The 72089-nt window shown below is 40.2% G+C and overlaps 3 protein-coding genes across 4 annotated transcripts; 2 read left to right on the top strand and 1 right to left on the bottom strand.

Annotated features, from left to right (window-relative positions):
- Nucleotides 1–32781: 32781 nt before the first annotated feature.
- On the top strand, nt 32782–50552 carry LOC127639943 (repulsive guidance molecule B-like). The gene is made up of 3 exons (XM_052122295.1): nt 32782–33258; nt 38077–38606; nt 47819–50552. Exons 1-3 carry the CDS (start codon nt 33153–33155, stop codon nt 48491–48493), a joined length of 1311 nt encoding a protein of 436 aa, XP_051978255.1. The 5' UTR covers nt 32782–33152; the 3' UTR covers nt 48494–50552.
- Nucleotides 50553–50631: 79 nt separating this feature from the next.
- Nucleotides 50632–52262, bottom strand: LOC127643203 (uncharacterized). 2 transcript variants are annotated; one of them, XM_052125835.1, is made up of 5 exons: nt 52220–52262; nt 51650–51970; nt 51477–51554; nt 51293–51398; nt 50632–51152 (listed from the first exon to the last, which is right to left on the bottom strand). In XM_052125835.1, coding segments are annotated over exons 1-5 (543 nt in total). In that variant the 5' UTR covers nt 52257–52262; the 3' UTR covers nt 50632–51151. The 2 variants fall into 2 exon arrangements, with proteins under 2 accessions (XP_051981795.1, XP_051981794.1); XM_052125834.1 differs by having other exon boundaries at nt 51293–51554.
- Nucleotides 52263–56656: 4394 nt separating this feature from the next.
- LOC127640363 (endoplasmic reticulum aminopeptidase 2-like) lies at nt 56657–64231 on the top strand. The gene is made up of 19 exons (XM_052122878.1): nt 56657–56764; nt 57288–57881; nt 58216–58354; nt 58467–58601; nt 58753–58873; nt 58978–59132; nt 59563–59676; nt 60079–60210; nt 60324–60455; nt 60545–60613; nt 60794–60969; nt 61108–61187; nt 61272–61455; nt 61653–61809; nt 62321–62505; nt 62781–62942; nt 63067–63207; nt 63372–63453; nt 63546–64231. The coding sequence occupies exons 2-19, from the start codon at nt 57388–57390 to the stop codon at nt 63690–63692; spliced, it is 2805 nt and encodes a 934-aa protein (XP_051978838.1). The 5' UTR covers nt 56657–56764; nt 57288–57387; the 3' UTR covers nt 63693–64231.
- The last annotated feature ends 7858 nt before the right edge of the window (nt 64232–72089 follow it).

Raw genomic sequence — 72089 nt, 5'->3', positions numbered from 1 at the left:
ATAAAAGTGAACAAAAACACACAAACACATGACAATGAATTATTTTACATTTTTCTAAGGGTAAGAGGTACAAAACAATTACAAGTCTTAAGGATTTGTATTAATGAATCAATTATATTCAATCATTTGACATAAACATATGAGACAGTTTATGTTTTAAATAGTTAGAAATAAAAAAGCTCTCATAAAGGCAAAAACACCCCTGAAAATCGAATTCCTTAAAACCTCTTGACATTCGGCCTCTTTTTGTGCATGAGCTTGAAAACGATATACCCAAAGATAAACTCTTCCAGTTCTTGAACCCTTTGGTCTACAAACACAAACTTGGGCTTATTTGAAAGTAGACACTTAGACATTTGTAAATTAAAATTAAAATGTATCATTGCATTAGAATTATTCAAATATTTTGAATAGTGACAGGAAATTTATTTCTAAAATATATACAGTATATATATATTTTAAATATGCAAGTTTTTGCACAGTGCCCCAAAAACACATCTGATAAAAACAACATTTCTGATGAAGGTCTGACACAATTTTGATGTCAATATGACCAAAACTAGTTGTTCCATAATGATTTATGTAAGTGTATTTCCAAAAAAAGGCCAATTGGAGGCATCAATAGACCACTTCTAGTAACTCCATAAACCAATGCTCAAAGTGGTTAAAAAAATTTGTTTATTTTTCAATGAAAAAATACCACACAAATCAAAATATACACAAAGATATAGTTTTTTTTTATTAGTTGTGAATATATTATAATGCATTCCATATATATTTATGCATTTTATAAACAATGTGAAAAGAACATTACAATTTGAAATGTTACAATGGAAATAAAGTTTTACTTTCAATAAAGATGCTTCTGTAAAATCTTTCCCCATACAAATGTAAATTGAGTTATTCAGAGCTTTTGATCTGCTGTTCAATCATGGTCTTTAGCCACTGCCTCAAGCCTAGCTTCCCCGGCTTCGATCACTTTCAGTGAAGCCTGGAGCACACCTGTTCCCAGTGCAAACTGAACGAAAAGCAGTGGAAATAAATTACTAAGTCAATGCATTGGGTCTAACTCACGGTGAGCAAAGCCAGGCAGGCTGGCTCATCTCTGAGTAGCGGTTCCTTCAGGCCCTCCTTCAGTGATGGTGAATGAAGCCGAGGAGGGTGCCTCATCTCGGCTTGAATGACATGTCCGAGCCCCCTGGATGTGCAGTTGAACAGGGGGTTTGATGAAAAATGCAGTCAGGAGGAGCCGCTCCTCCAGGCCCTCTGTGATGGTGACTGAAGCCGAGGAGGGTGGTGCCTCTCGGCAAAGAAAAATCTGCGAAAAAATGACTAAGTCAATGCATTGGGAGAGCGTGTGCTCTAGGGTATAACTCACGGTGAGTGAAGCTGAGTCCGAGCCCCCTCAATGTGCAGTCGGAAGTGTGTGTTTTCCATACCCCTAAAACCAAGGATGCTGGATCAGATCGCAGGTCCAAAAGCAGAGTTCTTTGTCGACAGTACGGCAGTAACACACAATAAATGCACACCATGCATAAAAGCGCAAACACAAATAAAAATAGTCTACTGTATTCCACTCTGAACCTTTGCAAATCGGCATTAGGGATATATAAAACCCCCATATAATTGTTTTCATCTATTCATTAGCTACATGACCCATCAGTCAAAAATTATCTAGCTTTTCATTGGCCGGCATTATCCAGAGACAAACATAGATGACGCAAATCACTTGTCGACTGTCTTGTTTGGCTATTTTGAGTGACTTCCCGATCACAGCTGCACAGAAAATTTTGAGGTAGGGGTCATTTTTTTCGTAAGACCCTCCCAAATATCATGTTTGGGTGTTTTGCTACTGAAACACTACACAGAGTGCAAGATTTTGGAGTGAATAGACATGAATGATAATGTGTTGAATATAAAAAACCTGAACAAAGGCAGATTGATCAATATTTCTTCATATTTGTACATTTTTGGACTAAAATCTCTATAAATCTCTATTTCACACAATAAAAGTCAGAACTTCTGGTTTCATTTTCCATGTTTTGATTTTCACTCTTGACACGTTAATAAAATCTTACCCTTGTAACTTTGCGATCGTTAAAATTTCTTTCAAATATCAAATCTTGAGACCCAGATCTTTCAAATGATATATTGGATGTGTAACAAACTCTAATTCCCAAGTTCACTCCGCCCCCTCTAGCTCTCACACTCGTTCCCAATCACCAGAATATTAGGTTCACCTGCACTGTTCATTTCCTCTATTTATACCTTGCCCTTTCCCCCCACGGTTGTTGGTTATTGTTTTGTCTACCACTTCGCTTTGCCAACTCTAGTGTTTCGCTAGCTTTCCCCAGTTTACCCACTCTCGTGTCCTGTCTTTGTTTATTCTGATCTCCCGGCTCCGACCCTACACTTTCCCTTTAACTACGCTTCTCTGGATTTGCCCCTTTATACATCTGCCTGTCTGTGAATAAAGCCGTTTTCCCACATTGGGACTATCTCGTCTTGAATACGTGATAGAATAACCAACCCCCCCCCCAAAAAAGGGAATTTATTCACAATGGATTCCGCGGAGAACCTTCAAGGCTCACTAGAACGGATTTGTGCGGCGATTTCTGCCCAAGGATCCACTGTTGGGAGACACGATCAAGCACTTACAACCCAGGGGCAGCAGATCCAAGAGATACTTCAAATGGTACGTGCTCTTTCAGATCAATTGAATCCTGTCCCACCTGTACCCGTCCCTGAACTCGCAGATGCTCCCAACGTGTTAACGAGCGCCGCAGGTTTTCAACCTCCCGAGAGGTTTGATGGGTCTTCTGACTCTTGCCAGGGCTTTTTGATGCAGTGCAGTGTCTACATGAAATATCACCCCCTGTTACGCTCCGACAGTGAGAGAATTCCTTTTTTGATTTCGCTCCTCACTGGCAGAGCGCGGCAATGGGCCACCGCGTTGTGGACAGCTGATAGCCCCCTTCTGGCTTCCTATGATCAATTCTGTCACCAGATTGCATAGTATTTGATCATCCTGCAGCTGGTAGAGATGTGGGCAGCCGTCTCGTGTTTTTGAAACAGTCGTCACGCACTGCAGCCGATTATGCCCTTGATTTCCGCACCCTTGCCGCGGGTAGCGGGTGGAGCGACCCCGCTCTTCTGACTGTCTACCGCCTGGGCTTGAGTAGTCAACTGCAAATGGAGCTAGCCTGTCGGGGAGAATCATTGTCTTTGGAGAATTATATTCAACTCTCCATTACAGTTGATAATCTCCTACGTGATCACGCTTTTAGAAGTTCCTCGGTCATCCAAGAACGTACTGTGGGTTCCAACCCATCTCAACCCCCACCTCTCGAAAGCTCTTCCAGTCCTGAACCTATGCAGCTAGGTCGTGCTCCATTAACCCCTGCAGAGCATACTAGACGTTTGACACAGCGCCTCTGTTTGTACTGTGGCAAGCCGGGTCATCGTATTGCCTTGTGCCCGGTCTGTCCTCAGCCTTCTCTCTCCAGAAGCCAGGTTAGAACGTCAGTCATTCTCAGCATTACCCGGAAACAAGTCTGCCTCCCTGTGGTTTTGACCCTTAACGATGTCTCCTTTTCTGCCCCAGCCCTAGTTGATTCCGGGGCGGTGGGGAATTTTTTGGACGATGGCTTGGCCTAAAGACTTGGTATCCCACTTAGTCCGCTTGAACCACTCTCAAAGTCAATTCGTTGGATGGAGCACCTCTCGGATCGGGATTTATTTCCTACAGAACTATGCCATTGTCCCTTCAAGTTGGCTTGTTCCACAAGGAAATCATTCAGTTTTTTATTGTTCGATCACCTAGAGACCCAGTAGTTTTGGGTCACCCCTGGCTATCTCTTCATGACCCCCACATTTCCTGGCACACGGGGGAGCTGTTGAGCTGGAGTAACCATTGTCTGTCTCACTGTATTCACCTACCGGTTTGCTCAACCTCTGTAGAGAGCCCCGAAGTGAGATCTCCTGTCTCCATTCCCTCCGAGTATTCTTCTTATGCTGATGTGTTTGAAAGGACCCAGGTTAATCTCCCTCCACATCGTAGTGTGGATTGTGCCATCGATCTTCTTCCGGGATCCCTGCTCCCTAAGAGCAGAGTATACCCCTTAACGCTGCCTGAAACCAAGGCTATGGAGGACTATATCGACGAGGCGCTCAGTCTCGGCATAATTCGACCGTCCACCTCCCCGGTAGCATCGGGTTTTTTCTTCGTAGACAAGAATGATGGCGGGCTTCGTCCCTGCATCGATTACCGTGCCTTAAATAAGGTAACGGTAAAGTTCGCCTATCCCTTGCCTCTTATCCAGCCAGCCCTTGAGCAAGTCAGCAAAGCCAAGTTTTTTTTACTAAGCTTGACCTCAGGAGCGCGTACAACCTTGTGCGCATTCGTAAGGGGGACGAGTGGAAAACTGCGTTCATCACCACCAGGGGGCACTACGAATACTTAGTTATGCCGTACGGCCTCGCTAACTCTCCTTCGGTGTTTCAGTCCTTTATGAACGAGATCTTCCGTGACATGTTGGACCAATTCCTCGACATCTACATCGATGATTTGTTGATTCACTCCTCTACACTGTCGGAACACACTAACCACGTCTCGAGGGTGCTGCAGAGACTTCGAGAACACGATTTATTTGTTAAGGCAGAGAAGTGTGCCTTTCATCGTCCCTCCGTCTCCTTTCTGGGTGTTGTCTTGTCCACAGGAACGATGAGGATGGAAACTAACAAGGTAGCTGCAGTCCTTTCCTGGCCGGAACCTAGGACACTGAAGGAGCTCCAACGGTTTCTGGGTTTCGCCAACTACTACAGACGCTTTATCCGAAACTTCGGGAGGATTGCCACACCTCTCACTGCGCTGACACGAGGCAACCCGAGGTCCCTCACATGGAGCACTCCTGCTCAACAAGCCTTCCAAGCGCTCAAGGATGCCTTTACTAGTTCCCCTGTTCTCCAACAGCCCGATCCCACTCTCCCTTTCGTGGTGGAGGTGGACACCTCTGAGGTGGGGGTGGGAGCGATACTCTCGCAGCGACATGGGACTCCCACTAAACTGTACCCTTGTGCCTTCTACTCCCATAAACTGACATCCCCTGAGCAGAACTATGACGTCGGGAATAGAGAGTTGCTAGCCATTAAACTAGCCTTAGAGGAATGGCGTCATTGGTTGGAGGGTTCTAAGTTCCCTTTCGTGGTCTTCACCGACCACAAGAACCTGGAGTACATTCGTTCAGCCAAGAGGTTGAACCCCAGACAGGCCAGGTGGGCCATGTTCTTCACTCGTTTTAACTTTTCGGTAACCTTTCGCCCAGGCTCCAATAACACCAAGGCTGACGCTCTCTCCAGACTTTTCAGCAATGGCTCTAAACCTTCGGAGCCAGAGACTATTCTCCCCACGTTGTGTATTGTAGCCCCCGTTAGGTGGGAATTGACGGATGCCATCCTACAGGCTCAAGGTAACGAACCCGCGCCTCCTCAAACCCCCCCAACAAGATGTATGTACCTACCGTTATTCGCCCTCAGCTCATGCAGTGGGTCCATACTTCCCTTTGTTCCGGCCATCCGGGTATCACCCGTTCTACTGAGCTGCTCACAAAGAAATTTTGGTGGTCCTCGCTTAAGGACGACATCCATGTCCTTTCCTGTCCAGTCTGTGCCCAGTCCAAAACTCCTCGTCACCTTCCCGCTGGACTCCTCCAACCGTTGCCCATACCCGATCGGCCGTGGTCCCATATTGCCATGGACTTCATCACCGACTTACCTCCTTCAGACGGTCAGACGGAGATCCTAGTGGTGATTGACAGGTTTTCAAGATGTGCCGCTTGATTTCCCTACCTGGACTACCCAATGCAACCCAGCTGGCCGACCTCATGATCAGTCACGTCTTCCGTAACTTTGGCATCCCCGAGGAGATTACTTCAGATAGAGGGACCCAATTCACGTCTCGATTCTGGCAAGTCTTCAGTGACAGACTAAGCATCCAGCTAAACTTCTCCTCGGGATACCACCCCCAAACAAATGGTCAGACTGAGCGCCTCAACCAAGAGATTGGTAAATATCTGAGAGCCTACTGTGCTCAGAACCAGGGTAACTGGCACACCTACCTTCCTTGGGCCGAATATGCCCAAAATAGCATGGTCAGCTCTTCGACCCGCCTCACCCCATTCCAATGCGTCCTGGGGTATCAGCCTCCCCTTTTCCCTTGGGAGGCAAATCCAAGTGATGTTCCTGCGGTGGATACCTGGGCCCAGAAGTGCACCCAGGTCTGGAGGGCCACCCATGACCGTCTACAACACTCTAGCCAAACCCAGAAATCCAAGGCTGACCGCCGACGCAGACCCACGCCTATATTCCATCCAGGCCAGCGAGTGTGGTTATCAACCCGAGACATCCGTCTTCGTCTCCCGTCGAAAAAGCTGAGCCCCAAGTACGTTGGTCCCTTTAAGATTTTAAAGAGAATTAACCCTGTAACGTACAAATTACTACTGCCACCCCGCTACAAAATCTGCCCTGTTTTTCATGTCTCCCTACTTAAGCCAGTATTTTACAGCCCTATGTTCCCACCCACTGCATCCCAGACACCCCCTCCACCACTCGATGTTGGAGGTCAGCCCGCATATGCGGTCCGGGCTTTGTTGGACTCCAGACGTCGTGGTGGTCTGTTGCAGTACCTGGTAGACTGGGAGGGCTACGGACCTGAGGAGCAGTCGTGGGTACCTTCGAAGGATGTCTTGGACCAAGCACTAAAGCTTGATTACCATCGCCAACATCCCGATCGTCCCGCACCACTTCCCAGAGGTCGCGCTCCTCGTAACCGAGCGCGGCCGTCCGGAGCCGTCCGCAGTAGAGGGGGAAGTACTGTAACGAACTCTAATTCCCAAGTTCACTCCGCCCCCTCTAGCTCTCACACTCGTTCCCAATCACCAGAATATTAGGTTCACCTGCACTGTTCATTTCCTCTATTTATACCTTGCCCTTTCCCCCCACGGTTGTTGGTTATTGTTTTGTCTACCACTTCGCTTTGCCAACTCTAGTGTTTCGCTAGCTTTCCCCAGTTTACCCACTCTCGTGTTCTGTCTTTGTTTATTCTGATCTCCCGGCTTCGACACTACGCTTTCCCTTTAATTACGCTTCTCTGGATTTGCCCCTTTGTACTTCTGCCTGTCTGTGAATAAAGCCGTTTTCCCACATTGGGACTATCTCATCTTGAATATGTGATAGGATGTCAATATTAGTTTACAATTTCACAGTTTAAACATGCATTAAACACAAATTAAATGTAAATAAATATGCAAGTGGGTCATTATTGACACACCGTCATTAATTTTTAGAGTTCACCTAAAAATTAATATGATCTTATAATTTACTCTCCCTCATGCCATCCCAGATGTGTATAAAAAAATATTCTTCTGCAGAGCACAAATTAAGATTTTTAAGAATATCTCAGATCTGTTGGTCCTCACAATGTAAGTGAATGGTGGCCAGACCTCTGAAGGTCCAAATATTACATGATACAGGCATCTATAAAAGTAATCCATATGACACCAGTGGTGAAGCAATCCATTTGGATTTGGTCAGAATAAAACATAAGAACTCCTTTTTCACTGTACATCTTGCCATCGTCTCATGGCACTATCATGATTTCAAGCTCGATTACACGTCCTAGGGCTTGACGCATGCGTAGAGTGCTAGATGGTGCTCTAGGACATGTAATCAAGCTTGAAATCATGAACATTAAGGAGACTGCTATCAATATTTATAGTGAAAGATAATTACATTTTGGTCTGTTCTCACCCAAAACCGATTGGATCACTTCAGAAAACATTGATTAAACCACTAGAGTCGTATGGATTACTTGAATTATGCCTTTATGTGATATTTGGACCTTCAGAGTTCTGGCCCCCATTCACTTGCATTGTATATAATGTAATTTTCATTTTGGGTGAACTATCCCTTTAAAGAAAAAGTTCATTTCTGACACTGATTGGCATACTCTAGTTATCAGTCAACCATTAATAATAAAACAATCTGATCAAATTAAAGGTCACACAAACACATGGGACACAAATGAAGAGGCACCACTGGTTTCATTGCATTTGTCAGAACGATTAATTTGTCAACAATATTTGAATCGTTGTTTGTCCCCACATAACCCCCAACACCCCACCATAAAGAATCGACAACAGACTCTAAATACTGTCCACGACTCCTTACAAATAAACCTGAAAACTATGCATAATAATGGGAACATTGCTCACAGCAGGCAATTTAAAGTCTGATAATGACTCAAATTTCCATTTATTGTTGAACACGATGAATTTGTACAAAAGCAATGCTTTAATAACAAGGACAAAGATGCAACTTTTCAAAGTTTACTCGCTGATAGTAACTACACGCAAATGCACCACATGCTGTCAGCATGCTTAAACATTACAAAAAGTGGTATCTTTAATTCATCACTTTAAAATCAACACAGCTAAAAATTAACTTACTAGTGTGTTGTTGGACGACTAGTGCAGCATCCTGATGCGTTTGTAGAATTTGATCTTTCTATGACTTTCTGTCTGCTTGTTTTGCATATGTGGTCTTCAGTCAGTCATTTAAATGCTCCCAGACAGCCGATTTAAGTAGCTTTTTGATAGATATGAATCTGGTAGATCGAATTCCTCTGTTATATTTTGGCCATTAAAGTACCACATGGCCACCATCCGTTACCATAGCAACAGCTCCAGTACCCACACAGAAAAACTCTTTTATATTATATATGTATACATTATTATTTGTATAATAATAATAATAATAATGTATTAATAATATTTGTGCCACATGGAAATAAAGCATTTCATTGTTTTTAACGATTGGATACTAAATTCTAATGTTTAAATTAACCGTGATATTTGTAATCGTGGTTAATAGTAACATTCTATAATCCTGTCATCACTAATTCAATGCATACTCTTAAATATGTATACACTGTAGCATATCAAACATTCAGAAAAAGCATTAGGGTTAATGTTTCAGAAAAAAATTTACCCTTTCAGAAAATTACAATTCTTACCTGCTCATCTGACAAGCTTGTCTGCTTTCCTCAACATGCAATCAACTGATCATTTCTATGGACACCTTTAACATCTTCACTGACGCCACATTTGACTCATGTGATGTATTTCATGTTTTCTAATTTCATACAAATGTTTTGTGAGGGTAACAGACCAACAGACCGAAATTGCACATTGTCAGTCACTGTCTGGCGAGTTTTGTACCTGCAGGGGTGTTTGACCTTTCAAAACCGAACCTCCAATCAACCGCATTTAAATCTAAGATCCCTTTATATCCATTTGGAGACATTTTACACTAGACAGTTATTTTGAATAAAAACTGATAACTGCTAGGATTCATACTTGTGAATGAAAATCCACCTCAGCATTATCTATAAAAGTATTTAAAATAAATCCTCATCCAGTGATAATAAACGACTGTGAGTTTATGCATCCTGGCCAGAGCTGAGAGCATGTACCAAGTGACACCTCTGTATAGTTGGGTGATACCAACTCGTACAACAGAGGGGGGACTTCAGTTTTTTGTCTCAATATGACAGACTCACAGCTATGCAATTGCAAGGTATCGCATACAAAGTTATTTTCAGCATTGATAAAAAAGATGGGATCAATGCCAGTGGAATCAAGGATAAAAAAAAAACATAAGCAATTAAATGTTATTTGTGCAATAGTTGTCTAATAATGCCAGCCTATTAAATTGTGTTAACACTAAATCCTGAGATTCTCCTCTGGTAGGAAGTCAGCTGAAATCCACTGAAGAGTGTGAATAATGGATGTGATGAAAATGTTTCATGACTACTCCGGCAGTCTGCCAGATACTGATGAGAGTATATGAGGCATTATTGCCAGGAGCCCCTAGGGTGGGTTGATCTTCTAATGGTAGTGTATCACAAACTGGAATTCATTGTCACCATCAAGAGGGTTGTGGTTGCAGTCAAACAGTGGATTATACATAACTCTGTTCCAAAACATACAGCTGCCTTGCTGTCTACTCTCTACATACACTAAACATCTTTCTTCTAAGCCAGAATACTTTCAGTCATGGAACCTCATAAGTGACAGATTTGGAAAGCTTGTACAATTAATTTTCAATAGAGTTTAAAATTAGCATGTTGCTATGCTAATGGTGCAATTCATAGAGCATAAAAATGCATATAGTACACACAAAAATTGTGTAAACAGTGTTAGAAAATATAAATAATTCATTTGTTTAAGAACCTTGGCCGTGTTTGACCACCATGATATGTAAGATAAAAACAATGAATAATTGGTTTTATTAATCTACCAGCATTCAATCCATTAAATTTAGCAACTTCCTGAATGTAATTAGTTTTGGAATTGTGTTCCTCCACCAATTATATGTAGGGAATATGCATAATGGTTAATTTATTTAAGCTTATGCCTGAGTAATTTTCCAACCAAGGAAATTAGCTCAATAAAAAATTTGCGATTGATTTGGGGAATATTAAAATAATCATTATTTACATCCGGTCAGTAATGTGCTGGTAGGAACGTAATATTAATTCATACAGTAATACTACTTTCATAGCCATTGAAAATAATATTGCAAATAGATTGAAATAATGTTTATGAGCATGCAGATTTTAGGATCAACAGATTTCAAGATATGATTGAATCAAATACACAGTCAACTTCTCTTTGAATACAAACAAGACTTTATAAACTAATAAACTACACATTCAACTAAACTAACACATAGACATAAACATGGGTTGGTAAGGGAGCTTTGACAGAAGAAACTTATCTGTATCAGAAAAATGAACTATATGGAGTCTATAAACCTTGCCTTAAAACCATCAATACTTCATTTAGTACGCTGTGATTTGAGATCAGGCAATAACTATAACTGCAAATAACAGACACAATCATTCTGTAATATAAGAGACAATAAATTACACACCAAACACTTGTACTTTCTTATTAAATTACAGTTAGAATTCCGTTATGATACATGACAAACTTCCTAACATTTAGTTTGTTAGTTTTAAACATGGATAAACATTACAGTAATGATGTTTATCTCGCGTTCTGTGCTTTATATGTGCTAAATATGCTTCTCATCTGAAACCGGTGTGCGATTAAAGCCTGGTTTGTTTAATGCCAATGATCTGCTCTGCTCTAATCTACTCTAGAGTGTGCATGGGCCAACTGGCTTCCTTCGACATCACAGTGCAGACCAGAACACTGATGTGACAACACTTTAGTTTAAAGTGCTATGGAGGAAATCAAACCACAAACTGGTAGACAGCCCTGACATTATAAACAGCACTGACAAGAAAAAGAGCCAACGCGGTCAGAAAAACTAAAAGTTTTAAAATGACACATCATCATCCTTACTAAAATTAATCATGATGTTACAATAGTAACAGTAACTGTAGTATTTTGTCAAAAATTGTATAGTTAATAACAGAGCTGGAAAATGTAATATGATAACTTCGGCTATTAATCATTTTAAGTATTATAAAATATTAATATTTCTTTTTCACTTCCTGAAATTTCACAAGATAGGAGAAAGGTGTCCCGAGTTGTTCCTAGGAGGCTAATCAGACTTAAAGGCTGCGATTAGGGTGGGGCAGCTTTAGGGCATCTTCTGCCTACCAGGGACAAACCCAGGCACATTTATACAATTGGAGAAACTTCACTAATGTTTTCCCTACTTTCTGTGACTAACACTGGCATATACACATTTTCAGAAGGTACATTCTCAATTTAACTGCACATCCTAACACAGATACTGACTGTGCAAAGCAGAGCACGTTATTCATTAGAGACTGGCCAGAATTGCCTGGTGACATTTTCGGTGAGTGAAAAGCTGGAAGCAGTATGGCAGACGCAGCTGACAAGATGACAGCGGCCTCTTCAAAATATAAAGCCTATGTGTGGGTACACTTTGGTTTTAAAACAAACCTGGGAGCATGGACTTGGATAAAACCAATGCAATATGCAAGCTTTGTCATGCTGCTGTAAAATATTCAGGTAACACAACCAATTTGTGAGCGCACCTTGTCAGACGCCATGCAGATATAACGTTACAGCAGCCTGGATAACACCACAAACAAACTTCCATCTACCTCAGCTCGAGCTCTAAAAATAACGTCGTTGGTGCATTTAATTTGTCATGATTTGCTCCCCTATATTGTCGTTGAAATCACCGGCTTCAGGTATATGTTAACATCATGGAGCCGCGCTATGTTATCCCGACTTGCAAACACATTACTGAGTTAGCTGTGACCAGTATGTATGAAGAGGTGAAGCAAGTAGTAAAAACATCTCTTGGCTCAGCAGAAAGAGTGGCCCTTACGTGCGATGGCTGGACATCGAGAGCCACTGAATCTTATGTTACGATCTCGGCGCACCTAATCAATGAGGACTGGGAACTGATTCTCATGTTTTGCAGACGAGGGCAATGCATGAGCCATACTGGCAGTAACATCGCCGAGCTGTTGAAAGGAGCATTAGAGGAATGGGACATAAAAAGCAAGGACTTCGCTATAGTTACAGACAATGTATCAAACATGACCAGCGCAGCTAGTTGGTTTGCTACATTTTAAATGTTTCGCGCATACATTGAATGTGGCTTCACAGCGTGCACTGCAGCTAAAACCAGTCGCCCGATTGCTGGGAAGTATGAGAAGAATAACCAGATGTGTACTGCGTGAAAAACAAAAGCTGCTAAATCTGCCTCAACAAAAATTGCTCATTGACATCGTTACCAGATGGAATAGTTCTCATGACATGCTGCACCGCTTCTTAGAACAGCAGCCAGCCATCCATGCTGCCCTCCTCTCAGCTGAGGTGAGGAAGACAGAGAAGGAGATTTGCACCCTCAGTGAGTCAGACATAACAGCTGCTGAAGAAGTGGTCACTGCTATGAAGCCCATGAAGGTAGCTATACTTGTTATGTCAGAGGAAACCACTCCAACACTATCAGTTGTATTTAATTTATCATTGTGATATATTAAGACTACCCAGATCATACACAGTAACTTGTATTTCAGCTCTGTTTTTAAATTTTCAGTAAACTGTGCAATATCGCAATATGTATCGTATCGTGATCCATGTATCGTGATGTGTATCGTATCGTGAATTCCTTGCCAATACACACCACTAGTATGTATACATATACTTGTATCACGGATTAATACGTGTAAAATGTTGCTTATTAACTCTCTCCAAAAAATAATAATAAAAAACATCATGGTTACTATTGTAACCTCCGTTCCCCGATGGAAGGAACGAGACGTTGTGTTGAATGAATGACACATGGGGTCTTCCTGGGACACCAAACACACCTCTGAACCTGAGAAAAGACCAATGTCAAGTTGGCAGACAGAATTTGCATGCCCCGCCACAGACATACGGGTATAAAGGGAAGCGGGGCAGCGAGTGCCAGTCAGGATTTTGCACTGAGGAGACGAAAATAAGGTACGGCCGTTTACAGTGCTAGGTCTAGTGCTGTGGCAGGAGGGACACAACGTATCGTTCCTTCCCTTGTGGAACGGAGGTTACAACGGTAACCATGACGTTCCCCTTCTGTCACTCACTCGACGTTGTGTCGAACGAAGTGACACAAGGGGTCCCATCGAAAAACGCCACGGACTGACCATGTTACGTGAACTGGTGAGACAGGTGCAAACAGGCTACTGCGTCGGCTGCATGTAGCCCTCCCCAATGCCCCCAAAGAGATATCACATTCAGACCTTAGGTTCCCCACACCCCTGAGGTGCTACCCGGCAGCTGCGCCTTTTCTCTCACTATGTCTCTGACATAGGACGTGAAGCGGCTATCTTAACACTATGAAATGTGTCTGGGAAGGTGGTCTTTACCGGTCCTATTCTTTCAGGGGGAAAAGACCCTGTGGAGGCCACATCCTGCCCAGTCTAGGGGGAGGTAACATGTGGAAAATACACCACGAGGTTTGCGAAGCCGTATGTGGGAAATGGCGTGGTGGTAGGTCCAGCCTAATGAGAGGAAACTCTACGGCGAGGCTGCCAAAGCGAACCACGGGAAATACATCACAGGGAGTTTGCCTGAGAAGGGAACTAATTCCGTGGAACCCAACCCCAGTACAGAGCACCTGTGACTCGTAGTGTGTCTGAACACGAATTGCTCCGCTGAATTCGCAGACCAGAAGGCTACGGAGGAGAACATCGCAGGAGCGATGCTTAGTGGCTAACCTGGGATAGAAGGCACACTGGATCAACTTGGTTAAGGGCGCTGTGTGCAAGCTGAACACCTGGTTGGTTGTGCCATGTTACCGAGTTCTACCGGCTCTGACCCCGACTCAACCCTAAGATTGTAAAATCTGGCAAAGGTATTGGGTGTTTCCCAGCCTGCTGCTCTACAGATGTCTGCTAAGGAGGTGCCATGGGCCAGTGCCCACGAGGATGCAACACTCCTCGTAGACTGTAAGGGGGAACACGCAAGGGGGCGGGCATGGCCTGGGTGTGATAAGCTAATGAAATAGCATCAATGACCCAGTGAGCTAACCTCTGTTTGGAGACGGCGTTCCCTTTCCGCCGTCCGCCAAAGCAGACAAAGAGCTGCTCAGAACATCTAAAGCTCTGCGTGCGGTCCAAATAGATACGCAAAGCAAGTAATGGACACAGCAACGAAAGGGCTGGGTCTGCCTCCTCCCAGGGCAGTGCTTGCAGGTTCACATCCTGGTCCCTGAAGGGGGTCGTAGGAACCTTGGGCACGTAGCCCGATCACGGCCTCAGGATAACATGAGAATGTGCCGAACCGAACTCCAGGCACGTGTTGCTGACAGTGAATGCTTGCAGGTCCCCAACCTTCTTGATGGAGGCTAACGCGATCAGGAGGGCTGTCTTCAAGGAGAGGGCCATGAGCTCAACTGAATCAAGTGGCTCGAAGGGGGGTCTCTGAAGGCCAGAGAGGACCACTGAAAGAAGGTCCTTCCACAGGGGAATTTTCCAGGGAAGTGCTGTCACGAGGAGCGTAAGATCTGAGAACCAGGTCCGGGTGGGCCAGTAAGGAGCCACCAAGGTGACTTGTTCCTCGTCCTTCTTGATCTTGCACAGCACCAGTGCAAGGAGGCTCACTGGGGGAAATGCGTACTTGCGCAGCCCCAGGGGCCAGCTGTGTGCCAGCACATCTGTCCTGAGAGGAGCTCCTGTCAGGGAGTACCAGAGTGGGCAGTGGGAGTTTTCTTTGGAGGCAAAGAGATCTATATGTGCTGTGCCGAATCGGTCTCAAATCATCTGAACTGCCTGGGGGTGGCGCCTCCACTCTCCGCTGGGCGAAACCTGTCATGACAGCGCGTTCGCGTCATGTTGCGGTTGCCAGTGATGTGAGTGACTCGCAGCGACCTGAGTCCTGAGTAGATGGCGGGTGAGTTGTGACATATGACGAGAGCGCATGCCGTCTTGGCAATTTATGTACGCTTCCGTCGCAGTGCTGTCTGAATGGATCAAGGCGTGCTTGCCCCGGATTAGTGGGAGAAACCTCCGTAGGGCAAGAGATACAGCCAACAACTCTAGGCAGTTGATGTGCCAACACTGCCGGGGTCCAGTCCAGAGGCCAGCGGCAGCATGCCCATTACACATGGCTCCCCAACCCTGTCGACAGGCATCTGTGGTCACCACGACACGTCTGGCATCTGCTGCAAGGGGACTCCGGTCCGCAGAAAGCAGATGTCTGTCCAAGGGTTGAAAGTCTGATGAAGGGTGATTGTCAAATGGTATGTTCCGTGGCGCCATGCCCAAGTGACATTCACCTTGAGGAAGGAGAGCCGCGACCGCAACGCTGCCATGGTCATATTCTTGCAATGAGTACATGAGCCATCCACGAACACTGCCTCAGAGTGATCGCTGCCCAGGCACACGAGGCAGCGTCTGTGGCCGCCGGTCTTGGAGAGAAATCAACCGCATCCAGGAACAAGTCATGAAAAGGACGTTCAACACCGCTGTGTATTGCTCTTTTGTGAGTGGAAAACTCAAACTCTTTTAGAGAAATTAAACTCTTTTGGGAGGGAAAATCGCTGTCGAAGCGCCCAGGGGAGTAGACTGCAGAGTGTGCAGAGAGAGAAAATTATTTTGCCCAAATTGTAATTACTACATGTCCACTGTTTTAATGTAACCTCCATTCCCCGAGGGAAAGAACGAGACGTTGTGTCGAATGAAGTGACACAAGGGATCTTCCTGGGACGCCAAACACACCTCTGAGCCTGAGAAAAGGCCAATGTCATGTTGGCAGACAGAATTTGCATGCCCCGCCCCGGACGTACGGGTATATAGAGTCTTTTGTGAGTGGAAAACCCTTGGTGTCGCTTCAATTGACACAATGTCGCTCACTCGACAGACGGGGAATGTCTAGGTTAAGATTAAGATTTAACTTTATTGTCATTGGGCAGAGCCAATGAAATGCAGTTGTTTTTGCATATCCCAATTAAGCTGGGGTCAGAGCACAGGTTCAGCCATGAAACAGATTAGGTCAAGGGCCTTGCTCAAGGGCCCATCAGTGGTATCTTGGCGGTGCTTGGGCTTGAATCCCTGACCTTTCGGACAGTATCCCAGGGCCTTAACCGCTGAGCCACCCCTCTCAGAAGGACAGAGGAATGTTTGAAGAATGTAGTTGTTAGGTTCGAGGGGGAAGGAGGAATTAAGAGGTTTTATCCGATCAAACTAACAAAATCATTAAAAGGACAGGTCGGGGAAGTAAAATATGCAAGAATGTTAGGAGATGGAAACTTATTATTAGGATGCAAGACTGAAGTGGTAGTAAGGGAGTGATCTATGGGGTTCCTCTCAGTGTTAATATAAGAGATCTAGTAGAGAACCTGAAGGTAGAGAATAATAATTTGGTAAAGAATGTTAAAAGAATGACTAGGGGAGTAGAGAAAAAACCTATCAGAGTCCTGACAGAGCTTGAGGAAAAACTACTTCCAAAGGTGGTGTATTTTGGTTTCTTAAGGTACAGTGTAAAAAAACACTTTCTAAAACCCATTAGATGTTTTAATTGCCAGGAATTTGTTCATGTAGCTAAGGGATGTAAAGGGAAAAGTAGATGTGCTAGGTGTGGAGGGGAACATGATTATGGGAAGTGTGGAGAGGGAGTGAAACCAAAATGCTGTAATTGTGGACGAAACCACCGTGTTGCATATTGGGGATGTGCAGTGTATAAAAAGGAGGTGTAGGTACAACAAATAAGATTATAGGAAATAAACTGTATGCTGAGGCATTTAAAATGGTAGGACAGGGTAAGCAATATAAGGAGGAAGGAGTTACTAAAGAACAAATGGTGACGAAAGAGCTGCAAGATAAAAAGAAAGCATGGATGGAAAAGAAGAAGTTGATGACATTTATAGTAGGTGTGATAAATGCAACATATGAGATCAAGTCAAAAACAGAAAGGATTCAGATTACTGCGAAAGCAGCAGAACATAATTTGAATATGGTAGGGCTAAAATGGGAAGAGATAAATGATGAGCTAAGAATGCAGTCAAGCCAAGAGTCAGCATGTGTAGACTGTTAATATTAATAGTGTTAATATCACAATGGAATGCGAGAAGCCTGATTGCAAATGGACCGGATTTTAAACAATTTATAGTTAGTAGAAAAGATAAACCAGATGTGGTGTGTATTCAAGAGACCAGGCTAAAGCCAAACTTAGATTATGTGTTATATGGTTATGTGGCAGTAAGATGAGATTTATGGGGAAGTGAAAGAACAGATAATAATGGTCAGGTAATAGAAGAAATATTAGATGAGATGAACTTAGTATGTTTAAATGATGGAAGTAGTACTAGAGTGACATTTGTATCAAACAGCATGGCAGCAATTTACAATTGGTCAAAATATCAAGAAGGAACTGTAGGATGTGATCATTATCCTATATGGTGTAAGATAAATATTGAAATTCCCCTGACCATAGAAAGCTTGGGTGGGAATACGAAATATGAAAAGGCTAATTAGGAGAAATTTCAGGAAATAAGTAATAGTTACTTAAACCAGATTAAAAATGAAATTAATATAGAAACATTAGATAACAAAATTAAGCAGGGAATAAGGTTGGCTGCAATAGAAACTATCCCTAAGAGTAAAGGAAATATAAGGAAAAAAATAATGCCTTGGTGGGATGATAAGTGCAAGGAAGCTGTGAGAAATAGAAACAGAACACATAATTTCCAAGATTTTATCCAATATAAACATGCACAGGCATTAGTAAGGTGAACAATAAGACATGCAAAAAGGTCATGCTGGGAAGAGCACTGTGATACAATTGGAAATGAAACTCCAGTAGGAGAGGTGTGGAAAATTATAAAAAGGATGGGAGGAGATAGAAAGGATTGGAATTATCCAGTGCTGGGTGTGGGAAGTGAAATGGTAGTAACTAATAAGGAAAAGGCAGAGATGATGGCAAATACTTTTGCTAAGGTAAATAACTCTAATAATTTATCTGAAGAAGGAAGAAGAGGCAGAGAGAGAACAAAATCTGAGTACAGGGATATATTGTGTAGGAAAGATAATAGTGATGGTGAGCTTGATGTTCCATTTAACATGGGAGATATAAATAGAGCATTGGGAAAAACTAGAAAAACAGCTCCTGGTAAAGATGAGATATGCTACACTATGATTAAACACCTAAGTGTAGAAAGTCTTGAGAAATTACTATTGCTATATAACAAAGTATTGGAAGAAGGTAGAATACCAGGAAGCTGGAAAGAGGCAATAATAATACCAATAAGGAAGCGTGGAAAGGATGACAGCAAATCAGAAAATTACAGACCTATTGCCCTGATTTCACACATTTGTAAATTAATGGAATGTATGATAAATGAGAGATTAATGTATCTCTTGGAGAGTAGACATTTGATAACAACTTATCAAAGTGGATTCAGGAAAGGAAGAGGTACGGTGGATCCAATAATATGTTTAGAGGATGAAATATAAAGGCGCAAGTAAATAAAGAATCAGTAGTGGTTTCAATGCTTGAAATTGTCAAAAAACTGAAGATTTCATTAGAGTGTGCACTACAGTCTTCAAAGACAAAGGACAACTGGCTCTAACAAGGATAGAAAGAGATGTGGAAGGCCAGATGTACAACTAAACAAGAGGATAAGTACATCAGATTCTCTAGTTTGATAAATAGATGCTTCACATGTCCTCAGCTGACTGCTTCAATGAATTATACCTGCTCTAACACCAGATTCATGTCCAACAGTAAAGAGAAGACTCAGGGGTGCAGGCCTTATGGGAAGAATTGCCAAGAAAAAGCCACTTTTATAACAGAAAAACAAAAATAATAGTTTAGAGTGGGCAAAGAAACACAAATGTTTGACAACAGATAATTGGAAAAGAGAGTTATGGATCTTATCCCCATTGAGTTTTTGTGGGATCAGCTAGACTGTAAGGTGCGTGAGAAGTGCCTAACAAGACAGCCACATCTATGGCAAGTGCTACAGGAAGTGTGGGGTGAAATGTCACTTGAGTATCTGGACAAACTGACAGCTAGAATGCCAAGGATCTGCAAAGCAGTCATTGTTGCAAGTGGAGGATTTTTTTGTGAGAACTTTTTGAAGTAGTTTAAGAAGTTCTGAAATTATTTTCAAATTGTAATAGTACTTTTTCCACTTTATTAATGTCCTGACTATACATTGTCATCAGTTGATTGCAACTTTGGTGAATAAAATTACCAAATTTATTTCCATAAGAGCAAAATCTGTACATTATTCTAAACTTTTGGCCTCCCATGTATTGAACCAACATCTCAAGACATCAGCCAGGAAGTTAAAGCTCAGTCTTTATATGGGTTGTCCAAATGGACAATGACCCAAAGCGTACCTCCAAAGTTGTGTCAAAATGATTTAGGGACAACAAAGTCAAGGTATTGGAGTGGCCATCACAAAGCCCTGACCTCAATCTGATAGAAAATATGTGGGCAGAACTGAAAAAGTGTTTTTGAGCAAGTAGGCCTACAATCCTGACTCAGTTGCACCAGTTCTGTCTGGAGGAATGGGTCAAAATCCCAGCAACTAATTGTGAGAAGCTTGTAGAATCCTACCCAAATGTTTGATCCAAGTTAAAAAATTTAAAGGAAATGCTACCAAATACTAAACTTCTGACCCACTGGGAATGTGATGAAAGGAATAAAAGCTAAAATATATAATTCTCTCTACAATTATTCTGACATTTCACATTCTAAAATTGTTTTCTACAATTAAATGTCAGGAATTGGGTTTAGTTGAGTTTAAATGTATTTGACTAAGGTGTATGTAAACTTCTTACTTCAGCTGTGCCAGGCTTAGCCCATTTAGACACCATTTGAAGCATCAGATCCATAATTGAAAACCTGCCTTACAGCTTACAACAAACATTTATTTCTCAAGGCTCAAAGTACAAAGAATAATTTGGTGTCTCTTTCCTTCTTTAGCCAGTTCAGTTGCCATCATGCAAAAGCACGAAATGACCCCCAGCTTTGCTTTTTCCAGCAGTGGCTGTCCACATTATTATGGATTCCCTCCAAAACACACTAACTTCAGAACACCAGTGTCAGTCCACAAAACTGAAATCTCTCACGACACATCTAAAAACAAAGCACTCTCCAAAGACGATCCAGCTAAGCACTGTCCCATTCACAATAATCGAGGAGTGTAAAGCTTACCTGAAAGAGCAAGGGATCTGCTTCAAGTTCTGCTCATCAATTACCCCATCACAGCATGGCAGGGAGGATGCAGGATAAATTCCAATAACACAAAATGTGAGCTCTCTGTGCACCAAAGTTTGTGGAAGTGGTCTTTTGATGAAATCTTGCTCAAAGATCAAACACTCAGGAAGTGTTTCCTGAGGGGCATCCTGAGAAAGGAATAAGGATGTATGCCATGCTCAATGTTCAGCGCAACAGATCTCTAACCATGTCAGAGTTCTTTGACTCATTTGACATCAACAGCAAAGCATTCCCTTATAGCTTAAAGACATGAAGTGGAGTGATTGAGTGTTTGGGGAGAAGATCAAATGGCAAATCAAATCAGATTGAAGCAGCAAATGGTGTAATTAGCCTCATGCTCCCAATGTTAATTGAATGTAATGCTAAGCAGGCTAGCAAGCTACAAACACAGACTTGTTGCCGCAGCAACTGGAACAGGAAATATATTAACAACTGAAACAGGAAGTATATCTCTCATCAAGAGAAGTTTTCCAGGATAATGCCAACAGCTGGGTGGCACCTTTTCCCTCCAGGTCTCAATGGCCAGTTGTTCCAAATAACAGAGAACAAGCTTTAAACCATCTCTCGTCCCAGCGATGTATCTTAGAGCGGAAGCCAGATATGAAAGAACAGATCATGCCTAACCTGTAGCTCCACTGCCCAAAGGAAAGGAGACTACTATTTGGAGTCTACCATCCCTAAAAGCCTCAGCAGGAGAGAGTTGTATTTTACTCCAGCACACAATACAAAGGTATCTCTCTGAATAATGTAATCTTCACAGGGTCAGACCTGAATAGCAATCTCCTGGGTGTCCTGTTCCACTTGTGTGTTGCAGTTATGGCAGACATATACAAATTGTTTCACTGTTTTGTTGTAAGGGAAGATCATCGAGATTACTAACGCTTTCTCTGGTGCCATGGCAATGACCTTAGCAAAGAAATGGTCAAATACTGGATGAATGTCCACGTGTTTGGCAACATACCTTTCCCAGCAGAAGCAATCTAAGGCCTGAGACAAGCAGCAGAGCAGAGACCACAGCAACATGGTTCAGACACCAAATGCTTTGTGGAACACAAGTTCTATGTGTATGATGGACTGAAGAGGACGCAATCAACCTGTTAAAGAGGACACAGGCATCCCTCTCTGAACCAAACCTAAGGCTGCACAATATTGCATCAAACAGTGTAAAATTACTCCAAGCATTCCCACCTGAAGATCACGCAAGAGACTTTAAAGACCTAGGCTTTGGTCAGATGTGGGAAATTGCAAATTACACATTTACTTTCCAAGTAACAATTGATGAAAAGCCATTCACACGCTGTGGCATCCTTTCCATAATCAATAGTCTCTTCGATCCTATTGGTCTTGTGGCTCCTGCCACAATACAGGGAAGGTTTCTACTCTGAGAGCTGTCCATTGAAGGAGGAGACTGGGACACACCACTTCCACAAGAGAAATGTAATGAGAGGGAATCATGTAGAGACTCAAGTAGAGACTAAAGGACCTGCAATACCTTCACATGCCTCAAACTTACACAGCCAAATCTCTTTCAAAAGCTAAACACATAGAAATCTGTGTTTTCTCAGATGCTTCATCTAAAGCCATAAATTCTGTAGCATGCCTCAAGACAATAGTTGGAGATGGTCAAAACAGCATCGCCTTCATCTTAAGAAAAGCTAAACTGACTCCAAGTAATGAGCCTAACCTACCCAGGCTAGAGCTTTGTGCTGCAGTCTTAGCAGTAGAGATCTCAGAGCTCATTGTTCAAGAGACTGACTTCAAGCCAGATGTTATTACTTTCTACTGTAATAGCAAGGTTGTACTTGGCTACATCTACAATGAAACTAAATGTTCTTAGTCTATGTCCACAACAGGGTTCAGAGAGTCAGACAATTTTCAGAACCAAAGCAGTGGCGATACGTACCCACAGAGCACAATCCTGCCGACATAGCTTCCAGGTCCATTCAAGCATCTCAGCTTATGAAGTTCAACTGGCTCACAGGTACAGCATTCCTACTCAAGCCAAATGGAAGTGAATTCATTATGACAGGCAGTTTTGCATTTGTATACTCAGACTCAGATGCAGAAATCAGGCCTCAAGTGATAACCTGGACAAACAAAGCACAAACAACATATCTCCAACAGATTTCAGAGATTCTCGTTTTAGAAATCCCTTCAAAAAGCATCATTCATCCATTTAGCTCACCCTTTCAGTCCACCAGTGAATCTGACACGTGCAGCAGTTGGCATCTGTGTTTAGAACTCTGCACAGCAAGCGAGCTATTAAAGGCAAAGAATGTGATAATCAGTTCAGTACAGAGAGAAACATTTTACAAGGAGATTAAAACAGACTCTAAGTGGGAAACTAAAGTTCCACTCTCAAAGCTATCTATTCTTTGATGAGGATGGCCTACTAAAAGTTGGAGGCTGATTGAAAATGGCAAATTTGAGCTGTCCAGAAAATAATCCAATCATCTTACCTGGCAAGCATCACATGTCTACATTACTCATACGCTAATATCATGAGTGCGTGGAGCACCAAGACTGCACATTCACAGAGGGAGCTGCTTGATTATGGCTCATTAGAGGCAAAGACACATTAGCAGCATTCTTCATACCTATTTAATATGGTTTCAAAGAGCTTTGCATGCAGTCTTTAAAGTTTTCATTTGTCGCACTGTGTTTACCATGCGACTGCGCGGTGCCAGCACAGAGCAGGTTTGTCAGCGCTGCATAAGAAGGCCGGTCCTGCTCGACTCTTGCTCTGTGGTCAGTGGATGTGTTGCATGGGAAGGCCGTTCCCACTCGGCTCTCGCACGGCAGCCATAAATAGCTGAAAAGCTGAAAAAACCTCTGGATTGCATCAGAATTATGTTGGTGTTTATTTTGTGAAAATTACTGACTGACCATTATTCAGCCTATTATAAGACTACTTGCAAAATAAACAAATACTTGGACATGAAACATTGATTTGAGTTTAAATTATTGTATTAGCTTACTGTAGAGATAGTTGCCATAGGTTTGCTACATGTTCATCACTACTGGTGAAGAGCTACAAACGTCTGGCAAATTTTTATGGTGAATCACAAGCTCATTTGCATGTAAAAATAGCAAGTGGCACATTTGTGGCATATGTGTGGTAAGTTTGCTGTTAGTTTGCCAGAACTCTACATTTTTGTAAGGGATTGCACTGTAAATATAAGGGCAAGTACATGAAGTCTGGATATGGATGACTTATGGACAAATTATGCTGTGTAATGAACTCAGTAAAAAGAAACGTCCCTTTTTCAGGGCACTGTATATTAGAGATAATTTTGTAAAAATCCAAATAACTTTACAGATCTTTATTATGAAGGGTTTAAACAATGTTTTCCATGCACAATTAATGAACACCTGTGGAACAGCCGTTAAGACACTAGCGCAATTAAGATCACAGTTATGAAAACTTAGGACACTAAAGTGACCTTTTTTACTGACTCTGAAAAACAAAAAAAGATCGATGCCCAGGGTCCCTGCTCATCTGACTGCAGATGTGGCCAGGGCAATAAATTGCAATGTCCGTACTGTGAGACGCCTAAGACAGCACTACAGGGAGACAGTGAGGACAGTTGATCGTCCTTGCAGTGGCAGACCATGTGTAACAACACCTGCTCAGGATGGGCACATCCGAGTATCACACCTGCGGGACAGGTAAAGGATGGCAACAACAACTGCCCGAGTTACACCAGGAAAACACAATCCCTCCATCAGTGCTCAGACTGTCCGCAATAGGCAGATAGAGGCTTGGCTGAGGGCTTGTAGGCCTGTTGAAAGGCAGCTCCTTACCAGACATCACCGGTAACAACGTCACCTATGGGCACAAACCCACCTTTGCTGGAACAGACAGGACTGGCAAAAAGTGCTCTTCATTGAAGAGTCGCTGTTTTGTGTCACCAGGGGTGTTGGTCGGACTCGTGTTTATCATCGAAGGAATGAGCATTACACCGAGGCCTGTACTCTGGAGCGGGATCGATTTGGAGGTGGAGAGTCTGTCATGGTCTGGGGCGGTGTGTCACAGCATCATCGGAGTGCGCTTGTTGTCATTGCAGGCAATCTCAATGCTGTGCGTTACAGTGAAGACATCCTCCTCCCTCATGTGGTACCCTTCCTTCAGGCTCATCCTGACATGACCCTCCAGCATGACAATGCCACCAGCCATACTGCTTGTTCTGTGCATGATTTCCTGCAAGACAGGAAGGTCAATGTTCTGCCATGGCCAGCGAAGAGCCTGGATCTCAATCCCATTGAGCATATCTGGGACCTGTTGGATCAGAGGGTGAGGGCTAGGGCCATTCCCCCAGAAATTTCCGGGAACTTGCAAGTGCCTTGGTGGAAGAGTGGGGTAACATCTCACAGCAAGAACTGGCGAATCTGGTGCAGTCCATGAGGAGGAGATGCACTGAAGTAGCCCCCCCCCCCGTTCAGGAACACATTATTCCAGTTCTGTTAGTCAAATGTCTGTGAAACGTTTTCAGTTTATGTCTTAGTTGTTGAATCTTTATATGTTCATACAAATATTTACACATATTAAGTTTTCTTAAAATAAAAGCATTTGAAAGTGAGAGGACATTTATTTTTTTCTGAGTTTATATGTTCAGTTTTCCACTACTGGAAAACAGAGCTTATTTGCACATGAAAATAACTGGTGGCAAATTTACTACAGGGGTTTGCCAGAACTCTGGATTTTTGTAAGAGTCACATTTTAAAAGGGGAGGTAGAAAACTTACTGTATCTTTTGTTGTCTACATCAAGAACAAAAATAATGTCTGGGCTACATTAATTCCAGTTTACGTTTTTTACTGTGTTGGGTTGCCACTTGATGTCCAATGTAAAATGTGGGTCTTGTTGCAAAACCAGTTGAGAATCACTGTTTTACAATATACTGTCTAAACAATCAACATTTAACTTTAACATTTATCATTGATTGATTTTTTAAGCTCTTTGCAATCCATTCTGTGGTTGCATTCTTTGTGATGGATACATGTGATACAGCCTTAACATTTGGCTAAAATAAGGAGTCTTTGATGTTAGCAGCACATTTACTTTACCTACATTTTTGAACAGCTAGCCCTTACGATATGTACGTATGTTGCCTTACAATTCTCTCTTAGTAGGCATCTCACCAGGTTTTGGATCAAAGCACATATCGGAAATATAATCTACACATTTTGCATGCAACATATATTGTATAATCAAGTTGTATAGTTTTTTTTATTGAGGAACGACATTTTATTTTATTAAGCTATTTATACAGCCTAAGCAGGATTTCTTTTTCCACAGGCTACAGAGAATGAAGTGTTTGCTCCATTAATGGAATAACAGTCCTGTCTCTGTCCGGACTGACAGCTGTCTTCACAACCACTGTCATTACCCAGCCAATGAACTGGTATAATGCCCACACATTTGGTGTCTGCACTTCAAATGAAAGCAATCTAATGTTGCCTCTAAAAGAGGCCTTTAATATTATAATTACTACAGAGACTTGTCTTTAGAGCCCAAACTGCCATGCATTGTTTAAGAATAAATGCTTGGCTCGCAGTACTGATCTTATGCATTAAACATGAAACCCATATGTTGGGTTGTAGAGACTGCTCTCCCAGGAGGCAGCGGTGGATGATGCGCTGAGGAGGGAGGTGCATGAGGGGGTGCAAGGGTTTCTATTGATGCAATAGAAAAAAACGGAGATTAAAGTTGTCACTTGTTGTAAATTTGCATATCTACAGAGTCAGGAGTTTGTTTTGTATTCAGACTGTGATTTTGTCCAACTGAGCTCTGACACAAACAAATACAGGTGTATTTATACTCTGGGCTATTGCATGAAATCACTGGCAAATACTAATGGTTGTGGCACATTGGTTTATGGGTTATACATGAGTATTTGAGGTTTGTATAGTGTCAGTATAGCATATAGTTAAAAAAGAACAGCTTTGCTGGAAAAAAAAAACCCAGCTTAAACCAGCTGTAAAACGGTTAAAGGATGGGCAAGGAGGAGGCGAGAACCAGCTTGTCAATATAAATGATATTTAATGAGAACTTAAACCAAAAGCATACACAAACACACACGACGGACATGCCCGTAATTCTCTCTCTCTTGAACCATCGTCACCGTCCGCCTTTATTCCTCGCGCGCCTCATCAGGCCGATTGGAGACCGGGCGCACGATATTCCGACCGGCCCCGCCCCCCTCCACTCCACACCAGCCAAAGGTGGCTAGCTGGTCTACTTCTCTGGCGATGCTGGTTAGGCTTTTCTGTTTTGCTGGTTTTAGAGGGGTTTGGGGCTGGGAGACAAGCCGAACATCCAGACAATTGAGCTAAACACCAGCTCAGCTAGGCTGGGAGACCAGCTGAAGACTAGCTAGACCAGACTTGGAAACCAGCTAAACCAGCTTAAAACAAATAAGAACAGCAAACCACCTAAGGCTGGTTCAAGTTTGTTTTAATAGGAAGATGCTGTGATGCAATTTATTTGGCCAACATGTAATCCCTAACCATATGATCAGTATTCAATCCTACTATTGTCAGTGTCGCTCTCAACATTGACATTGAAGTAAGTTAAAGATAAGGGGACACAAATTTGTTCCACTCCATTTTTATATGCATACAATGGACTATTTGTGAAGTTGCCAAAGAACATTCAATCTCGTTTGGAAAATTACATATTCATGATGAAAATAACAGCACTGGATGCATTGCGTATTTTCTGTAATTGCTTCCCTTTGCTAGTGTGGGCCTCATTGAAAGGCACTGTCCACTGTTTACAAGCTTCAGAATATTCCATTTTTGCCAGGTGCTCTTGCTAAGCCAACACCTGTGAAGGGAATATTGTGTGACTGTCGTAAATGCAGTTACTGCCAAACACTGAACAGGACTGCATGAGATGTGCTTCATTAGCTTTTCCTTTCAGCTATTTTTTTTTTCTGGTTTTCCCTGTGCGCTTAAGGGAGAAAAATAGCACTTGTATATTTGGCGAACCCCTCCAGGAGGAGGAGTATGTGCAATCCAAGAACACGGGTGTGAACTCCTTTTTTTTGTCTTAGTGAGTGTGTGCATGCCATGTGCCTGCCTGTGTTTGACTGTGACTAGTCCTACTGTACCTTCTAGAGAGACACTGCAGTTGCACAAAGAGACCCTTGTCGTGAGGTGTCACAGAGCAGAATGCATCAGACACCATATTAAATGACCACTAAGCATAGAGGAAGTCAAAAGAGGGGTGAGGACATGCCAGGGAGCCACCAAAGAGGTTTTTGACAATGTCCAAAACAGATGGTTGGGAATGGGGAAACAAGGTCAGAGAACAACAAACACACTCTCTCCGCTCCTTTCTTCACTACATTCAATACGATTGAGCATCATCTGATGTTTCTCTCTCTTTTTAATTAAAATGGATGCTTTGGAATAGGAGCTTCATTGTTTTCCCCAAAAGGTGCTTGAGGGGGGAAGTAGAGATAAAAGAATGGCTTTGTGTCTGGTTGCCGAATGAACGGAACCACTGTGTTGACTGTTCAGAACAAGACCAATCAAAGATAACCTGTGTTTGAATAATAAAAGCTACACTGATGTTTCAATGACATGTATCTACACAGAGGTTTGATAACTTGTGGTAACATGACCTTGGGGTGGTCCCATTGGTGTTATTGTGGTTTTCAGGTTGCCACAATACATGCAGACACTCTTACATGTTTCGCAGCTCTATCTGCAGTAATCAAACGCTCTCTTGGTCCTTTATGGGGCGATTTGCAGGGTGCATTCACAATACTGTTTCAGTCAATCACGATAATGGAAACTCGTTAGGTGGTTCATTTAGTGTGCTTACTAGCCCTTCTTTCAATGTTTTACATTAGACACAGCAAGAGCCTTTACAAATATGAGCTGAAGAGACCATAGGTAATCACTAATGGCAAAATTAATGCAGTAAGTGATTGTACACCATTTATCCTAGTTCATGTCAAGCCAGCGAGCTTGATGTTTTGTTATGTATATACTCCAATCCTAGCATCTAATACTAAATTATAAAGAAGTTACCTGTAATACAACATTTTATTTTTTAGGTCAACCTCAAAATGTTTTGTCAGTAAGATGTTTTATACATTAAACATGTACAGCTGCAGAACAAAGGTTACTGTAGGGACATAGAGGGGGTGTAAGGCTATCCTGTTGTCCTCTTACCATGGAGGGCATTGCACAGGGCTTGCCTTTTTTTCTGACTGACAAGAAAATGTCAGGCAATTTCAGCCATGTTGCCTTGATGTTGTCACTCAGCTGCAATGTAAGGGTCAGCTCTTTGTGGGAGTTGGGTTCAGGCCCTGGTCCTTCCTCTTGCAGCTGTGCAGAGGGCTGTTGCTGATATGCTCAAACTGGTCTAATGAACTATTAGGAGAATTGCAGATAGGCCAGCTGGACAGACAAAGCACAGTACATTAGACTGGCTCAGAGCCCAATGCACTTATGTTACTGACAAACACAAAACACATATTTGAAATAACACATCAGTGATTAAGAGCCAGCTAAAATTATGTTTATTTTGAAGACATGGGAAATGAATGCATATAATAAAAAAAACATATTTTACAGAATAACATCAGTGATCATTTGAGTATGGTTGGGCAAATCCCAAATACAAAGGTGATAGCTGCCTTCTGCACTACCATATGTCTAATAATTATTTTGATAAGCATGCTACAGATGTTCTCTTTCTCTCTTGTTATCTGTTTTCCCTTCTTTCACTCTTTCTCTCCTTTAAGTAATTACGAATTTGTGATCAGTTTTCATAGTGATTTTTGATCATTTTGTTTCATGTGTAATGTAATGTGTTGCCATGCATATTTGATCATGTATCGTGTAATATGTAATCTTTTGTATGTATTCATCTGTCTGATGTCAGTTAGTTGCATGCAATTTGTCTTTTTTGCCACTTATTTTCAATAAATTATCTTTTTAGACTGAGAAGAAAGTTTGGAGTTCTGAACATTGGAGTATGTTTTTATAGTTTGAGAAAAATGGTGCAACATAGCCCAATTTCATGTATTTAAAAGATAATGGGTTAATATTCTGCCCCATTCTCATCTTATTTTTTATTTTTTTGTATTGACAGTGTGGACCAGTTCTGGATTTCTAACTCTTCTGCACCCATGCTGGACAAGAGGAGGGCTGCCCTCTCTACTGTGAGAGGGAGTTTGCAACCAGCAAAACAGAAAAGCCTAACCAGCATCGCCAGAGAAGTAGACCAGCTAGCCACCTTTGGCTGGTTTAAGCTGGGAGCTTTTTTCCAGCAAAGCTGTTCTTTTTTAACTATATGCTATACTGACACTATACAAACCTCAAACACTCATGTATAACCCATAAACCAATGTGCCACGACAATTAGTATTTGCCAGTGATTTCATGCAATAACCCAGAGTATAAATGCATCTGTATTTGTGGAGCTTGGACACGTGGCTTTCACTTCCCAACACGTCACGCTGGTTGGCCAGGACATCCGACTCGGCTACACAATTCAGTTCACCAGGCCCGCATACTCAACTACCACGACGACTGGCTCATCTTAACCCACTCTTGAGAACTACTGTGCACCTACAGGGACCAGGTGCTCAGGCACCTCAGACGTCTAGGGCTTCAGGTCAACTGGGAAAAGAGCAAGCTCGCCCCGGTTCAGAGTATCTCTTTTCTCAGCATGGAGTTAGACTCAGTCTCAATGACAGCGCACCTCAACAACAAGCGTGTGCAGTCGTGCTGAAATGCCCCGCCTTGTTCAAACTAGGCACAGCGGTTCCTCTAAAACAATTCCAGAGGCTCCTAGGGCATATGGCATCCTCCGCGGTGGTCGCGCCACTGGGGTTGATGCATATGAAATCGCTTCAGCACTGGCTTCAGACTCGAGTCCCGAGATGGGCATGGTGCCGCGGCACGTACTGTGTGTTAATCACCCCCTCCTGCCGCCAAACTTTCAACCCTTGGACAGACCTCTGTTTTTTGTGGACAGGAGTCCCCAACAGCAGGTTTCCCAACGCGTTCTAGTCACCACAGATGCCTCCTGGACGAGGCCCTGGTTGGCACATTGTCACTGCGCGCCACTCATATCCTGGGCAACCTAAACACGGCAGCTGATGCGCTGTCACGACAGGGCACGCTCAGCGGAGAGTGGAGGCTCCACCCCCAGATGGTCCAGCTGATTTGTGACCGGTTCGGCAAAGCACAGGTAGACCTGTTCACTTCTCAAGAGACCTCCCACTGTCCGCTCTGGTACTCCCTAGCGGAGGCTCCCCTTGAGACAGACTCGCTGGCACACAGCTGGCCCCAGGGGCTGCACAAGTACGCATTTCCTCCATTGAGCCTACTTGCACAGGTGCTGTCCAAGGTCAGTGAGGACTAGGAACAAGTCACTCTAGTGGCCCCCTAGTGGCCCACGTGGACTTGGTTCTCGGATCTCATGCTCCTCGCGACAGCCCCTCCTTGGCTAATTCCTCTGAGGAAGGACCTTCTTTCTCTGGCATTCGCCTTCGAGCCGCTAGAATCAGTCGAGCTCAGAGCCCTCTCCTTGAAGACGGCCCTCTTGATCGCGCTCTCAAGAGGTTTGGTGACCTGCAAGCATTCTCTGTCAGCGACACTTGCCTGGAGTTCAGTCCAGCAGATGCCCATGTCGTCCTAAGACCTCGACCGGGCTATGTGCCCAAGGTTCCTACGGCCCCCTCTAGGGACCAGGTAGTGAACCTGCAAGCGCTGCCCCGGGAGGAGGCAGACCCAGCCTTATTGTTGCTGTGTACGGTGCGTGCTTTGTGTACCTATGTGGACAGCACGCAGAGCATAAGATGTTCTGAGCAGCTCTTTGTCTGCTTTGGTGGACAGCAGAAAGGGAACGCTGTCTCCAAACAGAGGCTAACCCACTGGGACGTTGACGCCATCGCTTTCGCCTTTCACACCCAGGCCATGCCCGCCCCTTGTGGGTTTGAGCACACTCGACGAGAAGTGTGGCATCCTCGTGGGCACTGGCCAACGGCACCTCCCTAGCAGACATCTGCAGAGCGGCGTGTTGGGCAACACCCAATACATTTATACGATTTTACAATCTCAGGGTTGAGTCAGTTTCGTCCCGTGTTCTCTCAGGTCCGAGCACGTAGAGCTCGGGAATACGGAACGTCTGACCGGGTGTTCTGCTTGCACATAGCGCCCACTGTACGGTCCCCCTACCGGCGGACGCACGTCTCCCTTGGGCAGTCCCCTCCGACCCCGGTCGCTGTGTTTGTAGCAACTCCTCCCTCGCAGCATGTAGGTTCTTCCACCATGCCACTTCCACATGTGGCCAGAAAACCTGTGTGATGTATTTGCCACTATCTGTCTGTCTGTCATCTATCTATCTATCTGTCTGTCTGTCTGTCTGTCCGTCCGTCCGTCCGTCCGTCCGTCCGTCCGTCCGTCCGTCCGTCTGTTTGTTTGACTGTCTGTCTACTATAACTGTCTGTCTGTCTATCCTAGATGAGTAAGCAAAACAAATTAATTAAGCTTTCTGACTGAATAAAAGCTAGCAAACCTCTAGGAGCATTGGCAACCATATTTCCAATGGCACGGGTACAGTTGTAACACAGTGTCGATCACCTTGCATGTTTGCCCGATTTTCTCCATGATCTCACATCCAAGGATGTCCGAAAATACATTAATTGAAAGTAGACACTTATACACAATAATTACAACAAGCAAAGTTTCCTTTCATGGTCATTCAGAAGTAAAGATTTATTCACAATAAAAGATAAATAAGAAAATGAAAAAAAAAAAAAGCTGATGTTCTTTAATAATTAAAAACATAAAGCAGTCAAGGATCGTTGCACGCATATTTTCTCTCTGAAAGTGAGAGCGTAAGAACGTTTTGCTGTCAATCTGCTGCTGGTGGGATGTATGGTTAGGGAGCGGAGCTTAAATCTCAGCGTGGGCGTGGTTTCCGCTAAACTCTGGGTTAGGTTGATTTACTATCGATCATTGGGAAAAGACTGGTCTAGATTTCCTTGTGGCGGAGAAATCTGATGTGTATGCAACATGAATCGGGCGATCGCGGAGAACAGATTCATTTTAGCACGTTAAAACATTTATTTCGGTAAATGTTAAAACATATATATTCGCCATGTACTAAAGGAAAACAAATTAGATCGTGTTATTCTCCCGAGCTCCAGGAAGTAGTGTTTTGGATCAGACTTGCCAAAATCGTTACCTTGTTTCTCTTTTGCTTTATAGGGCGGTTTGTGTTACCTAAAAGTAGTCACGTCTTTATAGAGTTACGCATCCCAGAAAGGATCGGGAGTGAAGTCGGGAGAAGCGAGGCCCGATCTCTTAACCCTTGGAGTTATCTTGAGTCTCGCTGGATGGATGGATGGGTATGGGGACAGCAGGATCTTACTACCCCGGGTCTGAGAGCCTCATCTCTCCAGTACTATATCTACTGGTGCTGTCCACCCTCTCTTCTCTCTCACACATAGGTAATGTTTTTCACACTTATTTGACTTTATATGTTTTATTTATTTATAAAAAAAAACAAACAAAACAAAAAAACAGATATAATACACTTAGGAGTAGCGTTTTGCATTCGAATGGTGTATAATTCTCTCCTGTGTAAGTAATAAATAAGATTCACGTAGCCTATGTTATTAAGACAACATAGGTAAATATTCAGGAATGTCCTTATTGAAAAAGAGTGTCTTGTTTTGATTTATTTTTGTCACAGTGTCGACTTAGGCAGTGCCCTTCATCCCCTTTCTTTCTTTCTTTCTTTCTTTCTTTCTTTCTATCTTTCTTTCTTTCTTTCCCAAGATACGTAATTAATTGATCAACGGGTCGCTCTTGCGCTTCTCTGGATTGGTTGCTTTTCAAAAGAAATTAAATATTTATATGTGCACTATAAAGCAATAATGGATTATTAAAAATAAGTCTCAGGGAAATGTATCATTTTAAATCTCGGCCAGCAGGAACTAATCTTTCTCTTAACTCTTGAAAAAATTATTTTATTAGCAGATTGTTATTTGTACCTTGCTTCTGTTTTTGTAAGTGCAGACAGCATGTTGTCACATTTTTGGGGGTGGGAGAAATCATAGTGATAATTGGTTAAATTAATATGAATCTATTCCTATCTTCTTTTTTTACCCAAAATCATCAAATAAAGGTTTTTCTTGAATGATTTTTGTCGAAATTGGGCTGGCTTCTGAGTAGGAGACTGTGAATACTACACATTTGGTGCCCTGTTTTCATTTGACACCATGTCAAGTGCTCCACTTTCGGTGTCCTGGCCATAGACTGTATTAATGCCATTGTAAATTAAGAGGATAAGGATTGCTGCTGGGTGTCCATTTAGCAGTCATACATTCATAATTCATTAAACATGGACACTGGACAGTCAGACGTTACACAATTTTTTTTTCAATTAAATAATTCTTCAATTAAATTATTTAAACAACTCAACCAATGTAAATGTGTCTTTATTTTGATGTTTCAAACAGTTTCTGGAAGAATTTAGAATAAACAAAAGGACCCACAAAGCAACACACAATTTATTATCATTAAGTATGAAATGCCCTCACTGTGACCATTCTAAGTGTCACTTTCATGCTCTTAAATGTATAACGTAAGCCTTCAGTGCTTTTTAAGGTGCACATCATTGTTTGTTTTGCATTTATTCAGGGAATAATGTTGAAATAGTGAGCTTAAGATGTCTTTGAAACATAAAAACACTTTTAAAACGATGTAATTGTTATTTTATACAATGCCATATCATGGTATCATTGCTGTCCTTTGATTTCTGTATGTGGCTGTATCATCTCTTAATTGTTTTAGTTTCAAATATACTTCTACTTCTTGGTAATATTTGCTTAAAATCTTGGCAAAAGAGAGAAAGAGGAGCAGATGTGCTTTCTCTCTCTCTCTCTCTCTCTCTCTCTCTCTCTCTCTCTCTCTCTCTCTCTTTCTGTCTTTTGTCATGTCAGTAATAGTGCTTTATGGTTTCAGGATTGGAAGCTTTTACAGACTAACCTGGAAATGGTGCCTTTTTAGACTTGTTTAATAGACACTTTGGTGTTTAACTGTTGTAAATCTTACTATAGTACTTAACTTACCAAAATAACCACACAATGTTAGATATTTTTAAAGCAGTTGTGATTTATCAAGGGGAATTACTGCTGGAAAAAAATGCTTTTCACAATTAGAAAATAAGCAGTTAAATGCTGAACAAACCAACCATATTAAACGAGATTACAAAGTTCAGTGCAGGACTGTATTGCCCCAGCCCCCCCAGATCTTAACATAGACTCATGGAGAAGGCGTGGGCCTGTTGACCTCCTTGCCCTGGCCAAATTCCACATCTTGAAATTTCACTCCGCACACACTCTTTGGGCCCCTCCACAGCTGAGAATGGCTGCTTAAATGGCCAGCCACCCTGAGAAAATATTTCCAACGACTTAATAGCAACAAGGGTGTGCACTGTGTTCTAAATGAGATGCTTCACCCCAACAGTAGGAACATAGAATTTAACTGAGCCTGTGAAACAAACAAGTTTTCATCCATTCTGTTTTACTGTGAGATCGGTTTTATGATCTTGACAAGAATAGTACGTATGCCAAAAGGTGCTATTTTTATATTCTAAATGTATATATATATACACTACACGTAAAAATATACATTTATGTTTTTGGATATTAAAGCAATTTTAGGCTTTATTTTGCTGCCTCAAATCCCTTTAATATGATCCAAAGACTTCTGCCATTTGTATATTCAGCCACATCAGTTTGTCCTCAGAACCAATAAATGAGATGTTTCAGGGTTTAGCAATGTTATTTGTCAGGGTCCTGGGACATTCTAACAGAAAGTGTGATAGTTTTATTTATTTTTTCCTTTGCCAGTAGTAGCTTAGGATCTGCTGCCCCCAACCGGGGTCTAAGACATTCCTCGCAAGTGTTTTGCACAAAGACTGCTGTCAGCAGGGTTTAAGGAAAAGCAATCAACTCTTTTTTTCTTCTTTACCTGCTCTTTTAAAAGGCTTTTTGCTGTAGAGTATGACTGAATTAAATTACATTGGGTCACTCACAGCAGGTTTGAAAGAGGATTGTTAGATGACGAGCTAATTGTGTTTCAGCAAGCAACCAGCAAAAACAACATGTGTCCAAGATTGCTATTAATTGGATTATGGAAGGGTGGCAAATTGTCCTTTTTGTTTATACACTGAAAGTGCATGAATGTGCAGTCCATTTCTACAGCAATTTACAGTCAGATTACACCCAACTCCTCATTGCAACATCATTTCAGAAGAAAAAAAAACAGCCCGCCTTGTCCAACACATCATGCCATGCTGGTTCGTGAATTTGATGGGTGGTGAGGTCCCATGTGACCAGTGGGCCTTCATGAAAGCCTCTCTGTTTCTCTCTGATATGGGACGTTACCTACCTAATATGGTTACTTTTGCAGCATGCCCTTTGTCATGTTACACCCTTGCCCATTTACACTATGCAGGTTTGTTTTCAATCAAAGTTAAAGTCTTTTATTTGTCACAAATGTGTTAATCATTTGTGACAGACAGATGGATAGATAGATAGATAGATAGATAGATAGATAGATTATATATTAACAAACTTATGTGGTATATACTTTAGTGCAAATGAGCAATGTGGTAGTTTTTGACCTTCAATATTACCTCATGTGGATCTGCTTTAAGCATCTGTTCAGACTATAAATGGGAATGTGCTGGAGAGATGGCTTTGTCTTACATGCCTTGCCAAGAATTTTAGTTTTTTTGTTCTGGTACAGATGTCACTGGAGCTTTGCCTGATAAAACACAGCGGGAGGTGGATGGGAGTGGGGGACTGCCTCTTTCTTCTCCTCTCCAACCAAAGTCTTTATAGCACAACATCGACATAGCTTCAGCTAGGCTACCGTATTGTCTTACAACATGTTACTGAAACATAATCTAGCACGTGCTTTGTCATGCATCCTTCTCCTCCTCCTCCTCATCCAGCAGTGACTGGAATGCAGTGGTGATGGGCCGATCCGCTACAACAGCACTCTGTGCAGCAGCGTGTCATCTGATAATCAAAACAGATGCATTTGAATCCGCTGCAGTCTGAGTTATTGGCGTGGCAGGCAGAAATGGGTGGCTTAGTCTGTGTAAGATATCAGAGAGTCATCATAAGAGTGTTAATGGAGAGGCTGCATCTTATATCAGATTAGGAGGGCCTCTCTCTGAGCTAATGCAATTGGGCCGCACTCAAAAGTGAGGCATTAAGACTCTGAGCGATGTAGTGTGGAGGCTGTTGTCCTTTTCTGGGAGATGTTGTTTTGGATTATGCTATGTCATTGGTGGATAATTGAGGGAGGTTCATGCCTAGCATGTGAGCATCACATAAAGACTTTGGCATACAGTGGGGTCCATAAGTCTGAGCCCACACAGAAAATCTCAGATTCAGAATCTAATTTAAACCTGGAACCTTAAAAAAAAAATTTAAATAAGAAACACTATGAATATCTAATATGTATGCATCTGCACTTTTTCTAGGTCACTCATGAAATCAGCAGATTTGTGACATATAAACATTTTAAAAATAAAAATGTAACTAATAAGAGAAATACCAAATAGAAGTATTTTCACTTGTGATCTCAGATTTTTGGTTCCTACTGTATATTCTAGGAACCAAAATGATGACATGTAGAAGACAAGTGTGTATAAAACCACAACGTAGAATTTATAGAAACCATTTGATTCAATGAAAAGTCTTTAGTCTTAAATGTTAACCTTTGACCACACCCTAATGATGCCTTGGTACTTTTAGGATGTCATGTACCTTGCATGCCATAGCTCCTTTGTACTTACAAACATGTGTGCTGGCTTTGTATGGATAGCGCTGCTGCCAGAAAAGCCTCTTGTGTTTTTCTCATTTGAAGTGCCATTTTATTTGATTTTATTGCAGCCATAAACATTCTACTTTGTAGATAACAGGAGATTTCATGTGCTTATTGAGCCGACTGTTCATGTTTCTAGACCATAATGCAAAACTTCTCACCTTGTGGAAAATTACTGTCAACTAGCACTAACCTTGTTACGGTTAAGATGTTAAAACTAGATGATAGTGACAAAAATATATGCTAGAAACAATACAAATATGTTTTCTAATTGTGCTGTGATGTCATTTCTGACACAAAAAATTGTGAGCCTTTTGTACCTTTATGGAGCTTTTATCAAGCTGTACTGAGTTCCATAAGACTTCAAACGAAACAGCTCTCTGAAATGACAATTGTTAAAAATTTCTGTCCTTGCTTAGGTGAGAGCCAGGTGCAAACTCCACAGTGCCGAATTCAGAAGTGCACAACTGACTTTGTCTCGCTCACTTCCCATCTCAACCCTTCGCTGGATGGCTTTGATACTGAATTCTGCAAGGCGCTGCGAGCCTACTCTGCCTGCACCCAGCGTACCTCCAAAAGCTGCAGGGGCAACCTGGTCTTCCACTCTGCTGTGCTGGGCATCAGTGATCTCATGAGCCAGAGGAACTGCTCTAAGGATGGGCCCACATCATCAACCCATCCTGTCATCCCTATTGAACCATGCAACTACCACAGCCGTCACCACAACCAAGCGTTGCTGCCTGGGATGGGGACTGGGGTTCTAGAACACCCACAGCCAACCTACCTGTTCTGTGGTCTGTTTGGGGACCCCCATCTTAGGACTTTCAAAGACCATTTCCAGACCTGTAAGGTTGAAGGGGCATGGCCTCTCATTGATAACAATTACCTGTCAGTACAGGTCACAAATATTCCGGTGGTGCATGGATCCAGTGCCACAGCAACTAATAAGGTAAGTGATTATTTTTTGTAGTAAAATAAGTTGTTTTGTGTTGCTCTTTTGAAATAAATGTATGAGTTTGTCTTGTTTGTGTAGGTTAATTATGTCAAAAATATAATTTTATTCTAAAATTGTTTTGAAAAGAGTGTGGGGTCCCACTTTTTATTAGGTGTCTTTACTGTAATGTTGTTACATTAAAATGTACGTGTTGTGTACATAAGTGGTGTTACACTGTATATTTAACATAGTTACTGTAATATGTTATTTATCTATATTATCTGTGTAATTATAGGGGTGTCACAATCCATTGATATGCATCGATCAATTAACCAACAATCTGATGTCATCGATGCAATAAGTAAAGATTAATGTATATATTTAGGGCCCGAGCACCAATGGTGCAAGGACCCTATTGTTCTTCTAGGCATTTATTATTATTATTAGGGCCCGAACACCGATGGTGCGAGGACCCTATTGTTCTTCTAGGCATTTATTATTATTATTAGGGCCCGAACACCGATGGTGCGAGGACCCTATTGTTCTTCTAGGCATTTATTATTATTATTAGGGCCCGAACACCGATGGTGCGAGGACCCTATTGTTCTTCTAGGCATTTATTATTATTATTAGGGCCCGAACACCGATGGTGCGAGGACCCTATTGTTCTTCTAAGCATTTATTATTATTATTAGGGCCCGAACACCGATGGTGCGAGGACCCTATTGTTCTTCTAGGCATTTATTATTATTATTAGGGCCCGAACACCGATGGTGCGAGGACCCTATTGTTCTTCTAGGCATTTATTATTATTATTAGGGCCCGAACACCGATGGTGCGAGGACCCTATTGTTCTTCTAGGCATTTATTATTATTATTATTAGGGCCCGAGCACCGATGGTGCGAGTACACTATTGTTCTTCTAGGAGTTTATTTTTGTTTTTTCAAATGAATTGCATTTTTGGGGGCCTAAACATACTCGAAAACTCATGAAGCAAAAGGGCTCAATAGCACCACCTACAAACTTTCAACGATGTGCGCTTTATGCTACATTGCACCTAAATGTACGAAAATTGGTAAACATGTGTAACATGCCAATACTTACAAAAAAGTCTCTTGGACTCATGCCCTCAACTCAATATTAAGTCAGTCATTTATATTTTTCTCTTTAATTTTTGGTCAGTTTTTGCCATTTCCAGGCCTCGTACTTTAACGAACTCCTCCTAGAGATTTCATCAGATCTACTTCATATTTGGTTATTCTAATCTGAAACGGCATAAACATGCTCAAAAACTAATGAAACTTTGCACACATCTCAAAAGTGGGGAAAATTTACATCTGATACTGGTTTTAGAATTAATTCTGGCAAAATGGCTCGATAGCGCCACCTACACAATTTCAACGAAGCAGCCCTCAAGCTATGTTTCATCTACACGTAAGAAAATCGTTAGGCATATGTAACATGTCACCATGTACAAAAAAGTCTCTTATAACCATATCCTAATCCCAACAGAAAGTCAGCCATTGTTATTTTTTTCTTACATTTTTGCTCAGTTTTGCCATTTCCAGGCCTCGTATTTTAACAAACTCCTCCTAGAGATTAAATCAGATCAACATCATATACGGTCAGGCTAATCTAAAGGCCTTGGTGATGCTAAATTGCTAGTTTTCTTTGAACGGCGTGTCCTTGGCGGCCTGACTAAGTTTGATGTTTCGCCATGAAACAGGAAGTTGTTATAACTCAAACATGAAATGTCCAATCTGCTCCAAACTTCACGTGTTGTATAACAGTCCCGGCCTGAACACTTCTATATAACAATATTTAGTTATAGTCATAGCGCCACCTACTGGCAACAGGAAATTACATGTTTTACACTGTGATACACTCTAAACAACATTTAAGTGCTAAAAAATGCTAAAAGAAATTTGAGTGACATTCCTCTAGCACAGATGCCCCAATTTGCACCAGTGTGTTAGGGCCCGTTCATCACTGCTTGCAGCTTTAATTTTAAGATGCACCTTTATTTTAACCCTCAAATGCCAGCCACATCTGTAAATATTTCCGTCATTCGATGCAACTACCTTATGATATTCATCTCGCTTTAGAAGCCATTAAAGTGTGTCATTAAATTGGGCATACTTCAATATGGTGGCGTATGCAACATATTTGAATTGTTCATGAGAATTTTCAATTTTCAAGCACTGTTGAGCAATTCAACCAGGTCAAATGGCCAAAGTGCCCTGATATTCTGAACAGTGCTGATGAGGGAAAGAGAAAACACCTGCACTGTTGTACTAACATTAATTACAAGACTTTTCACTTGTACACATCAACACCATTACCTTTATTAATCACAGTAAACTGTAATAGAATATCAGTTTGGAAATATGCTGCCTGGGTGATGCTTTAGTCCCACAATTCAGCAACCTTGAGTGCGCAAGCTCCCTCTCCACTGCATAAAGATGCCGGTTTTCTGAAAACACTGGCAGGTATGTTGGAGTTTGCGATGGGTTTAATTGTCCTATAGTGTTCACATGAAACTTACGCCACAAGTTTTCAAATGTTTCACGCACTTTCAAACATGGTCAAGTAGTAAATTGGAGTAGAAAAAATGTGTGTCTGCAGTGGGCGAAATGTTGGCATGACTAGTGCAGAATAATCTTTTATCATTATTTCTTTAAAAAATAAATGTGATTCGTATTTTAAAATGGTTTTGACCACCAAATCAAAATCTTTGGGTGTAACAAACATGTAAACACATTAAAATATTACTAAAATCAAATTATTAAATTACTAAAGTAAAATAAAGTTGTGTTATGTCAGTATTTAGTTTGCTGAGATAAACCTTGGTACTGAGACTATTTAGTATAGACGGGCCACTTCTATTAAAACGAATGGGAGAAATTGGAACGCCCAACAGTCAACGGATGTTGAAAGGAAGATGTTTAAAAAACATCTGCTGTTTATTTTGACATCTTTATGAAAAGACACATATTGTTCCTGTTGTGTAACCCAGAGTAAAATTCTTGATAGTTTTGACCAAAAAATTCACTATATTGTAAAAATTTCATATAAAGAATGTATTATAAAACTTTTTACTTAATGGTTACACCACATGACAATTTTTTTTTGAAAATGTAAAAAGGTTTTTAAAACATTTATGAAACCAAATTGGACAAATATTACATTTCTGAGAATATGATGTGTTTTAAACTAGATTTTTTTAACTTTTTCTTATTTACATTTTTGGTGTTTATTTTGATTTTACAAATCAACCACTGTGTATATGTGTTTCATATAGCCTGCATAAAATATCTTCTGTTACAAGTTTGTCTTTTTGTGGTTTGACAGCTTGAATGAGAAATGGCATAAAAAACCATTTCTAATTGTTAAATTTGCACATTTGTTTCATACATTAACCTCCAAACTCATCAATGTCACTTTGTTAATTCTCGAAGTACAAAAACTGCCATCTGCACCAGATCGACACGTCCTTCAGTGTCACCCACTTGTTGTCTGCCAAAGCTATTGTTGGCTAATGTTAATACATCTATGCTCAATGCCGATAATGCCGTTCCATGATCGATGTATCAATACTTTATGACATTCCTAATTTGTAATAGTATATAAAATAATATCATATGTATTATAAAGTATACTATAACACTACAATACTGTTTAGCGCACTGTAAAGTGGGATATAGTGGGTCATTTGTTCCTAGACATACTTCATAATGGTGTATTTTCATAATTGATGTGAAATATGTAATTGCCAACAGTGTCACCAAACAGAATTGCAAAAATAAATATGATTTGATCTGCCATTAGTTGATCAAACAGATAGTTTCGCCTCAAACTTAAACCATTAACTGAGTCAATGTTTCTGTGTCTTGCTGTTCAGGGTGCTCACACAAATAGAGCAATGTTTTTATAATGCCACAGGGCCATAATGTTTAACTTTTCAGAGGAATCTTTAATACAATTTGTAGTTGGTTCTAAATTTAAGCTGGGATAGGAGAAATCATGTTTACGTTTAAAAATTGCACACATCAGCTTTTATTTATGGTAGAAACACTTAATTAATGATGCATGACATAATTTCACAGCTTTCCACAATAATTTTCATCTAAGTGCTCTTAATGAGTACTGTGATATGTCTATATTCATGACTATATGGAAAATATTATCAGTATGAGGTGCCGACAACAGATAAGACCAATAAAGACCAATAATTTTTAACTTTGACCAAGTATTCACAGGTGCAAGTGAAACAAAGCAAACACATTCAGTCTTATGACTAACACTTGTGACCAAACATGTCTGTGAAATTCTAATATCATTAATGACTGAATATAGCCTGAACTCTGGTGTGACCCATAAAAATGTGGCTTTGAAAGAAGCCTCTGTCCTCATTTTTCCAAGTGTGGGGCTGCAAGACCTCACTCATAGTCAAATTCACACACACACATACTCAATCAATTTCTTACACAGAGCCATTTCAAACACGCTGGTGCAGAATACTGACAGCATGTTTACAGATCTTTTTTTATGTGAAATAGCTACGCTCAAATAGAGCAGAGTAAGCTTTTAGACCTTACAGCCATAGGAGTACACTCATCAGATAGATCTTGTTGTTTTTGTCAAGTATCAACAGTTAAGCTCAACATAAGACAGGTGTGGGATCTCTATCCTAAATTTGGTTGCTGATGCTAATTAGATCTCATTTGACTCCCTGACCCTGAAGGTGTGACCCATTAATAAACATTTGTAAGTAATTATTAGCACATACTGCTTAACTGAGACCTTTTTAGCTGCCTCACCTTATGGCCAACTAGTTATCATTTTAATCCTTGTCCTGTACACAAAGCCGCTAATGTAATGCCACACTTCTTGTTAGCCCATGTTTCTGTTTCCCACGAGTCTTAGAGTTTTGCAGCATATAAACTGTATGCTTGGTACATTTTATGGTTAACACTAGCAGTAGGGGTGTCATGGGTGTGGGGAAACAGTACCCAAAAGCAGAGGGAAAGTTCAATGGGAAATTATTCACAACCCAAACAGTTTTGTTTTCAAACTTAAAGCAAGCCCAGGTGTCAAACTCCTCACCCGAGACACGGGCAGAGATTGAGGAATCCCCCTCAACATGCACTGGGCACTGAACTGACGAGGGCAGCAGCAAACGAGAACATATGGTACTCCATTTCTGAAACTAAACCGCGACCAGCTCCAACTGCATGAGAGAGCACAGTTACCACACATAGTAACAGTTACAAAGACAACGGCAAACACACTTACACCACATTTACACCACATTGATCTGACATCGGACATGACACACGCGGGGGTTTAAATAAGAGAAACAAACGCGGGTCGCTCGCAGCTGAAGGTTATAATGATCAGCGTTCCCATGGAAACGCTGATTCAGCATGCCAGCTACACCTGAAACACATAAGGGCAAAGTGTAAACACTCTCTGACAAAACAAGGGACTAGGATGCCATGGTCCTCCACAGGGTTAACACACAGCCTGACAGGGTGCCATGACTGTGACATCACCGGAGGGCACACAAAACATAAACATGAACCACAAGACAGACAAGGGAGGATAATGTTATGATCCTCGTCTGACAAAACCGAAACTGACCGATTGACAGAACCATGACATCACCTGAGAGTGCACGGTGGTGAGGTGTACACGGTGGTCCAAACAGATGGAGTTAATTAACAGAGGTTCGGGAGGAGTATGTTAATTTTAATCTGACAAATCACAGCCAACGAGCAGGAGTATATAAGCCACTGCTTACCTGCTTACTGTGACAACTGTCCTGACATCCCACCTCCATCCCATCTCCACCTATTCTCTAGATTCATTATCTAAATAAGTAAAGTCTGGGGTCTGGGTGGTGTGATCAGGTCTCGAGTAGATTCTCGAGCTCCAGTATTACTGCTTCAACACAAGATTACATTAACATACAAACTACTGAACCGGACCTGTTCGTACACACAAAGGGGGAACACAAAACCCAAAGGCAGGCCGATACTGCCAACTATAAGTAAGCTTTTTAGGTTGATTACAATGTGACCGGTGTTGTGTTTGAGCCTCCCGACCAGCCTGACAACCAGCAAAATTGGCCCAAATGGGTCATGAGTTTGGGGCAAGACTCTCTGTTTGTTTAACTAATGCAGATGGGTGAAGTGTTCAGGAAACCTGTTGAAAATAAGTCAGTAATTATTTTCAGTTCCATTTTGTGACATTAGTGATGTAGAAATCACACACTTTACATTTAACGGGTTTTTAGTTTGACCCAAGTAAATGCGTTTAATTTTGAGCATGCAGTGTTGTGCTACCTAACATGAGAAGCTTTGAGGAAGCATTAAAGTGAATGTGAGTTACTTTGACATAAATTAATACTGTTTCACACCGTACGTGAAAGCAGCACATATTTATTGTAAAAAGGTTACAGCTTTCGCACTGCCAGCGCAAACTGGAGCATTACCAGAAACATACACCAGTCAAATTTTGCCTCTGATACTATTTTTGTCATGCGTAGCGGGCTCAATTCTGCAAAAAACTTATTGAAAATGCACTATTTATGAACACAACCCAAAATAGGCTTTTCCTTAATGGAAAATCCAACTTAAGCTGGTAGCTGTGTTTTAGAACATGGTTGCTGGTTTTTAGCTGGTCATGAGCTGGTACAAGCTGGTCTTTAGCTGGTCCAAGCTGGTCATTAGCTGTCCCAAGCTGGGAGACCATCTTAGACAAGCTACCAGCTTGTCATACCAGTTGATGGTGGTCAAGCCAGTTTTTGGAACATGGTAGCTTGTCGATCAACTTGGACCAACTCCTGACCTGCTTGGACCAGCTAAGGCCAGCTTGGACCAGCTACTATGTTCCAAAACATATCTACCTGCTTAAGCTGGATTTTCCAGCAGGGAATTATAAAGCAAGATAAAATACTGGAGTGAACTACTCACCCATTGTTTGAAAAATTACGTCTGTCAGGCTTGATGTAAGAACACAAGCAGTGACTAGCACACAAACAGCACTTTCTATTGTTGTTCTCGTCTAGCATCCAGTCGATTTAAGCAGTTTATAGCTACACTTTGGTGTTTGCATTCCATTCAGCGTAGGTTAATTTACATTTGGATGTAAATGTGTATCCCCTCCTCATGTAAATGTAAGCGCAGTGTAGTTCTAGCGGGAAGACTAGCAGCTGTACATAATCGCACCATTAGCTAACCAATCACATGTAAGCCAATGCCTTATAATTCTGCTCTCAATCTATCACATTGCTGTTTCAGTGTGTTAACACGCAGCCTCCACCACTCCACCGCCACCAGTTGAGTCCCATTCTGCACGGGGGTAGGCAACTCACCCCTGCCTCCTCTCTCCGGCAGGATCTGATGGTTCAGAGTACAACAACTTTGGAGTGCCAGACGGGGCTTACGCCAAAGAGAGACATTACATTCCTGTTTTATATTCATCAAATAAACGTAATCTAAAATTTTACTCAAATATGCGAGTCTTCCTGATAGTAATTAAATTACACTACGATCAAGTTTGTTATAATTCTCAATGGCCAACACTCGTTAAACATTTTATTTTTCATATCTAGGAAAAAACTATTAGGGGGCTTTGGGCAAAAATGCCACTGAATTGACAAAAATGTCAAAATATGGGTGTGGAAAATGACCTGGCAATGAGTTCTTGTATATAATCTACAGTAGTTCTGTTTTTGAGTTCCTGTATGTAATCTAAAGTATTTCTGTTTTCAGTGGACAAGTGAACATTTTTACTGAACATTATTTTTTGCACGCTACCCATCCTGCAGGTGCTCCTTATTCCAAATCAGGAGGAATCCCATTATTTTAGTTTAATATGTTAACTTAATAAAACTGAAGTAGATCTACTCACTGTTTTACTATCAGGGTTGGGAGGGTTACTTCTGAAATGTATTCCACTACAGATTACAGAATACATGCTGTAAAATGTCATTTATAATGTATTCCGTTAGATTACTCAAGGTCAGTAACGTATTATAAATACTTTGGATTACTTCTTCAGCACTGGCAGATTTTTTTCACTTGTTTTGACTATAAAAACTCTGTCAGTTCAGTAAGACTAAATACACATGTTAAAAATACATTCTCTGAAAAACCTAATTATCTTATGCAGTGTTGTTTCTAAAACAAGATCAATCAAATATTTTTATATTTTTTACAGGTAAACAATAATAATAAAAATTATTATCAAGAATATGATTTTTGCCCTAATGAACAAGGTCTTACTAGAAAAAAGAAATTATGATCCAACCTTCATTTCTAGTAAATTTTTTTATTTGTATCCCCTTTTCTCCCAATTTGGAATGCCCAATTCCCACTACATAATATGTCCTTGTGGTGGCATGGTTACTCACCTCAATCCGGGTGGTGGAGGACAAGTTGTCTCAGCTTCTGAGACAGTCAATCCACGCATCGTACCACATGGCTCACTGTGCATGACACAGCGGAAACACACGGCATGTGGATTTCATTCTGTTCGAAATGTTGCTGTTGTTTTTAAATAAATAAAAGGGAATAGTAAAAGAGTGTTCAGATCTACTTCAGTTTTATTTCATTGCTTTTTGCTTTGATCCTGAACCTGTTGTAGAAGTATTGGATGTGCATGCATTTCCCGCTTATGTTAACTTAATAGGCAAAAATATTTTGAAATACATGGATGAGAGAAAAAAGTGAACCTGGAATGTGTTATCACAATGCACATTATGCCATGTAGAGATCAGGCAATTATGCATTTATTGAAACATGACTGTTGACATTGTAACTGAAATATTTCTAAATTAATCAATATTGAATCTATAACCAAAATTGAAATATAACTTAATCTAAATCCTTTCAAAGTCTGACACCGAGGTATTTTATAAGGTTAGAAAAAATTCCCTGTATTAAGGTAAAAAATTCCCCATATCAATTCTAGGGGGCAAATGTTGCCCATTAATGGAAATGTTAATTTCTGAAGTAACCCATAATTCACGTTATTTTCTGTATATAGCTGCAGCTTTTACGCAGCAAAAACTGTCAGTGTGAAGGTACAATGCTCCTTATGCCCTAGTTGTAGTTGTGGTGTAAAACAGGCCTTAGAAATATTGAGAATTAATGCAACAAAAGATTCCCTTAAATTGCCAGTATTGAAATGTAACTCTTCTCTCTGTACTTCTGTTAAGATCACAATCATCTTCAAACCATACCAAGAATGCACGGACCAGAAGGTCTACCAGGCTGTTACAGACGACCTGCCAGCTGCCTTCGTGGACGGCACCATAAGTGGGGGCGATAGCGAGACCCGTAGCATCTGGATCCTGGAGAAGACACCTGGCAGGCATGTAGAGATCTACGGCGTGTACATAGGGGTCACCATCATTGTACGTCAGCAGGGCCGTTATCTGACGCTAGCTGTGCACATGCCAGAGGAGCTTGCCATGGCCTTTGATGAGACACAGGACCTGCAGCTATGCATGAATGGTTGCCCTACATCAGAGCGCATCGACCAAGAGGGACAACTTCAGCTGCCCATGCTGGGTCTCCAGCAGGCTGGCTTTCAGCCGCAAGCCAGGGTCGAAGCCCCGAGAGGTGTCTTCACCCTTGAAAGCGCCTCAAGGAAGTGCAGGGAACAGCTGGAGGTTAAAGACATCTATTTCCATTCATGTGTGTTTGACCTGCTCACCACAGGGGATGCAAATTTCACCACTGCTGCCTACAATGCCCTCAAAGACATGGAAACATTGCACCCCAAGAGGGAGAGCTGGCGTATTTTTCCCAGCTCAGCTGCTGGGCTGAGGCCATTTCCATTGCTCCTACATGTACTGCTAATAGGCTTTCTCATCACTGTGCTTTTATAATGTGTGCTGTGTTTTGATGACTGTTAAAAACATTACTTAAGGAGCTGAAGACAAGACTGTACAAAATCGTAAGGGTACTCTGTATATACTGTCTGTACAGAGATGTTAGAATACAAACCTTCGTTAGACTGTACATTTTGTGTAAATTATGTTTTCAAGAGAGCTGAATATTGTGGATTTTTCATGTTTTTGTCCTCAGGAGAGGAAATCTTAATGGAAGCACTTTATTTATATTTTATTTTTTTGCAACTAGAAAACAGTGTTCCATGGAACCAGTGCTTAATGATCTTCGTTAGCGAATCTTCTTGGCACATCCGATGATTTTTCTTGATTCATTTCTCTAGGTCCCTTTACAAATGGTACTTATCTCACCAACTTACTCTGTAGAACTGTGTTAAACGTTTTTATGATGTGGCTGGCATGATGATTGTGTAATAGAGGTTCAAAGAAGGATCATATTGATTAGACATTCACTTTATCTGTTTGTGCATTATAATTCTTAGTTCTAGTACTCAGTGCTGTTGAGAAGAGTTTATCAGCAAAAACAAAGTGAAGAATTCAGGCAAACACAGCAGACGTAGGATGACGTGCACTTAAAATTGAAAAGTTAACCTTTTGGATTTGTTCTAGCCATTGCCAAGCCCAGCACTACATTTTATAAATGACAATCAGAACTTTTGTTTGGTACAAAATCTACCTAATGTATGAATGGCAATCCTTTAGAGTGCGTTTTAGAGACAATTTTTATGACTCGTATTAAAAGTTTCAGCCCTTTCCGATTAATTTCATAGTAAGTGGCTCTAACCGAATGAACTGGAAAATGGATATTGCATAAGTGCTAAAGTGGGCTATGATTCATTTCCTAGTCGCTCTAACGGACTTGCGGCATCCTTTAGAATGGTTCCTCATAAGATTATTAATTACCTTTGTCCCTTTACCAAACAAATATTGACTATATGTTAAAAGTGTTAAGTTCCCTCGCATCCTTGTATTATCCTTGGCCAAAGATATGAGGCATTGCTGGCAGAAATGCACCACACATATCAAATTGAATTGCAAGTCAGTGACATAATTTATCTCACTTGACTGGTGTTAGCCTATTTGCAGTGGATTCAGCAGAAATGATAAGTGTTAAATTGAACATTTTTGTATATCTTATTAGACCTCCTCAAAGAGCATCTTTTATGTTATTTTGTCACACAGAAGAGCAACTTGAGCCACAGTTCCTTTGTTAAAATTATGCTGAATACACATCACCTTTGATTTTATTTAGAGAAGTTCAATGCAAATGAAGGAAATGCAGAAACTCTTTAAGTCTCAATTTGCTTTGAGTGTAGTATTTGGTCTGATGTACATTAATAACATTGATTATTCATTTGGTCAAATTTAATCATATACTTTCTGGGCAATTACTCTAACTGCCATACTGACCAACTACTTTGGATACCCATGCCAACACTTCTAATATGCATGTTCCTTTACAAGACTTGCTACTGTAGAGATGTCATTGTTTTTTTTTATTTGCAACTACTGCCAGTGCTGAAGAGCTGCTACAATACTGTGACAAGTGTAATAGATTGTATTTGGAACACTGGGAGTTTCACAGGCAGTGACTGACCGGATCCTTGTCAGGATTATTTGATTGGCGCAATGGCCTGAATCCATGTACAGTGGAAATTATTATTATTATTTTTTGTTTTTTAGATTTCAGAACAAAGCGTCAGAGTGCAATTAACTGCAAAGGAAAGACTTCATCCTGGGTTTTTGCTTTTCACATTTTATCTTGTGATCTCTTTTGTTTGTTGTGAACATTTTTTACATTTTTTTGGTGGAGAGTGACTGCTCAATGTTTATACTTAAATTATTTATGAAATATAGTGTCTTGTTAGAGAAGTCAAGCTCCATACTCTTGCTGTTGAAAAAAGTTTGAGATGTGATTGTACTACCACCTAGTGGGTCACCATTGTTACATCAGTGTTTTAGTATAGTACGGATGCTATTTAAAAAAAAAAAAAAATGAAGAAAAACAATTGTGTTATTTAAAACAATAAATGAAAATAAAAACCTAAACGCCTCCTGGATTTGTTTATCATAATTGTCATAATAGCATTGTTTGTAATGTGATTACAGCAATTTATGATCATTCATGCGCCTGAAAAAAAAGAATAGAAAAAACACACACACATTCTACTTGGTTTGATGAAGCATTAATGTCACATTCGAATAAATGCCCTCAACTTAAACAAGTTTAATCTTTGATAGAGTGTTATGCACAATATTCTCATTCACACACATCTTAACAAATGTAATCAAATGTTGCTCACATTCAAACAGGTGTTGCTTGACAGTAAACAATTCCATTAGTGAAAGGTGACTTTACAAAAGCCATTTAAAACTCTCTCTTTTTAATTGCCTACAAAGGCACATTGTAGTGCAGTTAAGTTGTTGTTTTCTGTATATGATGTGGTTTTGAGCAGATATCACATTGATCTTCTTATTGCAGCACCTGTGTCTTGTGGTCCAATGTCGGTCTCCAGCTCTAAAAAGCACTTGTCAAAATGCTCACATCCCAGGTTCTCATTTACCTCAACTGGTTTGGAGATCACCTGTATGGTGTCTGGCTGTCTTGTTTTTGTCAACTCAAGTCCATTGTTCATTTCTGACAATTTTGCAGAAAAGAAGCAGTAGGTGTCAATTTAGTAGTGACTGTTTACAATAATATATTGATCATATAGTATAAATTATTTTATTACAGTTTAGTTATTATTTTACCTTGCATAAAAAAAAAAAAGTGCTCACCACTTTATGACAGCTTGTATAGTCATCAAAACATTGAAAATTGTGATTTTCAGAAGGAGTATTCTGAGAGCTTGAACAAACAGTAGTTCTCGGTTTGCCCCGATCACTGTAACAGCACAAGAAAGTGAGAACAAAATGAGCAAATAATGGAAATTTTTTAGGTAAGAAAAAAATTCCCTAATACCTTCCAATAAACTGCTTTGTTGGTCCAAACACATTTCAAAAGTTTCTTCATCACCAGTCATTTCTAGGTCATGCATCTCTGTAATGAACACAGTAAGTAACCATATTACTAATCTATATTACAATAAAGATTGCAATGTCCTAATATTCAATGATTGAAGGATAATGAATTACCTGTTGTCTCTTTTGGGAATCGAGCATAGTGTCTATGCATGAGTTGATCAGAGCCTCTGTGACTCACAAAGCAAGTATAAGATGTCCATTCACTTGAGGCCACAGATATAACTGACATTGCACTCTGAATGCCATGGTCTCCTTGGATTAAGTTATAAACTGCTGGACTTGTCCCTCTGCTGCCACCCGAAATCCAGGCAACTTCCATCTCTCCTTGATGAATGTCATGAACCACACACACCAGGATTGTCAAAACACTATGGTCAGTGTTAAAATGAAATGGTGGAGACAAAGTGGCATAAGGGATAGCATCTGTTCCCACTTCAGAGATGAAAATAAGATTTATAGTTGTTAATAAAGTCAATTTATTGCCATCTGCATAAAGTAGATATGAAAATATAATTATCCATACAGAAGGATATTTAAAACAGATTACTAACAAAATTAGCCTAGTTATTGCATAAAAACAGTATATATATTTATGCAGTGAAATGGCTGTACTTAAGCTGTGTGATTGCTGAAAATGTTGTAAATAATAGTGCTAGTTTCCCTATAAACTTCATAACTTACGTATTAAAAGCAGGGTGGTCAGGAAGGTAGGAAGCATGTTGATGTGCTGTTTAGCTCTGTGAGTACAGCCAAGCCGTGATAGGGATTATCAGGTTTCAGTCATGTGATTTCACACCCGCCATGGATTCTTTCCATCATTGTGTGACTCTCAGGGGAGCTGTGCAAAAATATGGCTGTGTTTTTAAACAAGAGCAGACAGACCTGTGCTGCAGCTATACACACTTATATTTTGTATAATTTGTTTGGCATCAAGTTTCATTCAAAATAACAATCTAAAAGAGTGTAAAAGAGTGAGTTTCTACAAATTTTTGTACCACCTTTTATTTACATTTCTGGTTATTTTTTAGGCAAAGAATGCACACACATGTATACATTTGTTTTTGATGTTATATGTTGTAAATAATTATGAGGTATATTTGTGAGAATATGATGTCTCATTGTAGAGTACGTTTCAAAAGATTCACACCTGTTTTAAGTTGGTTTCTTCTGTGGTAAGAGACTGATAATATCAACACCAACGGCTGTATCTGCTGCTTTCTACAGCTGTATGAAATAAAATTGCACTTACAAATAATATTTTGATCTGGTACGCCGAAGGTACTTGATGTCTTCTCAAAAAGTTTGACATGAAATTTTTTTTTTTTAAAAAATAACACTTTTGATCAGACATGAGCAATTGTCTTGCAAGTCAATTCTCAATTATGAAAAACTCCAAACTATATATATATATAACATTCTTGCAGGGCAGAGCAAGCAGGAGCAGAACAAGATGATGACAAGATTATTGTGAGCCCAAGTGCAGTATATTATACATTGCCAATGAAACAAAAGATGTAAAACAAGAGAGTAGACTATGACTTGGCATGACGCGACTATAAGAAAACGTCCTGGTTACTTCCATAACCTCCGTTCCCCTCCGTTCCCTGACATTGTGTCGATGAAGTGACACTAGGGGCCACTCTTGGGAGCACTGATGCACCAGGGGTACAATTGATTTTATCACGCCCGGGGTGGGTGGTTCACAGCGAAGCAGCGCAGATGCCCCACTGGGAAGATCGTCCGGGGGAGGCGTGCTACCCCGCTAGCCTACAACACGGTGGCTTGCGAGCGGCCCCGAAAACTGCCATACTTAACTGTTTGCTGGCTTCCCTTCGAGGGAGAACAAGCGAACGTGAGATACTTGCGTCCCGCTCATTAACCGGAAAGAATTTCAGTGCCTGGCCATTGCAAGCGCAAGGGTCGGAAGGGCTGAACATAGGAGAATGACCCAGAGAGTGAGGAAACTGCTCTTTTACTGACAAACTGGGTACCGGGGCCCAGAAGGCACCTGGTGATGTTGTGATGGTACTCACCTCATGGTGACCCAGGGGCAGGAGTGGAGCCTGTATGCTTAACTGGGTCAGGCCAGTCAGTATCAGCAACCTTGTCCCTGGGTCTCCTGTCTCAGGGCTGCTTCGAAGCCCATTTGGGGTTCTTTGCTACCGGCTGATGGGCAGACGGTGCCACCTTCCTGCAGGAGGATGTTCTGCTCAGAGGCCGGCGTGCATGCTCCGATAGTGGGGGAGCCAGGGCCAACACCACAGGAGGACGGCCTTGGCATGAGTCAGATGGGTCGCTGGACTTCAGAGGCCTGTAGGCGGCCAAGTCATGCCACAGTAGGTTGTGTTTAATGGCCTCCATCTGCTTCTTCACCGTCGAGAACTGATGGGCAAAATCCTCAACAGTGTCGCCAAAGAGCCCCCCTTGGGAGATGGATGCATTGAGAAAGCGGACTTTCTCAGCGTCAAGCATTTCCGAGAGCGATCAAGAGCTCTCAAGAGCGATCCCCTAGTGTCACTACATCAACACAACGTTGTGTGAGTGACAGACAGGGAACTTCCTGTTTCTGGGGAGTAGGAACAGCCACTAAGTTGTCCTCAGCCTGCTGGACACTGGGGGTTGGCACTGGACCAATTCCACCATCCCTTTTGGCAGTGGAGAGATGAAATGTTCCAGTACCACCAGATCAATCATTGTTTTATTACAGATAAACTTACATCACCAGTGAATTTGTATTACTTTTACAAAAGCACACAAAATATAAATAAATGGTACAAGCTCACTGTAAACCTTTGAATGTGGCCAATGCACTAAAATCATGTACAGACTTAGGGCATTATTACATTTTCCCCTTCCCCTAAATTCTCACAAGGCAAACGAGAGAGGAAGATGTTTGACAATGAAATGAAAGGGTTGCATTTTCAAGAACCAATGAGTTAAACATGCCTTTCATCTTGAACGGGCTCCACCTCCACTACCGCCTCTACACGGATTGGCATTTTTGGTGCCATCACAACTTCGCTTCTGAAGAGTTAACTTACATCTTTACCAAACACTGCCCCCTTGCTGGATGCATCCCACCGCTGCTAATATCTTAGGAAAATGTGGACCAAGCAGGCAAAATAAAGCAGTATTCAGAGTCCATATTTTCTTTTATTGACTCCTTCTGACAACTTTGCTGGTCAAAAATGTATATAAAAAAGAACAGGTAAAGAATTTAGCTCGAGACAGATAGTACAGCACAACACATTTCATCTAAAGGTCCAAATAATTTGACTATAACAGGAAGAACACAACCATTTAATAAGCAGTAAATAAACGTCCAAGCATTTTACTATAAATGACAAAAATGTTCAAACATAAATGTATGAAATATTTCAAATAAAATAAGTGGAACTGCTGTGCGTTGAACATGTGCTACACAGATGCCTTTCACGATGAGCACTATCTCCGTGTCAACAATTGCGTCTCCCACTGCAAGTGTTTATATGCGTTTCTCCCATGAACATGGATGTGGAAATTGGGGTGGCGGATGCCAAAAACTGGGTCCTTGAGAGTTGTGGGTCCCTGGGCTTCAGCCTGTGTAAGCCTGTGCGCTAATGCACCCCCAAATGTGACAGGAACCTCACACACTCTAATATACCACTCACTGACCCATACTGTAGCCATAGGTCCTTGGCAAAGCAAGCAAAAACTTATCCTTTAAATTGCATTTAAAAAAATGTAATAAGAATAAATGAACAATCATATTGCTCTACTCTTCCATTGCTAGTGTGCATTCTTAGAAAAAATAGCCTATGCTTTTCTACAATTCATCATACCATACATGTAAAGAGAGAACAATTGAGTTATAGAAGGACACAAGGTTTAACCACACAACAAACATAATAAGATGGGAACTGAACAACATTCATTGTTGTGAATTTTTAATGCCATTATGAAGCACACATACAATATATAAATGGTACAGGCTCTATGTAAACTTTTGAATGTGGGCAATGCATTAAAATCATGTGCAGACTTGGGAAAAAAAAAATTATAATAAAAATAAATTTTGTTTTAAATTTAATTAAATGTATTTTATACAATTATCATTGTTTATTGTATACTATATTTTTACTGTTATTACTAATTCATGTACTAATTACTAAATACTGCACATATATTTACAACAACCACAAAAATAACAATAACTATTATTTGTCTTTGTATTGTTATTTAATAAAATAATATATTATTATAAGTAGTATTATATTAAATAATAACACTAATGATAATTGCCATTCATATTATATTGTATAAATTACAATGGTTGCTGAGATGAGACATAAAATCTATGTGCAGGCTTTAATAAAAATTATGATAGGGAAACAACCAACAGGAACTGACAAAGGAATGCAAAAGCTAAAGGGTATTTATACAAACAAAAGCTAATGAGGGACTGGAAAACAGGTGAGAATAATCAGGAACAGATGACAGTGATAAGGGCAGTGCATACTGGGTAACACAGTCTGGGGAAAACACTTCAAAATAAGAGTCCTAGGAAACATGAGGCATACAGACTTTGACAGATAGTAGTATTTTTATTTATTTATTTATTTATTTTTTGGGGGGGTGGGTACATTTGTTAACTTTATATTTTGTAATAAAAAAAAAAAAAGGTTTTAGAACATGTTAAAATTAATATTAACCAAGATTAATAAGTCATGTAAAAATATTGTTAGTTCATGTTAACTAATGTAATTACGGTAACTAATGTTAATGAATTCAACTTTATTGTGAAGTCTTACCAAATTATATTATCCAATGTTAGATCATCATACCTAATGCATTTACTAATGTAAACAATTGGAACCTTATTGTAAAGTGTAACCCAACACTGAATTTATCTGCCAAGGTTATTTCCCACAAGTCACTTTTATATATGTCCCATCATATAACAAAACCACAATTGAGAAATCACAAACAAATTTAGCATCTTGTTTTACAATAATTTGGCTTGGCATGTTTACTACCCTGACATGACCTGGCTGTTTGTACTTGTTGATGACTGTAGGTCATTCCTTTGTTCTGTGGCTTGAGCCCCACTCACTGTGCTGTCATTTAAATTCTGATTCACAGCCAGGCAGCACATGCCCAGCAGCTGCTGCAAACCAGGAAATTGTGGGCAGGACAAATAAAAGAGAAAATGAAAGCAGCAGCCACAATTATACAGCTGAAATTCAGGTAAAAGCACATTTGCTGTAATAGTTAATGGAGTGTGTTCAGAAAGAATGTTTTTTTTATATTATTATTTGGCTTGATACTGTCCTACTTTACAGAGACACGATTACAGTGTCACAGAACCATGCCAGAATAAGGCTAGTGAGCTTGTACTGTATCTGAGTAGATCTCCATGTATTATTGCAAAGAGGGTGCTGTATCACATTACAGAGTGTTATGATAGTGAAGTATGATGGGCACTGTTCTGTTCCCATTCATGTTATTATAAGCACACTTGTGTAAGGATCTTTTATTTCACCTAACATATCAGTATTTTGTTTATAGATATTTTTAGCATGTTCCAGAATGCTCTTTTTAAGTAACATATGCTCAGTGTGTAATGCAAATAATGGGACCAGTTGATTATTGCAAGCAATGTAAAGCACATGTGCTAATTTATCAGCATTATGTGCTGTAAAAACACATAGCTTTGCATTTGTTTACACAGACACCTCACGTGAGCCTCAACTTTCCTTTCTCTTCACAGGGTACAGTGACTACCATTATGTCAAACCATTCCACAAGTGGTCCACTATCAATATCGACTAACTAGCACTAAATACCTAAACCACAAGTTATTTTCCAATATGCATTTCTCGCTTTTCATCTTGCTCTTTATTAAGTTACTGTTTTGTATTCAGTTTTCTGAAAGCATTAATTCTGCAGGCGATAACCTGGCAACAAATGGTCTTCCGTTTCCGTGGAGTAAAGTCCGCCTGCCAAACTACATAGTGCCTGTCCATTATCATCTACTTATTCATCCCAATCTTACCACTCTGAGGTTCAATGGTTCTGTAAAGATTGAAATCGATGTAAAAAACAACACAAATTGGGTGGTCCTACACAGCAAGAACCTTAAGATCTTCACAGCCACTGTTTTGAATGAAGAGGAGACTCATCTGTCAGATAGGGTGCTCCCTGTGCTGGAATATCCTCCACATGAACAGATTGCCATCTTCTCCCCGAAGATTCTGACCTCTGGTGAAAAATACTTCCTTTTTTTGGAATTTGGAGCACCATTAAGTGATGGGTTCTATGGATTTTATAAGAGTACTTACAGAACGAAAGGAGGAGAGACAAGGTATAACTAAATTTGCTGATGTCTAATATTAAAGAGATAGTTTACCTAAAAAAGAAAATGCAGGCATCACTTACTTAACATCGTGTTTTTCCAAACCCATATGAATTTCTGTCTTCATTGGAACACAAAAGGAGATATTGGCCAAAATGTTAACAGTCACAAATGTAACTCAGTCACCATTCACTCTCAACGACTGATATGCTTGAAAGTCATATAGGTTTGGAACAAAATGATGACAGAATTTACATTTTTGAGTGACCTATATTGAATTACATATTGAAAATAATTACTAAATATAAAAATGTGGTTCTGTACATAATGTTCTTCCCTAAAGGGTCCTGGCATCCACCCACTTTGAGCCTACATCTGCCCGAATGGCATTGCCATGTTTTGATGAGCCCATTTTCAAAGCCAATTACACTGTCAAAATAAGGAGAGGACCGTCACACATAGCTTTGTCAAACATGCCATTAGTAAGAACATTACACATACATTTATTTAATCAATGCATAGACCCGTTTTACAAAAGAAAAGCCACTGCATTTTGTAAACTCCAAAGAATCATCTTTGTTTTTTTTTTTACAGGAACAAACTGTTGAAATTGATAATGGTCTGTTTGAAGATCATTTTGAAGTTAGTGTGCGAATGAGTTCCTACCTGTTGGCCTTCATTGTCTGTGACTTTAAATCTGTTAGTGGAATAACTGCAACCGGAATCAATGTAAGTAACAAGAGCTTAGAGATGTTTAAACAAAGTGTTGAATTAAAATTTGTGACCATGACAACTTTATTCTATTTTCTATTACGTTTTCATCCTAGATCCTCAGATGAGAAATACATTTTGAATTAGATGTTTTTGTTTTCTCCCAAAGATTTCTATTTATGCCGTTCCAGAGAAATGGCATCAGACACACTATGCTCTTGAGGCTGCTTTGAAGCTTTTGGAGTTTTATGAAAAATATTTCAACATTCTTTATCCACTTCCAAAACTGGGTGAGTACATCTGGCTTGTATTTATCTTTTAATGTGTCAAGGAATAACTTATAGGCACTTTATTGGATTATTTACATCGTTGTTTATTTCATGATGTGTGCCAGATCTTATAGCTATTCCAGATTTCGAGTCAGGTGCTATGGAGAACTGGGGTTTGACTACGTACAGGGAAACCTCTCTGCTGTATGACCCTGACATCTCCTCAGCCTCCGATAAGCTCTGGGTTACAATCGTGATAGGACATGAGCTAGCCCATCAGGTTAGCAAATAAAGAGGCTGAATTTAGGAACATCACATGGTGAAAAATCCAGCTTAAGCTGTTTTGGTTTCAGTCTTTTTAAGTGAATCTGTTTTCTTGATTCTAACTTGTCCGAGCTGGTCAATTATGGATTGACAAGCCACGTTGTTCCTCAGACCAGCTTGACCACAATAAGGTATGACCAACAGGTAGCTGGTTTTGTTGCTGCTCCAAGTAGAATCCAAGAACTTCACAATCTTAACCTGGATTTTCCAGCAGGGTTGTTCAAAAAATATTAGGCTATATCTACAAATAAAAACTCAAACTACTAATAAAAAAATTTAAAAAAGAAAATATATAATATATATATATATATATATATATATATATATATATATATATATATATATATATAACATTCTCAATCTTAATTGTTATTGTTGTTTTTTAGTGGTTTGGAAACCTGGTGACCATGAAGTGGTGGAATGACATATGGCTGAACGAAGGCTTTGCCCGATACATGGAAATTGTCTCAGTTGAGGCAGTATACCCTGAGCTTAAAGTTGTATGTCCAATCTTCAGACATCTCTACTGTCACAGTTATAGAAAACATATTATATGGGGCCATTCAGACTGAACACGTTTTTGCGTTTAAAAAAAACCTAGATGCATCTCAACGAATGCAACAAAATGTTTCTTGAGGCACATTTTTTAAAGTTTAAGTTCCTTTAACTTGGCACAGTGTCTTAAAAGTGCAGTGCTTTTGAGCAAAGAGCAGGATGCGGCGCCGTGGTCAAAGACATCCGTCTAGATGTTTACAAAGAAAAACTGTTTAAAACAGCATAGACTGATGCACAGATGTGTTCAGTGTGAATGGCCCCTTACTGATACATTCTGCAAAATCCAATCCCATGTTTCTGTAGCTAAAATCTGTTTTGAAAAGGACTCGTTTTCTAATGCATGATAGGAGGACAACTTCCTTGACACCTGCTTTGGCGCTATTGGACGGGATTCTCTAAATTCTTCCAGGCCTATTTCTTGTTTAGCCGAAAATCCCACCCAGATTAAAGAAATGTTTGATACTGTGTCCTATGACAAGGTGAGAATATACAATTCAATAGCATAAAAAAATTATAATTATTGGCACTTTCTGGATAATACCAGCTCTGGATTGTTTCGCTTATTCGTCTACTTTGTCACTGAATATTGTAGGGTGCATGTATTCTCCACATGCTGAGACATTTCCTGACAGATGAAGGATTTCAGAGTGGCATAATTCGGTACCTCAGGAGGTTCAGGTACAGCAATGCCAGAAATGAAGATCTCTGGGACAGCTTTATTAAAGTACATAACTACTTCATCGACTGCCTTTCTCTGTTATTTATAATTGAGCATCATGACAAAAACTCATGCTCTCTTCACTCTCTGTACAGACATGCTCTGAGGAGGATATAACAGCAGGGGAACATTGTTACAGCAGTGCCCAAGCCACCAAAAATGCGGTGAATATGTCACTCACATCATAAATAAAATATGTGATCTTAGCTTTTTCAAATTTGCTGTACTCCACAAATACAAAATGCAGTAAATGTATGCCATTCTTCACAATGCCTTCTTCCGAGGAGTGATTTTTAAATTGAATACATATTTTGCCAATTTTTTTATTATTCTTCTATGTCTAGTTTCATTTTCCTGGGGAACATATAGACCTAAAGAAAATGATGTACACATGGACTCTACAAAAGGGTATCCCACTGGTCACAGTAAAGCAGCAAGGAGGAAAACTTTATATTGGACAAGAGCGCTTCTTAAAGATAGTCCAGCCAGATGATCCCTCATGGCATTCACTGCAAGATGGGTAAAAACAACACTAAAGCATCCCATGAAGTTCTTTCTATCTTTGTTTTAATTGTCACTGAAACACCATAACATTTAAGGGCACTGAAAAGTTCTCTAATATGTCTCCTCATAACATTGTGCAAATTCTTCACAATAGCTACCTGTGGCACATCCCTTTGACATATAAAACAAGTCACTCTGATCATGAGATGAGGCACATCATGGATACAAAGTCAGGTATGATTAAAGCAAAATCCTAGTGTATATACTGTACACTTGTAATGTACATACATTTTAAATATACCTATCTCTCAAACCCAGATGTGTTGACCCTGGATAAAGATGTAGACTGGGTGAAGGTCAACACTGACATGAATGGATACTACCTTGTCAATTATGATGAGGATGGCTGGGATGCCCTGACGGAGCTCTTGAGAGTAAACCACACTGCTCTGAGCTTTAAGGACAGAGCCAGTCTCATTCACAACGCCTTTCAGCTAGTCACGTAAGATACTGTGCAATCCACTGGTCTCATCAAACCAATTTTAAATTGGTTTAAATTGAGATTATAAAGCACTCGGGATTCTCACAGTGAAAACAGGAAATTCTATTTTAAAAAAAATCAAAAATAGCAAATTGCATTATGTGATGACCACATTTTGTAATGCAATTTTCTTGATTTTGTATTTAATTTATCTCCAGTGCAGGGCGACTGTCACTAGACAGAGCTCTAGATCTGATCATTTACCTGAATTCAGAGACCCACAATGTACCATTACTGCAAGGGCTTGGCTATCTACAGTCATTGTACAAGCTGATAGAGAAGAGAAACGCAGCAGATGTTACTCAAAATCTCAAGGTATGACAAGAAGTGGATAGTCAATAGTGGATTTAGCTGATAGCGATAACCAAGGTGGCGGAAAAGGCCTATAACTGATTAATCAGTTGATAGTTTTTCAAATGTCTATATAGAATGTTACATATTTTTGCTTAAACTCTAAACAAGCCTGAAACACACAGTGGAATCTTATTATTAAATGACAGAGACTTGGCTCCATTACAATGCTCTGTATTTAGGTATTAACCAATGATGATTCCAGAAGACAACTATCGGCACCAATTTATCTGTAAAACCAATATAACCTCTAATGTAAAGGAAGATTATACTGAAGTCTAATCCAATTTACTGTCCCTCATTCCTCCACACACCATTGGCAAAGAATCATTCATTTCAGAAAGGGAGCTTGCAGACCCACCCATTGCATTTTATTTTGAGATATTTCCTGACAAAAATCAGATCTCCAAGGCTTTTGAGTTTACTTTATCTTGTATGTGTGTATAGCCACTATATGTCTGGTTTTGTCCTATAGATCTACATCTTGCAGCATTTCAGAGATGTGATTGACAAGCAGTCGTGGAGCGATGATGGAACAGTCTCAGACCGGAGGCTGCGTGAAGCGGTTCTTTCCCTCGCATGTGATTTTGGTTATCCGCCCTGCCTGGAAAAAGCTAAACAACTTTATGATAACTGGGTGGAATCCGATGGTACAATCAGGTGACTTGGCAACAATACACCCATAACCACCCACTTTTTCATCCATGACTATTGGAAGAGGAATACATGGAAAACTTTCCACTAGAGATGAGTGAGAAATGCCTGTCAAATTTTGCCCTGTGTATCATGGCTTTAGATCAGTTACAAGACTAATAAATCATAAGATCAACAGGGTGCATGACAAAATGACTAAACGAATCACATTATTATAATTTAAAATGATTTTGGCACTGTGTTTCTTAATACGTGTTATGTATGCTTTCTGTATTATACAGCCTACCCACTGATGTGTCGGAGACAGTCTACATGATTGGGGCTCAGCATGACAGCAGTTGGACCTACCTCCTGGAAAAGTATGGCATCTCCATGTGTGAGACAGAGAAAAGCAAATTTCTCTCAGCTTTAGCAAACAGCAAGGATTCTGAAAATCTATTAAGGTGCTTTGGTATCATTACATTAAAATTAATTGTATAATACATGAGGAATGATGAATTAGGTTTAAAATCATGCAATGCTTTGTACTGTATGTCTCCATATTTTCTGTCTCCATCTTTTCTATAGATTACTGAAGCTTGGATTGAATGGAACTGTGATAAAAACTCAGGACTTACCCTCACTTATATACCTTGTGGCCAGAAATCCAGTGGGTCATTTTCTAGCATGGGACTTTGTGAAGAAACACTGGGATGAACTTGTGGAGAAGTAAGTGCAATCCACTGCTTTTTATTTTAATGTATTTTTGTTATAAAGTAAAAAATGTCAATTATAAAGAGAAAAATACTGTACAGTAGTTATGAATTGTTCATTGTCATGAATATAAGATGCTTGCTTGCATCTTCAGAGTTTTTGTTTTCTCATTATCAAAGGTTTCCACTGGGATCTTTTGGAATCAGAGAAATAATTCTTGGCACTGTTTCTCAGTTCTCATCCACAGAGGAGCTGAGTGAGGTAGGTTGGTTATTTGTTATTCAGAGGGCATGACTATCTACATTTTAAAAGTCCACTTACAGTGCTGCTATTTATTCATTTTTTGTGTTAAGGTCAAGGATTTCTTCAAGTCCATCACAGAGCAGGTATCTCAGCTGCGTGCCACACACGTGGCCACAGAAAATGTGGAGAAGAACATCCTGTGGCTCACAAGGAATCTAAAGACCATGAGTCGTTGGTTGCAGAAAAGACTCAAATAAACTAGAACTACAGACCAACATTTTACGTATTCTAGTCCTGTTTTTCACTCTATGGGATAATCACATGAAATGTGTGCTGAAATAATGTTCTACTGTTTGGTATCATAAGTAAATCAAGCTTCACACGACTTTCCACAAGCTTTCTATTGCTTCTATTTGTTGTGCTTGCCTATTCAGTTTGTTTTGATGATATTGGGTGATAGCTTGTATATTGCCTGATATGTCTGCCTTTTTTGTTTTCGTAGATAAGGGGGTTTAGAAACAATTATGCTTTTCTCCTGTGTTCTAATCCTCTAAAGGATTTTGTGTGTTTTCTGCACTTTGTCTCTGACATTTCTTAAAAGAATGTAAATAGATGAATGAGTAGCACAAAATTGCACTTGAAGCAGATGAACTGATGGAACAGTGTGAGGCTTGAATAAATACATTGTATAGCTTTATATAAGGTATTAAGGTGTCTCTAGAGACTAGCCCAAAAACAGCACTGTTTTCCCTTGAAACAGAATGGTAAGGTTTCTTCAAAGGAATAAATCAAGATTTTACAGTTTCTATGTTTTGCATTTTCGTGTGTGTGTGTGTGTGTGTGTGTGTGTGTACTGTATGTAGAGACCTTACTAATATAGTTTTTTGACAGAAGTCGAACCATAATTGTTTTTCAAACAATTCCATAACATACACTCGTAATTGTTTTATTATTATTTATTTGTCAGGGTCAGTACATACAGTATTCATTTCACTGATGTAAATGTGCCAGATTTAGCCAAAATATCTAATTTTCATTTGCTATACATGGGCAGGTTGATGTCACAATACAAAATTACACTAAACTAGTCAATACACATACAATGCATACAATACACAATTCAAAAATCATCATAACAATCAAAACCAATCACCAACAAATCATGAAAACATTACATTTAATATATATTGACTGGCAGCCATAAATTTGGAATAATGTACAGAACTTGCTGTTATGGAAAGCAATTGCTAGTTTTATTCACCAAAGTGGCATTCAACTGATCGCAATGTATAGTCAGGAAATTAATAATGTGAAAAATTACTATTACAATTGACTACTTTAAGTAATTACTTCTTAAACTACTTCAAAGAGTTCTCATCAAAAAATCCTCCCTGTGCAGCAATGACAGATTTGCAGATTCTTGACATTCTAGCTGTCAGTTTGTCCAGATACTCATGTGACATTTCACCCCACGCTTCCTGTAACACTTGCCATAGATGTGTCTGTCTTGTCAGGCACTTCTGACGCACCTTACAGTCTAGCTGATCCAGGGCCGGACTGGGACACAATTTCAGGCCGGGAAATCCTACACCCATCCAGGCCATCCTATGCACCCAAATAAAATTTAGAAACATGGACAACCTTGTTTTTTTTCCCCCTAAATTACATTTATTTCACAGTATGACCATAACATAAAAACATAAACAACCAACCTAGAAGTAAAGCAGTCCTAATATCAAATGGGTCTGCACATAATGTACATACAAGCATTTACTCTAGAAGTCCAAAGCTGTTTCTACCTCTCTACTTCTCATAAGTGTATATAAAAACAATTTGTATTACCTTATTAAATGTATGCATCATCTTTCATGTCAAATTCTTACATTTGATCAATAAATTCAGTTATAATAATAAGACACTATAGGGCTATTACCCATCAAATTATAAAATGTGCACTGCAATTACAACTGCAATAAATAATGTTATGAGATTGATGTTTTAAATAAACGTTTGAATATAAAAAAAAATGCAATACTTAAACATTAAACTAAACCACCAATAGGTGGCGGCAAGTGACCGTCTTAATTAGTGAGTCAATCATACAAAAGATTCGTTCAAAACGCTGAATCATTCAGTAACAAAACACTGCTGTAGCTTTCCTTTGGAACTATTTTAGTCGGTGAAATAGAACAAAAACAGTTAATATGGTTTGTGTCTAAAATGTAAGTAACTTAAATATTAACTACGCTACTTGTTTATTGAACAATACATTCAATGTAACATTTTCAATCGTGATAATATTCAGCAAAACAGCTCCCTTAGTTGTTATGTTAAACTAAATCATATGTTATAAATAAAAAAAACAACAATTAGAATTTTTACCTCAGTACATTTCTTCTGTGAGTTTTCTGTGTGCACTCATTTGTTTTGATTTCTCCACGAATGTAACGTTAGACGGGCGCTACCGCTTACATTTGCTAGCAGTTCAATACTAAGTTAACGAAGAAAAAAGTACAGTATTTACAAATGAAACTGACCTGCACTTGAAGCTCTGAACAGGTCAGTAATTTTGCAACATTTTGCTGCTTCTTCTTGGAGTGCTTTCTTTTTTTTTTTTTTTTGTCCTTTCCCTCTCTGCTCCATACACCTGGACGTTTTCTCTCCATCATCGAGTGCTGCTCCCATTTTCTGTTTAACCGTTTGTCTGAGGCGTAAAGTCGAATTGTAGCCTTGCCAGTCAAGACTAACAGATTCATGATTTTTTTTTTTTTTTTTTTATTGTTATTAATATTAATAATTATTTTATTGAATGATGAATTCAAAAATGATCACTGGTAAAGGTAGTAATATAAAATAATAATAATTAGGCCAGCGGGAATTGTCTGCATGTGCAACTTTCAAACCAAACCTACTACACCCTTGTACTATAGAATTCCCTTCTGTACAATTCACTACAAACTTTGTAAGGTTTGCCTTTGATAATATTTTTGTTTTTGCTTCATTAGCTGCCATTAGTGCTGCAACTAACGATTATTATGACAATCGACTAATCCAACGATCATTAGACAGATAATTAGACTATTCAGTGATTATTGCAATGATTAATCATTAGCTCTTAACAGATTATTCAGCTTGTGCCCCAACTTAAAATGTTATTTTAAATGTGCTTACTAACAATAAATAGGATAAAATCATGTTTTAAAAATACCTTTAAATGACATTCACTGAATTAAAGGGGACAAATTACTTTGGGTAATCTGGGTCTTCCCCCTTTCTTCACTGCATGGTGGCATGAGGTTTCCTTCACTGCGTGAATATTGAGATAAGTGTGTAGAGTGACTTTCCGTGTGCACCACGCTAAAGCTATTTGTGACTTCGATATTAGTGCATGTGTGGTTTGTTTATGATTGTGGGCTGTGGTCCAGTGACGCTTTACTATCTCTTCCCACAGCCTTGGTTTGCCCTGTATTACTTTATTAATTAAGGAATGGGTTGTGACTCTAGTGCTTTGCATATGGCATAAATATTCTAAATTTTAGATTTTAATATTAATATTAAAGTCAGATTGTTTAATGTCATTTATTTGTTATTGATGGGTGTTAATAAAACCTATTTTGTACTTGAAGGTCATTTCTCTGTTCTCATTACTGGCAGTTGAACTTGTGTTGCTGCAAAGGGTTCAAATTAGTTCAGTGGGCAATAGTCCCTGGTTGCGGAGTTTGGAACTAAGTGTGACCGGTTGCCATTGCTCGGTTACATTGGCATCGCCAGCAGGTAGGTGTGTCTTGGGTAGGTGTGTTGGAGTGGTGGTGGCGTAGTGGCTAAAACACAGGGCTGTTAATCAGAAGGTCACTGGTTCAAACCCCACAGCCACCACCATTGTGTCCTTGAGCAAGGCACTTAACTCCAGGATGCTCCGGGGGGATTGTCCCTGTAATAAGTGCACTATAAGTCGCTTTGGATAAAAGCATCTGCCAAAATGCATAAATGTAAATGTGTCTTTTAAGACCAAGCCTACATAATCTAGACAGGGTCTAATAGAATCTATGTAAAATCTTGAATTGCATAAGGCAAACCCTTGTGTCTCTAGATGCAAACTTGACAGTTTTTAGAATGTTAGCCCAGACTTCCTCTTCCAATACCAAGTTGAAATCTTTCTCCCATCTTCTCTTAATAGAAGCCAAAATCTCCATCCCACAGTCTCTGAATTAACAGGGAGTAATACACTGATGCCTTATGACCTTTTCCAAAAGCAGAAATCACAGCTCCCAGAGTATCTGCAGCTTAAGGGGGGTGTGAGCTACACCCAAAAATATTACAAAGCGGTTGGGCAGCTGTTAATACCTAAAGAACTGAGATCTAGGAATCTCAAAGTGTTGAACCAAATTTTCAAAAGATCTCAACTTTCCACTCTCATAGGTCACCGAGTGAAGTAACCCCCCTCACAATCCACTCTGACTAGTAGAAAGGGGACCTTTCAATACGTAATTAAGGGTTTAGCCATATGCTCGACACAACATTTAAATACATTTCATAATTAAACACTCTGGATACTTTTGTGCAAATGCTGGATAAAGGGGTGTGACTTAACTACAGCAGTTAGTCTAATAGAAAGGCTTTAATGGCAAAATAGGGGCAAGAACTTCCTTTTCAATACAAAACCAGGGAGGGGCTCTTGCAGGTGGAAGCGACCAGTGAGACAAATGTCTGAGACCGAATGCATAATAAAATGCACCACCTTTGTCAATCAGCCTATGTTACTTGTTAAAATGTAATCTGGGACATTTATCATTCCATATGAAGGAATTTGCTATACTATCAAATTGCTTGAAATAAGAGAGGGGGACATGTACTGGGAGAGATTGTAACAAGTAGTTACATTGTGGAATACAATTCATTTTAATAACATTAATCTTCCCAATCATAGATAAAAGTAATGAAGCCCACCTGTTCACATTGCTCAAACCTTTTAATTAAGGTGTCAAAATGAACAAACTAAATAAGACAAATTTGCTGGAAATAAAATGCCCAAACACTTAATGCCCTGTTTGGTCAACTGGAAGGCACCCAGCTGGAAAGCCAACACTGGGCAGTACGCTGTCAGAGCCAAAGCTTCAGATTTAGACCAATTGACTCTGTATCTTGAAAACTTAGAAAAGGAATTAATAATTCTGTGGAGGCAAGGCATAGATGTAGTTGGGTCAGAAACAAATATCAAAATAAAATCTGTGTAAAGCAAAAGCTTATGCGTCATACCTCCCACCACCACCCCTGAAAAGTCTTCTTCCCTTCTTATCGTAGCTGCCAATGGTTCCAGGGATTGGGATTAGTGTAGTAATGGGCTCTTGTTTACTTAATACAGGAAGCCAAGTCAGTACTATTTCTGAGTTTCTTCAGAGAACACCTGTCTGCGGAGTATGAAGATTTGCTGTCCACAGCAGGTTGGCTGAAGATTACAGCTGCCAACGGTTTAGACCAGTGGTTCTCAACTCTGTTCCTGGAGGCCCCCCAACAATACACATTTTGGACCTCCAGGAACAGGGTTGAGAACCACTGGTTTAGACATACCTTACCTAGGTTTTCTCTAGTTGGAGGTTGAAACCATGGATATTTCCCTACTAGAGTGTGGCTTTCTAATAGTCAGAGACTCACAAAACTCTTCTACTGTAACAGCTCTCATTGACATGAACATCATTAGCAGATATAGACAACTGGTTCATGCTAAGTTTGGTACTACCCTAGGTGGAGAGTTGGAGTCTGATTGGAGGGAGGCATTTCAGAAGATGCAGAGTGCCAAAAGTCTAGCAGTGTTTCACATTTACCTTGAATGTGGAGGCTCGCCACATTTTTATAATGAACTGAAAATATTTTAAATCTCTCACTCTTAGTCAGTCAGCCCCTGCTGTATGCTCACACATGCACTGGAATCAATTATCTAATGTTAAGTTATTACCAGCGGCTCTGATAACGTAACTATTTTCAGCATCTGAGGAGCAAGTTCAACACTGGTAACACCTTTGCTTAATTTCGTTGATGGCTCAAAGGGCTAGACAATAATGCCTGTCTGCTTGTCCTGGACACGTGGATTTTTGAAAGGGCAAGTGAAAGAGAATTTTACTTGCCCGACCAGAAAAGCAGACTGATTGAAACGTCAATAACAAAAAAGAACAGGCTATGTTTGTGATAGCCTAGGCCTGTGTCACTTATTAGAAAGTTAATATTCTTATTCTGCTGTTGAAAGTAATCAAGAGCACACACTTTTATAATTTGCAACGATCAAGTAATAGCTGCAACATATTTGATTGACAGGCGGCGTATGTGTGTGTGCGTAACATGCGTGTGTGTTCCGAAAATGCTTGCGCTAATGCGACTGAATGGTCAAATTAATTTCAAAATTCCACCAAAATGCCCGGCTTGGTGAGGTATTCATGTAAGCATAGAGAGTGATGTCAAAAGTGAAAGTAAACATATAAATTATGTTTATATTAAAATGTCAGACTTGTAATTATGAAGGCTAATAGACCTGCTGCTGTTTAGTGTGATATTATAATAATCAAACAAGAAAACGAGAAAACATTCTGGATAACTTGAAGTATGCTCTTGAAGTAACTTTAAAAATGATTAATGTTATAATCATACAGTGAAGTTCAGTAGTAATTTTATGTTGCATTTCATTCTGAATATTTACTAGCCTATTGCTGTTAAAAACATTTAAAGCTATTAAAAAAGCACTGACTTTTCTTAATTTGTATTTTTTTGTTCTTTTATTTTAATTCTATTTCTATTCATTGCGGTTTTTATTTTAATGTTATTACTGACTGTTTACTAGTCTTGAATAATTACTTATGAACTTGAAACCATTCTTACATTATTAACAAATTTGTAAGTGTTATTCTATGTTGTGGTTTTGAAGCAGGCATTGAGAATCATCAAATTTCACTACAGACTACTGAAATTTTGGTATTGTGATAGCCTTTATTATACATGGTAGATCTTACTGCAATGACATGATGAAAACGGAGATCTCATTCAAAAGAACTATGAGCACCCCTGCTGTTAATGGTGGAGATGGAGGATTCCCTTTATTTGACTACAAATGTATCATAAAGTAATTATCATATGACAGTATCCTCCTACTACCCAGTGCAGTTTACATTTCTGTTGCAGAGAATTGAGTTTATTGCATAGGTACACTATGAGGTTGGGCATTGGTCATAATTTTAGGAAAATATACAACATCAAATTTGACATGTTACTTGAATGTCCTCTTTTTCTCTCCAGACAAGAAACTTTTTTACACGGACAAGTGAATGACCATGATTAATGTCGAGGCCAGGCTCAAATATATGCTCTAGTCAATTTTGTGTTTTGACCATTTGTGAACTTCATTAAACTCCTTCTCGTTTATGCTTTGTGGGTGTGACTTTTTGCTGTATCATCACCATTCATATCTATACAACCAATGTGTTTATGATTAAATTACTACTAGAGCACAAAATTGTTTACAAGAGCATAAAGATCTTCATAGATTTAGACTCTTAACTTTGCTCTCAAAGTGCACCAGACTGATGCATTTAACTTTAAAATGTATGGGAGATCATGCCCTTGGACCCCCCTAGAGGGTCCAAGGTCCACCCACCGCAGTCTCACAAAATCCTGTGGGAAACACTGTCTAGAGAAGCGAGCGTAGTCTGGGTAGCTGGAAAAGACATGGTACACATACCTGCTTCATCAATTACAACGGTAATGGTCAAGAGAGCAAAGAGTATGTTAAATGATGGTTCACAAGACTTCCTATTAGAACCAGTGAATACACCCTTACCTGGGGATATGATTGTTGTTCCCTCTCTTTTGTCTTCAGAGAAACAGATGTTTCCTGTACAGGCTGTGAACCTCTCCACAGAATATATCTGGTTACACCAGCGAGTGTTAAGTCCATTGAGCCGTGTGAGGTGAGATTTCAGAGAATTTCTGCTAATATTGAAGAGATCAGTGTTAACACAAAAGACAGTCAGTTATTGGAGGACAGCTCCAAAGGGTTTTTCAACAAGCAACACATTGGTGGTACTCCGGAACAGCAGGGAGGGCTGAGTGATTTGTTGATTAAGTACTCTGCTGTTTTTGCTCTCGAGGATGAAAACCTCGGTTTTACAGACAACATGCAACATGAGATTCACGTGGTTGATGATGTATTGGTGAAAGGTCCCACTCTCAGTTTTTTCAGAACCTTTTGGGAATGTAAGCAAAAGCCCACCACTCATGAGAGATCTGTTCTTTCAAAGCCTGTACTGTCACCGATAAAGCAGTGGAAGTGTTAGAGAGCTGCTTGCTTTATAGCTTTGTGAATGATGAACATCGTGGCGAATGTCAACAGCTGCTCTTACCTTGCTCTTTATGTCTAAAAGAACAGGTCCTTGAAAGTGTTCCTGACAGTATGGGACATCAGGGCATAAACCTGTTGAGGCAACAATGCTTCTGGGTTGGCATGTAGGCCTACAGTATAATGATGTGGAGTGGTGGATCAAAAAGTGTCAAAGGTGCATTTTAACCAAGATGCCACAGCCAAGCAGAGCATGTGAGCGAAGCTGAGCGTTGTGATACTCTGCTCAATAACCTGCTCCATGCACATGTGCTCCGCACAGCTGCCCACGGCC

This window comes from Xyrauchen texanus, chromosome 4 (assembly GCF_025860055.1).
Source record: "Xyrauchen texanus isolate HMW12.3.18 chromosome 4, RBS_HiC_50CHRs, whole genome shotgun sequence".
Lineage (NCBI taxonomy): Eukaryota > Metazoa > Chordata > Actinopteri > Cypriniformes > Catostomidae > Xyrauchen > Xyrauchen texanus.
The sequence above is the reverse complement of the archived record's forward strand: the minus strand, read 5'-3'. Positions and strand labels throughout refer to the sequence as shown.

Excerpts from the sequence above, each read along its gene's own strand:
- LOC127639943 (XM_052122295.1), top strand. The coding sequence starts at position 33,153 with ATGGGTATGGGGACAGCAGGATCTTACTACCCCGGGTCTGAGAGCCTC. Across the intron at positions 33,259-38,076 it reads CTCTTCTCTCTCACACATAG|GTGAGAGCCAGGTGCAAACT; the intron begins GTAATGTTTTTC and ends GTCCTTGCTTAG. Across the intron at positions 38,607-47,818 it reads GTGCCACAGCAACTAATAAG|ATCACAATCATCTTCAAACC; the intron begins GTAAGTGATTAT and ends ACTTCTGTTAAG.
- LOC127643203 (XM_052125834.1), bottom strand. The coding sequence starts at position 52,256 with ATGCTTCCTACCTTCCTGACCACCCTGCTTTTAATAC. Across the intron at positions 51,971-52,219 it reads GACCACCCTGCTTTTAATAC|TGGGAACAGATGCTATCCCT; the intron begins GTAAGTTATGAA and ends TCATCTCTGAAG. Across the intron at positions 51,555-51,649 it reads ATTCCCAAAAGAGACAACAG|AGATGCATGACCTAGAAATG; the intron begins GTAATTCATTAT and ends TGTTCATTACAG.
- LOC127640363 (XM_052122878.1), top strand. The coding sequence starts at position 57,388 with ATGCATTTCTCGCTTTTCATCTTGCTCTTTATTAAGTTACTGTTTTGT. Across the intron at positions 60,211-60,323 it reads ATACTGTGTCCTATGACAAG|GGTGCATGTATTCTCCACAT; the intron begins GTGAGAATATAC and ends TGAATATTGTAG. Across the intron at positions 62,506-62,780 it reads GAATCCGATGGTACAATCAG|CCTACCCACTGATGTGTCGG; the intron begins GTGACTTGGCAA and ends TGTATTATACAG.